Source organism: Lolium perenne, chromosome 7, assembly GCF_019359855.2.
Source record: "Lolium perenne isolate Kyuss_39 chromosome 7, Kyuss_2.0, whole genome shotgun sequence".
Lineage (NCBI taxonomy): Eukaryota > Viridiplantae > Streptophyta > Magnoliopsida > Poales > Poaceae > Lolium > Lolium perenne.
Window position 1 is genome coordinate 1,291,481 of NC_067250.2, and position 72,089 is coordinate 1,363,569.

Consider the following 72,089-nt stretch of genomic DNA (forward strand, 5'->3'; position numbering starts at 1 on the left):
TATATAAATAGTGGAAATTACCACTGTACAAATAAAAGGGTAAAGTTGTTTAACCTTGATCGAGGAGGGAAGAAAGAGGAGAAAGCTTAAGTGTCGCTCCGGCACCTCAAATTATTTTTGTTTTGCGTGAAATCAAGCGACATCATTCTCTCAGACATTTCATCGAGCACCTCATGTGCATGGCAAAGAAAAGCAAGCAAGCACACAACCCTCACACCTTCCACCAAGAAAAAATGAAGTGAGGGGGCTGGTTGGAGGGTGAGTTGAATATATAGAGCAAAAGGGAGCTTTAGCACAGCACCGGTTCGTGACACGAACCGGTGCTAAAGGTTTCGCGGCTGCTACGTGCCTGGCGACAAACCCGGTGCTAAAAATACCGCACGAACCGGTGCTAATGCCACGGCTGGTCCCCTAGACGTTCAGATCGGACGAACCGGTGCTAATGACCCCTTTAGCACCGGTTCGTGCCAAATCCGGTGCTAATGCTTTTTGAAGCAAAAAAAAATCAAAACCCTCTTTTCTATTAGTGAACAGAGGAAGGTAGTAGATTGTTTGCGACCCAGAATATGGTATTCCGTACAGCAGTATATTCGATTGACGAACAGAGCGAGCTGGTCGGCCAGCGGTTGCAGTCAGATCTGGCGCACGATGAGACTTTGATACTGCTGCACCGGGAACATCCCGTCCTGACATCAGGAGAGAAAACGAATCCTGATGCTGCACCTGGCTGGCTCACCAACCAAGTTAATAAGAGCTAGCCATAGGAGCAGGCCCTCCGTGGAACAATTGACGGCTCTCGTCTCTCGGAGGCCAGGCCACGATGCATTGCACATTTGTCCCCCCACATGGTGTCACTGTAACGCCAATTGATCTGTTGCTCAGCACGGCGTCCAAGGATTAATGTTTTTGCCAGGATCGGAGTGCGGACGAAGACAGTGCATCTGCATGATTGTGTTGCTGGCTCACATGTACGTGGACGGGGATGATAGCTACGTGAACGACCGAGGTGTGTGGGTTGGTGAGGGGAGGAGCCTACATGAACATACGGATGATAGCTATAGGACCGACAGAGGTTTGATTTGTACTCACTCGGTTTGGACATAAGTGGCTTAGCTTTCCCTACATATGAATATATCTACTCCAGTAGAAATATTTCAGTATGTTTGTAGCTAAATGAAAATCCCCCTAAAAATTAAAAAAAAATTATGTGGTTCCTGAGTAATAAGGTGCTTTTGACAAAAGATAATTTAGCAAAGAGACAATGGACTGGGTGTACTAAATGTGTTTTTTGTGGAGAACAAGAGACGGTAGAACACTTATTCCTAACATGCCCTTTTGCTATATTGATATGGCGAACTGTTAATTTTACTCATAATCTCCCTCCGTCAACCAATATTATAAATATGTTTGAAAATTGGTTAAATGGAGTTGATAAATAATCGAAGGTTTTAATTCGCATTGGTGTATCAGCCTTATGTTGGTCAATATGGAGATGCCGCAATGATATAATCTTTAACAACAAGAAAATTTTCAATTTTTTACAGGTTATCTTCTCCATGGTGCATTGGATCCAACTCTGGGCTCTCCTCTCACCACCAGAGCAATGGGGTGTCATGGCTTCTGGATGCACACGGCTCCAGATAGTCGCTCATGATATCTTGTGCCGGGCTGGCTGGCAGCATATTAGTCGACTAGAAGATGCTTAGTCGATTCATGTTGTTTTTCTTTTTTCGTTGGTTGATTTTTGTATCGAATTTAGGCGATCCTTGAGATGTAATAAATACTGAACAAAGAATACTGGTTCTCAATAAAGCGTTGTGTGCATCACCACGATGCAGAAGCCGGGTTTTTCTCTTTAAAAAAAAGCTAAATAAAATGAAATCGCTTATTTTCGAATAGAGGGTGTGGTAGAGCTAGCCTAGGGACTCCGCGACATGTCGTGTACATTATTAGCAGTAAAACAGAACAGGTTGAGCGTTGAGACTTTGCGACAGATGCCTACTTGCCTAGATACCCACCAAAGCTATGGTGTCGGCGAGAACTGGTCGCGCCGGCGCTAGCCATGACGAGAGATCGCACGAGAGACGGGATCAGAAACAGAATGAAAATCACATTAATGCCTATATACCTATGAGTGTGCGCTCGGGATTGTATCAGCTGTTCGGCTGTGGCGGGTGCCTCACGAGCCTAACAAGGAGAGCCACGACCCAGCTCAACTCCGCTCGATTCCACCCCTAGCCAGATACCTAGGAGAGCTAGCTATGGTAAAACGCACTAAAAGTTATAGACCCACTGGGCCCAATGGGCCTAGATCCACACAAATGAACAAAAATCTTCTCTCCATAATGGACAAGGTACTAAGAGCATCTCCACCGACGCCCTCGATAGCGGCCCCGATAGCGATTTGGGGGCTGGCGTCGTTTTTGGGCTCGCACCGGTGCACCCCAAACGGCGCCGGCTAGTTTTCGAGCCCAATAGAATCGCCAGCATCCCCGTGCCGGCCCTTCGCCAAGGGCGCGAATCGGGCGCGCCGGCGCCTCGCGGAACGACGGTTTTCGCGGGTGGGGGCACCTTGTCAGCGAGAGGACGCGACGGTTCGCATCGGCCGCGACGCGGGAAGGTTGGCCGTCGGCGTTTAATGGTCTCCCGCGCGGAAACCGAGGCGGCCACGAGGGCAGCGACTGGGCACGCGGCGTCCAGTCGCCTGCGCCGCCGTAAATGCGGGTAGTTGCCACCACTATATAGTACGTACGCCGCCCACCACCGCGGTGCTATCCTGTCATCTCCACCGCCGCCGCCGCTCCATTCTCTCCTCTACACCTCAAAATGCCGCGCCGTCTGAAGACCACCTACTCGATGCTCGGCCTCAACGGCCGCGCGCTGCCTCCACCACCACCGCAGCCGCAGCCGGAGCCGGAGTCGCAGCCTGCCGCAGAGTACAACTCCGACGAGGACGAGGACCCACGGTTCACGGCGTGGCACGAGGCCTACGTCGTAGACGTGGAAGCAGAGGCGGCGGAGGAGGCGGCGCAGTGGGGCGAGCCGCCGTAGGCCCCCACCCACCCGGAGCAGGTGGCGATCCTCGCGTCGCTGAACGCGTAGCGCTACCAGCGGTTGAAGGAGGAGGAGCGCGAGTTCGTCAACGACGCGAACCTCGAGCACGTCCTCGAGATCTCGCGCCAGCGAGCGGCCACGGAGGAGGTGGGACGCCTCCTCATGGAGGCGGAGCGACAGAAGCTCGCAGAGCTCAACGCTCATCGCCACTACGAGGCGTTCGCCCGCGAGCAGGCGAGGCGCGCCGAGATCGAAGCTTCTCGGGATAGGCTGGAAACGCGGGGACAGCGCCGCCGACAAGCTTCTGCGACGCCGGCCGCCATGCTCCGCCGCCAGATGCGCGAAGCAAGGGATGCGAAGCGGGCACGGACGCAGGCGGCAAAGGCGAAGAACAACGACGAGGCAGGGTCGTCAAGCGTCCCAACCGACGGCCAGTAGATCAGGATTAAGTTTAAGTTTTAGTTATATTTAAATTTGAGTTACTTTTGTATAAATTTCCTATGAATTTCGTATGAATTTTGGTTTTTAAATGTCATTTGAAATTTCAAAATCTATCGGGGCTGGTGTATAGGGGCGCCGGTGTGGGAGCAACATCCCCAAATAGAGGATGTTGTGCCGGCGCCCCCCATACGGCAGTACCGGCGCCCGTGCCGGCGCCGATTTGGGGGCTGCCGGTGAAGATGATCTAACGCTAGCTCGATCCGTGAGATTTGATACGTTTATCACGAGACACTGAATACGACAACGAGCATGCTTGCATATATATTTTCTTAAGACATATCAGAGATACAACAATGTAGATACTTACATAGTATAGTATCTTTTTTTTTTGTAAAGAAACAACAAATCCAACAACTTACATGCACACGCGAGGGTGCGCCAACGACATCACAACCTGGCGGTAACTCGCGTAGTTTGAATTTTGGAAGAATATCCCACCTTACTTGGAACCTCGGACCTGTTGCTTGCTAAGCTAAGTAAATTATTCAACGCTTGAAAATGCAAGTGACCCAACGTTACCGGTCTGATATATAGCTCATGTGAGCAGCTACGAGTCCTCAACCATGAGGGTCGACTCGTCGTATACCGCCGAGGCCATCTCGTGCACGATGAGCCTCTCCGCAGTCACGCTGGCGCCGGTAGCGTTGTTGAACAGGTACACCCCAGCCCTGGCATAGATGGCCTCTGTCGGGTACACCCGCGATGTCGCCGTGACCCTCCCACCCATCGCGAAGCTCTGCACGATCGAGTGGTCCACGAGCACCCTCATCGACAACGCCTCACCGTCGAGCACCGGCACCGTGCTGCCCACCACCCGCTTCGTCACGTCCCTGGCCCGTGACGACCACGTCTCGTCGTTGCAGAAGCTGGTCCGGAGGCTACCGTCGAGGAAGCCAGAAGGAGGAGCTGAGAAGGCCCAAGGTGGGGCCAGACCACAGGCCGGCGCGGCCCATGGCCTGGCCGCGCCACCTTGTGGTGTGGGGGCCCCACAGCCCCTTTCGCCTCCTTTTCTTCGCGAAACCCTTCATCCCGAAAACCGAAGCCACAGAGGGTACCTCACGAAGAGTTACAGCCGCCTCTGCGGGGCGGAGAACACCAGAGAGAAAAGAGCTCTCCGGCGGGCAGGAATCCGCCGGGGAAATTCCCTCCCGGAGGGGGAAATCGACGCCATCGTCACCGTCATCGAGCTGGACATCATCTCATTCATCATCATCATCATCTCCACCATCATCACCGCCGTCTCCACCGCTGGACATCGTCACCGCCGTAGCAATTTAGGTTTGATCTTGATTGTTTGATAGGGGAAACTCTCCCGGTATCGATTTCTACTTGTTGTTGATGCTATTGAGTGAAACCATTGAACCAAGGTTTATGTTCAGATTGTTATTCATCATCATATCACCTCTGATCATGTTCCATATGCTGTCTCGTGAGTAGTTCGTTTAGTTCTTGAGGACATGGGTGAAGTCTAAATGTTAGTAGTGAACTATGGTTGAGTAATATTCAATGCTATGATATTTAAGTTGTGGTGTTATTCTTCTAGTGGTGTCATGTGAACGTCGACTACATGACACTTCACCTTTATGGGCCTAGGGGAATGCATCTTGTACTCGTTTGCCGATTGCGGGGTTGCCGGAGTGACAGAAACCTAAACCCCCGTTGGTATATCGATGCAGGAGGGATAGCAGGATCTCAGAGTTTAAGGCTGTGGTTAGATTTATTCTTAATTACTTTCTTGTAGTTGCGGATGCTTGCAAGGGGTATAATCACAAGTATGTATTAGTCCTAGGAAGGGCGGTACATTAGCATAGGTTCACCCACACAGCACTTATCATAACAATGAAGATTATTTAGCCGTATGTAGCGAAAGCACTAGACTAAAATCCCGTGTGTTCTCGAGAACGTTTGGTAATTATAAGTAAACAACCCGGCTTGTACTTTGTGCTAAAAAGGATTGGGCCACTCGCTGCAATTGTTACTCTCGCACTTTACTTACTCGTACTTTATTCAACTGTTACATCAAAACCCCCTAAATACTTGTCTGTGAGCATTTATAGGGAATCCTTCATCGAAACTGCTTGTCAACACCTTCTGCTCCTCGTTGGGATCGACATTCTTACTTATCGAAAATACTACGATACACCCCCTATACTTGTGGGTCATCAATCACTATGGAACGTGGAGTCCCGGATGGACTCCACCAACCCTAGCCGGCCAACCAAGTGGGAAGGTGGAGTCCATGGTGGACTCCACCACCTTGGTCGGCCAAGGGACGGGAAAGGGAGCAATCCCACTCCACCTAGGTTTCCCCATTGTGGCTGTTTTTGGAGTTGTGCTTCGGATTGGTTTTGGGCAACCCTATGGGATTCCACCTATATAAAGAGAGGGAGAGGGGAGGGGGCCGACCATCCAAGCCAGCCGCACCACCCAGGGCTCCCAAGGCCAGCGCCCAAGAGCCCCCTCTCTCAAACCCTAGCTACTCCCTCCTCCTAATTCTCCCGCTATGCTTACGGCGAAGCGCTGCCGGAGATCTCCACCACCACCGTCACCACGCCGTCGTGCTGGCGGGATTCCGAGGATAATCTACTACATCCGCTACCCAATGGAACAGGGAGAAGGACGTCGTCATCAACATCGTACGTGTGACCGAGTGCGGAGATGCTGCCCGACTGTAGCACCGTCAAGATCTTCTACGCGCTTTTGCCAGCGGCAAGTGATCGACTACATCAACCATGAGATCTATCTCGTTAACACTTAGCGGTCTTCATGGGTATGATGATCTTCACCTCGTTGCTACCATCTACTAGATTACATCTTGGTTCGTTATTCGTTCTGGCGGTAGGAATTTTTTTGCTTTCTATGCTACGAATCCCTACACCCGCGTCAACATCACCAACGATGTGGCGTGGGCGCTATAACAGCACAACACGTCTGTCGGGCGGGACGATGTCCACCTTCCTAGCGACTATCACCTAAACAAGTGGAGGGTGTCAATGTCGATGGTGTCGCGGCAGGGTTGGCGCGGAGCATGGAGATCATTCGGCTGAAAAAATAGAGATAGGCCAAATTTACTGCTGGCGCACACACCATATTGATGCGCCAGCGGTAACCTCGGGTATTATTTGAAAGGGATTTCTATTTGCGTGCCCTCGGTTCCTTAGTTGTGCTAAGTTTTCCCCATACCCTTAGTTTTTCCTCAGTTTTCCCCAAGCCTTTGTCTGAAACCCGCAGAAAGAGCTCAGACGGAAGGAATCCGTTTATTTGAACGTTCCGTGCTGAGGTGTGGGGCCGCGTCGTCTATGGGGCCGCGTCGTGTGGGGTTGGTAGGAAGGGACCGTGTGGGACAGCACGAGACCGTGTTTGGTTGTACGTGAGAGCTGGGTTTTGTCTCTCTCGGCCCAAATTGGCATTTTTAACAGCACCTTTTCCCCTCTTTCTCTCTCTGTCTTTTTCACCAAATTAGTATCAAATCTAGAGAAGCTTCTATTTCTGTCTTTCTTCAATTATTTATGCCTTTTGGCCCTCGTTTTTTCCCCAATATGGCAGCAAATCTAGTAGCAAATCTAGAAGCTATTATATGATAAATTCACAGCCGCATAATCAGAAAACTAAGTATAATACATAGGTAAACTGCATACATCAGCCAAAAGCAGCCAATAACATTGTTAATGTTCATGACAAACTAAGCTGAAAAAAATACAAGACGCACGCAATGTATGGCCAACAAGAAGATTAGGATACCCCAGGATGAATGAATTTGTTATTCATTCCTTATATATTTCTCCGTCGCTCCAGCCGTGCATTATCCCAAGGAAATATTCATTGAACTCCCGCCGTCTGCAATGTGCGGCCAATACATCCTCCAAACGGTATGGTCTGTGTTCATTTCTCAGACCGTAGCTTCCTAATCTATGCACATATTGTGGCGGCTCATCCTAGGAATTTGTATCATGAAAGTACTCTCTAGTTAACCCAAATCCGCGTAGTAGATGCAGCCAGGTCGAAGAGTCGGGTGCATTCCGGTGTCGACGGAGATACACCGGATATAATGCACGAACAAGGCATGAATGCCAATGTTACTGACCGGATGGAGAGAGCGGCTCTGAGTGTCCACACGGTACACCACAGGCGTGTTTTTCATCAACACAAGCAGCAGATCACCATCCGACTTCACAAGGTAGAACTTGTCACGTCCAAGTTCTGGAAATCAAATTAGTGTCTCCATCTTGACACTGCTCATGCCGCTGCTTCTGTACATTGGTGCACACTATTCTTCCGGACTCAAAATTGTCCGAAGCTATTGCATACAGTTCACCATTGAACGGGGTAATGCAACGCATACTATGGTTCTTGATCGAAAATCTTCCTTCTCCCCAACCATCTTCATATATATCCTTAGTTGGAGTGCTCTCATCGACCCAACCAAGTTCCTCCGGGTAATGTCCGCAAGCGAAGACCATAGTCGGAGAGTTGATTGCAGCGACTGAATCCAGAAAAATAGTTGGCATGCATCTGCGCCTCAAACATAGTGTTCGATGTCTTTGTGAGTGGGTTCAGAAGCCGTATCTTGTGCGGCGGGTTCTTCTGGGCAAGCACGATGACGCCACGGGAAAAGCCGACGAAGTAGAATCTAAAATATATTGATGAAGATAACATTCAGCACTAAGATTGAAAATAAGAATAGATTAACCCTATAGATATGGAGGAATTTGAACCTTGCACGAACTGCAGATAGATCTATGGTGACGTAGCGGGATGTGCCGAGATGGAGGAAGGTGAACTCAGCGGCGCGTGCAAGGGCGTGGTCTAGCATGATCCATTCGTGCAGGTGCACGTCGGGATCAGGTAAACCTGAGCGCCAATTTCTACAGACTTGCCTCATAGCAGAGTAGGTGTCCACGTACTCCTCATTCGCCAATAAGCATTCGCCGATCTTGTGAAGTGGTCCGTCAGCCGTGAGACAGGCCCAGTTCACGGAGGCGCCGCGCTTGGATGCGCCGGGCTCGGCGGCGACGGGCTCGGCGGCGATGGGCTCGGAGGCGACGGGCTCGGAGGCGACGGGCTCGGAGGCGACGGGCTCGGGGGCGATGGCCGCCGGCGCATTCTTCTTCTCCATCACCGGCAGGGGAGCGCTCGTACGGCGGTTGGGGTTTTTTGGAGAAGTTGATGGGACGTGAGAGGGGTGGTTTCGTGCGTGAGCGAGAATGAGACATACTGTGTGCAGAGGGAGGGAGAGAGGGGCTTACGCGTTCTAAATGCGACCCGCGTCCTACGCGTCCACTATTGCACGTCTGCACCGCGACACGCGTCAACAATGGCACGTCTTCCACTTCTGCACCGCAACACGCGTCCTCGAGTCTAACCCTGGAAATTTAGATATACTCAGGTATACCCTCGAGTCATATACTAGCATTTTTTGTGTGCTCAGTTTTCGCCTTGAGTGCTAATACTGGCTAGTGCAATATACTCAGTTTTACCCTCAAGTGGCTGGTCAACAGAGAGTCAACAAATGGGATTAACTAGTTAAATGAGTTATTTAATGTGCAAAAAATTCCGAAAAAGAGTGGCACTTACTCATGGAGTCTTTAGCACAAATTGCCACTTCTCAAATCATAGATAAATCGTAGATAAATCATGTTTTACCACAAATTGCCACTTCTCAAATCACCTAGTAGCTATGAAGGTGCATGGTTTTCCACAATAAGCCCTAACCAAAACAGCTTTCCCCAAAACATACTTTGTCTGAATGAGGCCATAATTTTCACACTCATGTATATTTGTATTGCAAATAGTTTGAGGTAGGCCAAGATGGGTTTCATTGTACCAAACACGCATTTTCCATTTTTTAAATCTCATATTTGAATCCCTTAGTCTGTTTACTACTCACTTGCCCTTAGTTTCTTGATACTACTCAGTTTTGCCCTCTCCCTTCACAAATTCTCACAGACGCCCAACATTGCCCTGATTGGTCTAGCCGATGTCACGCGGATCGTGCCCGCCGACCGTTGATCGTAGGATTTAACGGGCAGGATAACCCCTATCTCTCTCTCTCTGGTCGGGGCCACCACCCTCTCTCTCTCTGTCGGCGGTTAGCTTCCACCCTCTATGTATGCTTAAGGGCGGTTACCCAGTGCGTTAAAGTTTGGTTTTCTGCATTATTTTTCACGAGCTAAATTATAAACTCTTTTAGGCATTATTTTTCACGCAAAAGATGATACACCATCACCAATTTGTTGTAGCCATTACTTTTCACGCAAAAAAATGATACACCAGCACCAATTTGTTTAGCCAGTATTTTTCACGCAAAAAAATGATACACCATCACCAATTTGTTGTAGCCATTACTTTTCACGCAAAAAATGATACACCATCACCAATTTGTTTAGCCATTACTTTTCACGCAAAAAATGATACACCATCACCATTTCTTTTAGCCATTACTTTTCACGCAAAAAAATGATACACCATCACCCATTTCTTGTAGCTATTATTTTTCACGCAAAAAATGATACACCATCACCCATTTCTTGTAGCCATTATTTTTCACGCAAAAAATGATACACCATCACCCATTTCTTGTAGCCATTATTTTTCACGCAAAAAATGATACACCATCACCCATTTCTTGTAGCCATTACTTTCCACGCAAAAAATGATAAACCATCACCGATTTGTTGTAGCCATTACTTTTCACGCAAAAAATGATGAACAATCACCGATTTCTTGTAGCCATTACGGTAAAATGATAAACTATCACGAATTACCATTTCTTTTAAGCATTACTTTTCACGGTAAAATGATAAACTAAATCACGAAGTTCCATTTCCGTCAAAATAGTCCGCATTACTTTTTTGTTGAGATATATACCCCCACAATGGTCATCTCCTCCTTAAATTATTGTGTAAACCCCCACAACGGTCACCTCCTCCTTAATTTATTGTGTAAACCCCTACAACGGTCATCTCTCCCTTATAAACACCCACAACGGCCATCCCTTGTGTCAATAGGTTCTGCCTCTCTCTTCTTCGTTCACATACACTTGATCATCCATTGCCATGGCTTCCACGTCTCGGACGCGGACCGGAAGGGGAAGGGGAAGGGGAAGGGGAAGGGGAAGGGGAAGGGGCGGCCGGGGTGGTGGATCATCATCATTGCCACCACCACCGTCGTCAACACTGTCATTGATCATAGAGGAGTTCTTCATCGTCATCTACGAAGACCCTTTGGTCAAGAAGGTACGTACGCGTTCACACATATATGATGCATGTGATTAATTATGGGCATGTTCTAAAAAACCTTTAATTTCAAACGATCGGCGCTCGATCTCTTTGCAGGCACTCCCAAAAAAGTTTGCGGACTATCTTGACGGCCAGGAGCCAGCTAAGGTGTATCTGCGAGCAGCTGACTGCGGTCCTCGTCTCTGGACCGTGGAGGTCCTATTTGACGTACAAGGCCGGATGTATCTCGACAAGGGCTGGGAGAATTTCGCCATCGCGCACGGTGTGGATTTCGGCTGCTACGTACACTTCAAATATGAAGGCGATGATGTGCTCACAGTGAAGGTGTTCGACGGAACAATGTGTAGGAAGTACTACTACTCAGACGATGAAGATACTGACGATGAAAGTGACGACGACGTGAAGCCATGCATCCATCCCCTTTATATAAGGGGATTATGACGAAGAATATATATGTAGCTTCATATGCATCGATTTAGAGATCTACTAGCTATTTTCTATATATTTAGATATCTAGCTATTTTCTATATATTATGCACAATGTTTAGCATAAGAGTCACTTTAGATTAAGCTACGAAAATAGTCACCTGCCATGGGCTGAGGCGGCCCCATAGAGCGGCTCTATATTATATTCTCTAAATAAATAGACAACCCCAGCGGTCATTGGCTGCGGAGGCCCCACAGAGCGGCAATATATGATTTTCTATAAATAAATAGACGACCCCACTGGTCATTGGCTGCGGCAGCCCACGTAGCGGCAAATATATGTCTTTTCCTGAAAAATAGATGACCCCACTGGTCAATGGCTGCGGCAGCCCTATAGAGCGGCCCCATTTGTCAGCACGAGACGGGTCAGAGAGGAACTGCCCTCTGTGTAGCCCCACCCGTCAGATTAACGGTAACGGTAAGGCCTCTGACCTGACGGCAACCCTCCCATCCGAGCGTCTGCGAGGGGTTTCAAACTAGAGGGAGGGGAAAACTGAGGAAAAACTAACGAGCTGGGGAAAACTGAGTACTATTTGAAAACCAACCGGCGGCCTTCTTCTCCTTCATCACTTTCCACTCATCTTCCTCCACTTCCTCTTCTCCACCTCCCCATTTCTCGTCTTTCACATCTACACCTACTCTTATCTCCCTCTTCCCCTCTAGCGACCCATATTCTCCCTCCCTCTTGCGCCCTTCCTCTACCTATTACGGCGACCTCGAGCTCGAGCAAATCTTCTGGTGTCCTCGAGCTACTCTCCGATGACCACCTCCCTCACTCTGGCGACAACCTCCCCTCCCTCGCCCCTCCCGCACGATGCCCACGGCAACGCTTCCAGAGCGACGACCCGATCTGATCTAGATCCGTCGGTGCACCATAGTGGCACGTCGACGATATATGCAGTTATTGCCGCCGTACCAGGCTGGTGCGCCTGCAGTAGCGCATTACCGCTAGCATGTTACCGCGGGTGCTCGTGCGGGGGCCGATGGTAACCCTTTTGTCGAGTAGTGTGCTCAACTTGGGGATGCCACCTATGCCCTCAACTCGGCGATGTGGGATACCTACTCCACGGGGATCTGTGGCACCGCGCTGTTGGGTTCCTCGGTGACGATTAGTACCATTATGGTACTGCCCCGTACATGGACGTAAAGATGGGGGACAAGGAGGAGAGGGAGATCTTCATCATCGAGGATACCAGTTGGCACCTTTTCACTGGACGCTGCCTTCAGGGTCTAACCGTCTCGATCTTCGAAAAAAGTTCTGCAGGGACATATAACGGGAAACTCTGATTTCACCATAATGACCGGTTTCCTTCCATATTTACATATTTCCTACCCAACAAAGTGTAAAATAAAAACTTGTCCACTTTTGCAACTATTAATAGGTTAGTACTAATAAATATAATAAAGTTACATAATTATAATGATTTTGACACAATAAACTACAAAGTTCATGTATGCATTTTACATGCATCAACATCCTTAAGTTTAACATATGCTCGTCCTCGAGCATAAATATGATAAAACTAACACGAAATTTGGAGTTTGTTGCTTTGCTTCTTTCCATTATCGTAGGAAGTTCGCAAGGTTCAATTTCTTAAAGAATAACAATAAGCAAGTGAGCTGTAAGGTGAATCTTTTACAATTTACTCTACAAAACATGCTCAACAATAAATGGTCTTATATATATGTTAAAACAAATGAAAAGTAATATTTATGTTAACAACGTAGTTAAAAAGAACTTTTACAGGGATTAATTATAGGCCACAATTATCTTTTTCTTAATATATATAGTGCGTAACATATTAAATTGACGAGCTAGCTAAGTCATCTAAAAATCCAAACTTCTAAAAAGATGGCTTTAACATACATATTTTAATAGACAGCACATTCAACATGTCGTGGTAAGTACACCTTTTCGCACGTGCCACCGAGTTTGCAGTACGGCTGATCGATCTTGTCCACCTAATTAACAAAGGTCATGTTGTTGCAACACAAAGTTAGACATGACAAATGACATGCGTTTTTAAATGTGAGCGGTTCTCCATCATTTGGACTCATATATATATGGCAAACTAGAGGGCTAAAATAAGAGATTTGGCCATCGATCGGTTGCTTTTGGGATCATCGATCCCGACCTCTACTACATGCCGACTGACACGGGACGGAATCGAAACTGCCAAGATTCAAAGCACACTAATCCTAGCTGGTGGTAAAATTACTGCATCTAGCTAGCTACACTGGAGTAGAGAAAATTACAGCTAGAGTAAGTCGAAGAGGAAAACACGAATGAGAATGAGCTCAGCAGTCGCTGCCGGGTGCAGTCCACGTCAGCTGGGCTTTCCACTCAATTTCTTCTATAGGTAGCGGGATCATTGCTTTGCTGGGGGTGAATCAGCATGCTGATGGCCCACCTTCCACGTGTGCATCTAATGGGGTTGCTACAAAGTGGGAGATGCTGACTCGGCTTTGGCAAGAACGTCCATGTTTATGGTGGTTCATGATGTTACTCGGAGTTGCTGACTTGGCTTGAAGGCGGCGACGTTAGCTTTTTAATGACGTACTCCTGCATATATATTACCCTTGAAGGCGACATCGTGAAGAATGCACTTTTCATGTAAAAGGAAGAAAGAGGAGAAATGCACTTCTCACGAATCCTGACCGTGCATTATTCTAACTAACTATCGTAACCCTCCATAGACGCAACTTCACCTCGCACACCATGATGTGGGCTCTAACTTGTGCTGCAAAAAAAGAAGGCGTGAAAGAGAGGGGCGCAATTTGGCATGAAGAATATCGGAATGTGGTGCCCACTTGTAATATGCAATCAATAAAAAAAATTATATCCTCAATTAGTCGGGAGGAGTGAGTGTGTGGCTCTAGATCATCTCTAGTAAGGATCCTACTCTAACCCATGGTCCGAGGCAAAAAAAATATCAACACCCCCTAGGTCAGCCCCTTATTATAGCTAGGCCCATAAACTTCGAAAGCGCCTCTTGAAGAAGGGATCCTCTACTGTAACCACTACTTTAAATTGCGGATAGTACGAAAATTTTCCAGCCCGCAATAATCGCCACAGTTCCTAGGAAACACGCCGCCGATCTCTTTTGACCTTGGTGTTCTACTTCACCGCAACTTCCCGAATCCACCGTCACCTCCACAACGCCGCCTCTTCATGATTTTCTGCTACAATGTCACCCCCTCTCATTGAGCTCCGCTACCTCTTTAGTGTCGTTGCCCTGATGTGGGCTCCACGAACGCTCCATAGCGCACTCCTCCACACCCCTTTCTAGTATAATGGCACCGGGAATAGCAAGGGAAAAGGAAAGAAAATGCATTGGGCTAATGCCTAATGGATGTCATTGAGTACACAAATTAGGGGCTAAGAAATGATAACTGTTTTTTTTTACCTGAAAATGAGGACAATTGTTGATGTCAATGCAACTTTCTAGGACATATACAATATAGGGGTAGAGTTAAGAAATAATAACCATTGCCAAGGACGCTCTTGTTATGGTAGGTGCCGTTGGACAATCATGAAATAAACAATACGCCGTACTCTTGTATATTCGATTGACAACAAGAGCTGGTCGGCCAGCGGTTGCAGTCAGATCTCACGATGAACACAACGGGGACTTTGATACTGCTGCACCTGGAATATCCCGTGATGACACCAGGAGAGAAAACGAATCCGGATGCAGCACGTACGTACGTGATCGACCTGCTGGCTGGCTGGCTCCAGTCTTCACTTTCTTATTGCACCACCAACCTAGTTAATCAGAGCTAGCCGTAGGAGTAGGCCCTCCGTGGAACAATTGACGGCTCTCGTCTCTCGGATGCCAGGCCATGATGCACTGCACATTTGCACCGCACATGCTCATTGCATCGGTGTCACTCTAACGCCAATTGATCTGTTGCTCAGCACGGCGCCCGAGGAGTAGTGTTCTTGCCAGGAGTGCGGACGACGAAGACAGTGCATCTCCATGATTGTGTCGCTGCTGGAGGCTCACATGGACGTGGACGGATGATAGGTACGTGAACGACCGAGGTTTGCAGGTTGGTGAGGAAGAGGAGCCTACATGAACGCACGGATGATAGCTATAGGACCGACAGAGGTTTGATTTGTACTCACTCCGTTTGGACATAAGTGACTTAGCTGTCCCTATATACGAATATATATCAAGAAATATTCAGTATATATGTTTGTAGGTAAATAAAATTAATTCGCTTATTTTCGAATAGAGCGTGTGGTAGAGCTAGCCTAGCGACTCCGCGATAAGTCGTGTACATTATTATTAGCTGTAAATAAACAGGACAGCTTGAGCGTTGAGACTTTGCGACCGATGCCTACCTGCCTAGATACCCACCTGAGCTATGGTGTCGGCGAGGACTGGCCGCGCCGGCGCTAGCCATGGCGAGAGACCACACAAGAGACGGAGTCAGAAACAGAATAAAATCACATTAATGCCCAGATACCCATGAGGGTGTGCTCCGGATTGGTTCAGCCGTTCGGCTGGGGCGGGTGGCTCGCCAGCCTGACAAGGAGAGCCACGACCCAGCTCGGCTTGGCTCTATTCCACCCCTAATGCCTAGATACACATGAGAGCTAGCTATGGTAAAAGGCACAAAAAGTTATAGACCCACTAAGTTCAGCCTGCCAGCCCAATGGGCCCAGATCCACACAAATGAACAAAAATCTCCTCTCCATAATGGACAATGCACTAACGCTAGCTCCGTGAGATTGGATACCTTTATCAGGAGACCCGAATACGACAACGTGCATGCTTGCATTTTTTTCTTCTTAAGATACACCAGAGATACAACAATGTAGATACTTACATAGTATAGTATCTTTTTTTCTGTAAAGAAACAACAAATCCAGCAAATTACAAGCACACGCGCAGGTGCGCAAACGACATCACACTCACACCTAGACAACCTTGCGGGACTCGCGGAGTTTGGAAGAATATCCCACCTTACTTTTGGAACCTCGGACGCGGGGCTTGCTACGCCAAGTAAATTATTTCAACGCTTGGAAATGCATGTGACCCAACGTTACCGGTCTGATAGCTCATGTGTGAGCAGCTATGAGTCCTCAACCATGACGGTCTCGTCGTATACCGCCGAGGCCATCTCGTGCACGATGAGCCTCTCCGCAGTCACGCTGGCACCGGTGGCATTGTTGAACAGGTATACCCCTGCCCTAGCGTAGATGGCCTCCGTTGGGTACACCCGCGAGGTCGCCGTGACCCTCCCACCCATCGCGAAGCTCTGCACGATCGAGTGGTCCACGAGCACCCTCATCGACAACGCCTCGCCGTCGAGCACCGGCACCGTGCTGCCCACCACCCGCTTCGTCACGTCCCGGGCCCGTGACGACCGCGTCTCGTCGTTGCAGAAGCTGGTCCGGAGGCTACCGTCGAGGGCCCTGGACACGTAGAAGTACACCGCCGTCTGCTCGCCACGGAGGTCTCCGGCGGCATGGACGAGGAGGCCGAAGGGCCCGAGAGCGCCACGAGCGGCCGCGCCACCGCTGCTGCTGCAGTTGTAGCCGACGTCGGCCTCGTTGATGGCAGCAACATCAGAAGCATCGAGGCGGAAGGAAGCCTCGATGTCCAGCTGAGTGGCTTGGTGGAGAGGGAGGTGGAAGATGGAGCCGTTCTCAACAGTGATGCCGCTGAGGTCGGTGGAGTTGTAGCGGAGGGCCTCCACCTCCTCCACCGGCCATAGGAGGAGGTTCGTCCGGGTCTTCTCGTCTAGTGCCACTGTCCTCGGAATCGACTGTGCATGTCATACAGAATTAATTAGGTAGCTACAGAATAAATGGAACATACTCCAACGACTGTGCAATCGATTTCAAATTCATGATGCATGCATGCACTGCTATAACAAAAGGACGGCAGCATTTCAATCCCTCAAGTGGCGATGGATCGATGCATATAGTAGTGAACTTGTGATGATAGATAACTCTGTTGCATCAATTGATGCAGAGGCCTGGGTCTTCCTCATTTCGAAAAAAAAGATAACTCTACTGTAATAGTATATAGATAGATATATACCTGAAGTGAGGCCCATCCCTTGGCAACGTCGGCTCGCGCAGAGTCGACCTCGCCTACATACCCCAACATAATTCGCCGCTGCTTCAGTGGATCGTAGAACGACGTGGAAGCGTAGAGCTTGCCCCAGTCGTACCTCAGCCCAATCCCCAAGTCTAGCTCGGCGTCCAATGGCGTCCATGTGTTCGCTGCCGCGTCATACCTCCCCAATGAGTAGTAGTCGTGTCGTTCGTCGTCCATGCTCGCCTTTATCACGTACAACTCCTCCGACGAAGAGTTGTGGCCACCTCCAACGGGGTAAAAGTCGATGCACTCCCACATGCCGGTACCCTCGACACGATGCACGATACCTGGGACACGCTCGAAGCTAAGGAAGTCCTTGGTCTTGAAGATGAAGGCGATGCCAGCGTGGCTGCCGTTGTCGTCGTCCTTGGAACCGATGAGAATGCGCCACGTGGAGTCGGACTTGTCCCACCACGCGCTGGTGGGGTCTCGGAAGTCCATGCCCTGGACCCCCTGTGGGTGAGCGAGAACGGGGTTGGCGGGGTGCTTGGTCCAATGGCGAAGGAGGGGGTCGTTGGGGTCGGTCGGGACGGCGATGCACTGGGACTCGGCCATAGGGTCTTCTGTGACCCCCGTGTAGAGGAGGACGAGCGTGCCATTGTGGAGCACCGTGATGGTACCCGACAAGACGCCCTTCTTGTCGTACCAATGGTCAGGCCGCATGGCCAGTGGGAGAGGGCGCCAGTGTACCAGGTCCTGGGACACCACGTGGCCCCACTCTATGTAGTCATCCCACGCGACCCCTCTTCGGTTGTACTGAAAGAAGAGGTGGTAATATCCACGGTAGTATACCGGACCTGCAGTGCATGTCGGGCTAATCAGCAGATTGATTAAATAGAGAACCCTCTGCCCCTATTTTCATTGGCTCGTGTTTAGAGAGCACCGGCTCAATTTCCTCTTCGTGTTTGTATCCATGTTTCTTTGGATTGGTTAGGTTGTAAAAAATGGTTTGCCGATGCAAATGTGGCATCCTATAGTGGTTACCTCGTTGTCTACTCCTGTGTAAAACCATCTAGCTTTAACGCATACTTTTCGGTGAAAATTTAGGTGCTTACTTTCTTGTTCTTTCTTTCATTAAAATGGAGTTGCTACATACTACCTCCATTTCAAGGAATAAGGCGTCCTCGTTTTACGAGCTTTTTGTTTGACCAAGAATTACTTCAAATAGATAAAAATTGTTTGTATGAAATTAGTATCATTAAAAAGTGCTTTTCAATACGAATTTAACAATACTATATACATATAATATAATTAAGATTTTTTTGCTCAATTTTTATGGTCAAAGTTCGTCTTGGAATACGCGTGCGCCTTATTCCTTGAAATGGAGGTAGTATATAGTATATGGTACTTGTTTCATTTTGTTCACTGCATTTAAAAATATTATTTATATTTAAAGAATTTCTGAATATTTTTTTGTATGTATTGACACATGTGTAGAACTCATCCATGTGTAAATATATGTGCCAATAATATTGGACTTTCTGAAATCTCTTAAATGTATAATCCTTCAAAAAAAAAATGCCCATCACCATGGACCCCAGGCATGATGGTTCCATCTGGGATAGATTTGCTCTTAGTCCAACTTTACAAAGTCGGGCTTAAGAAAGTAGCTTACATATATATGCATGACTTGGGACATAATATGGCTGGGGCTATGCTTCTTTATCGAAAAAAAACTGAGAGAAAACTTAGCAAATTTCATATGTTGTTTCACATCTTTTATTTGTCGCTTTCGTCCTAAATTCGTTCATTGCCATCCGTTCGGGCCAACATTTATTTGCTACGAAACCTGTTGTCACATAGAGATAGAATAAAAAACTCACCGTCTGGATCTGCATGCATGCCGCCGGAATATGCCGCCGCCGCCGCCGCCCGCAAACGAACAAACAAGGCAGCCACGTCAGTTAATGTGTCTCTGGCTGGACCAACCCACACACGCCGGAGAACATAAGTCGGGCAGCGATTTACGTACCGCTCATGAAGTGCCCCTCCGGCTGGTAATGGAACCCGGCGCGCTGCCACTGCAGCATCTCGTTGCTCCACGGGAACCCTCCGGCCCCGTCCTCGTCGGTGTCGCCTGCCTGACCCATCCTGGACCCCGCGAGCAAAGAGGCAGCGACGAGGAGCACCACCACGCCGCAGGCGGCCAGCACGGTTAAGAAGCCGCGCCACCCCACGCCGGGGCGGTCCTGCTTGGCCAGGGCGACGTCGTCTGCGGCAGATGGCAGAAGTGGCGCGTACGCCGCGCTGGGAAAGTCCCGGGACTCCATTGCCGGAATTCCAAACTCGAGGTCGAGTTGCACAGGAATTTCCTAGCTAGTATACTCCGGTGGATGGGTGCCTGTACGTGTGCTCTTCAGCAGTGAGCGAGGGAGCTGATTTATAGCTGAGCGGACGATAATAGAAACAAAGTTGGGAGTGGGCCATTGATGCACACTCTTTTCTCCATCGTATGGCTATATGCATGTATACACGTGGGAAATTCAAAGTTGCACCAATGCCAGAATCTATGAAAAGGAACGATACATTCAAAAAAAAAAGGAACGATTTTCGAAATGCCAACATTTCATGGCCATATCTATATAAGAAAAGGAACCCAGCCTAGCTACGTTTCTGATTGGCGTGGATAGCTGTTTTTTTTTTGTTTTCAATGAAAAATTACATACGTCCATGCCAATTTTCTTTTCTGGATTCTTGAAATAATAAGACAAGGTGGTTGAGGTTGTGTGTTCAATAAGTGTTTCAATTTAGAGAATTTTCACTATAGAGTACTGGTTTTTTTGCTGGGCACAAAACTTGTTTTTTGTTAATAAAATTTTGCATGCACATCTGACATGGACACAACAAATATGTTTTTATATTTTTCTAAACATTATTTGTGTGGAAAATTTATATCTCACCCGGGGAGCTTGTACTCTCATGGGCCAGATCGCCGCCCTTCTTTATACACCTTCTACCGCCTACATTCCTTCTCCTCCACCTTCTAGTCGACCAGTCTTAGACTCTTAGTTCTTCAAAATTCCATCTATGTTTTCGATGTTCTTAATCAGCAAAGTCACCTACAATTTTCCTACAGCCACCATAAATCAGTAACAGTCCAGAGATCCCTACATACTGGAAAAGATGTCATCATGAACGGATTTTGGACGTACTATAACAGTTTACTCACATTGCCACATTTAGAAAAATGTTTGTCGTGAAGTTATCAATGACTTCAGTAAGAAAGAAAAAAATATCCGTTTGTAATACGTGATCCATGTGAAATGTCTACTGTTATTTCATTGTCTCCTTATTTAAAGAGAGATAGGGTTCAAGTCTGGATAAGAAACTACTATATGCCATGTGTATACACGGGAAATAACTTATAAACAAACCTATGTGTCAAATTAGCCCATTCTTGTAGAATTGTGCGTAATATGAGACAAAAATATAAATACTTAGCCACAATACACATGTATAACACACTAGCAGGAAGTTAGAGTTCGCAATAAACCACTAACAAGTCATCGTTACATCTCATAGATAAAAAAAAATGCATGCACTGCGGCAAGTTAATGGGCTAGACAAGACAACAGCAACAAAACAAATTATCCTATATCACGTTATATCAGCAACATCTCATGTCATAAGGGCATCTCCAGCGGGGCGACGCAAACGGACGTTGTGCAACCGTTTGCGTCCACGCGGACCGTAAATGCGTCTGCACCCAGCTCCAGCGGGGCGACACATCGTGTCCGGGGCGTCCGCCGCGACGCAAACACGGCGCAAATATGCGGCATGTTTGCGTCTCCGCGGACACTGCGCGATCCCGCCGAGCGTCCGCTCGCTTCCCCCATGGGCCCGCCTGGAGCGACCCTGTATCAAGGCCATCGCTTTCGCGGCCAGTGCTTCCGCGGTCAGCGCTTCCGCGTCTGCGTCGTAGCCTTCGCCTTCAATGTTGCGGCTGCCTGTTCTGCACGCGTACTGGCGGGCGGCTGCTGTTGGAGATATGACCAAGAGGCAATAATAAAATAGTTATTATAATATATCTTTGTGTTTATGATAATGTTTACATACCATGCTATAATTTTATTAACCGAAACATTGATACATGTGTGTTATGTGAACAACAAGGAGTCCCAAGTAAGCCTCTTGTATAACTAGCTTGTTGATTAATAGATGATCATGATTTCGTGATCATGAACATTGGATGTTATTAATAACAAGGTTATGTCATTATATGAATGATGTAATGGACACACCCAATTAAGCGTAGCATAAGATCACGTCATTAAGTTATTTGCTATAAGCTTTCGATACATAGTTACCTAGTCCTTTCAACCATGAGATCATGTAAATCACTTATACCGGAAAGGTACTTTGATTACATCAAACGCCACTGCGTAAATGGGTGGTTATAAAGGTGGGATTAAGTATCCGGAAAGTATGAATTGAGGCATATGGATCAACAGTGGGATTTGTCCATCCCGATGACGGATAGATATACTCTGGGCCCTCTCGGTGGAATATCGTCTAATTAGCTTGCAAGCATATGAATGGTTCATAAAGAGACCACATACCACGGTACGAGTAAAGAGTACTTGTCAGGAGACGAGGTTGAACAAGGTATAGAGATACCGATGATCAAACCTCGGACAAGTAAAATATCGCGTGACAAAGGGAATCGGTATCGTATGTAAATGGTTCAGTCGATCACTAAAGTCATCGTTGAATATGTGGGAGCCATTATGGATCTCCAGATCCCGCTATTGGTTATTGGTCAGAGAGAGGTCTCAACCATGTCTGCATAGTTCGCGAACCGTAGGGTGACACACTTAAGGTTTAATGTCGTTTAAGTAGATATGGAATATGGAATGGAGTTCGAAGTTTTGTTCGGAGTCTCGGATGAGATCCAGGACACCACGAGGAGGTCCGGAATGGTCCGGAGAATAAGATTCATATATAGGAAGTCATATTCCAAGTTTGGAAATGATCCGGTGCTGATAAGGGGTGGCCCGATCTTCTCAGTAAGCAACGGTGGTGACGATGATCACGGGATGATGGCAGCGGAGGAACACAGCGATGTAGTGGATGATAAATTGTATGACGCAACGAGATCTCTCGATTGGTCCCTGTCGCCAATGCAACAGCTCTCAACCCTGCAAGATATTTGCAACTCCACACACTTGCGCACGTAGCCGCCGACCACGAAGCGGTAAGTTGCAACCATCTAATTCCCAATGGAACAGCAGATCACACAAGACTTTTTCAGGATCTACACAATATCAAGCAATATGGTGTAGGGATTCAATAGTTTTGCTAGAGCAAACAACTAAGAACTAGGGTTTATCTTAAACGTGGTCTCAAGCAGCTAGGGGGGCGTCCTGGGCACTTATATAGGCGTCCGGGACGACTCCTGGTCGAAAAGATACAAGAATAACCGACCCAGAATAGATCTGGTCGAGACAGACTCGGACGAATCCGGTCTGGAATCCGGTCAACCGGGCCAGGGACCGGGTCGGCCGGTCGATCTGGCGTCCGGTCAACCGGACGGCAACCGGAAAGTTGCGAGGTTTTCCGGTTTTGATCCGGTACGAGGCAACGCATCCGGTTGGCGCCCGGTCAACCGGGCCAGGGACCGGGCTGGCCGGTCTGGGGGCCGGTCTAACCGGGTGTTGGACCGGCCTGGACGTCTTCTTCTCCTCTCGCGCATGCCTCCCGCTCCTCCCTCGCGCGTCCATGAGATATCTTCATGTCCAGTTCCATGTCCAGTTTCACGTCCATCTTGACGTCCGTCTTCATGTCCAGTTGCTCCTCTCCTCCTCGTGCGATGCTCGTCTCCTCTTGATACCTGATGATACATAAGTAATAGGACTTAGGCAGTATAAAGTTCTCATCAATCAAAGTACCATTTAGAAACAAGTTCACCTGTTGTTTAAGTAGCTTCGCACGAGCCCTTGTAATTGGTCCAATCCGAATTTCATTAGATTTGAGCTTCACAGCAGGTTCATCTTCATTTATCAATGACGGAGGTAATGGTGTAGTAGGGATGTCCTCATCATCTCCCCCCCTTCAAAAGGCGTCGACCCCGACGCTCCAAGGTCTTCTCCATCATATGGTGTCAAATCAGCAACATTGAAAGAATTACTGACACCAAACTCATCAACTGGAAGATCTATCGAGTATGCATTATCATTGATCTTGGCAAGCACTTTGGAAGGACCAGCACCACGAGGCTTCAACTTAGACTTCCGCAGCTTCGGGAACCTATCCTTGCGAAAATGTACCCAGACCATATCACCAGGCTTGAACAACATCTCTTTGCGATTCTTATTCATCCTTGCAGCATTGCTCTTGCCTTTCTTCTCTATCAGCTCTTTAGTCTTCACATGGATTTTTCGCACAAAATCTGCCCTCTTGGATGCCTCCATATTAACTCTCTCATGTATGGGCAAAGGCAACAAGTCAAGTGGGGTAATGGGTTTAAAACCATACACCACCTCAAAAGGATATAGCTCCGTGGTAGAATGTACCGCCCTGTTGTAAGCAAACTCGACATGCGGTAAACACTCTTCCCACTCCTTCAGGTTCTTTTTGATCATGGATCTCAACAGTTGTGACAAGGTTCGATTCACCACCTCAGTTTAGCCATCAGTTTGGGGATGACAAGTAGTACTGAACAGTAGCTTTGTCCCTAGCTTTCCCCAAAGTGTCTTCCAGAAGTAGCTCATGAACTTCACATCACGATCAGAAACAATAGTCTTTGGGACTCCATGTAGTCGAACAATCTCCCTGAAAAACAGGTTAGCAATATGCGACGCATCGTCGCTTTTGTGGCAGGCAATAAAGTGTGACATTTTAGAAAATCTGTCCACTACCACAAATATAGAATCATGGCCTCGTTTAGTACGCGGCAAACCCAACACAAAATCCATACTAATATCTTTCCAAGGTGTAGTAGGTGCCGGCAATGGAGTATACAAACCGTGAGGCTTCAGCTTGGACTTGGACTTGTTGCAAGTAATGCACCTCTTCACATACCTGTCCACATCCCGTCTCATCTTTGGCCAATAAAAATGATCAGCGAGCATAAGTAGCGTCTTCTCACGCCCAAAGTGACCCATCAAACCTCCAGCATGTGATTCCTGCAATAAGAGCAAACGCACAGACGATTCTGGAACACATAGTTTGTTAGCTCAAAACAAGAACTCATCATGTATGTGATATTTTTCCCATGCTTTACCAAGAGCACATAAGCGATATGGTTCAGCAAAATCATGATCAGTAGCATACAAATCACATAACACCTCTAAACCAGGAATTTTAACATCAAGTTGAGTTAATAGCATATTTTTCCTAGATAGAGCATCAGCAACAATGTTATCTTTTCCCTTCTTATGCTTAATAATGTATGGAAAAGACTCAATGAACTCAACCCACTTAGCAAGACGCCTATGCAAAGTAGATTGGACTTTCAGATATTTCAAAGCTTCATGATCAGAATGTATGATAAATTCCTTTGGCCACAAATAATGTTGCCAAACCTCAAGAACTCTAATCAAAGCATACAATTCTTTATCATATATTGGATAGTTCAACTTAGCACCAGAAAGTTTCTCAGAAAAATATGCAATTGGGCGACCCTCTTGCATCAACACACCACCAATTCCAATACCAAGATGATAAGGGGTGGCCCGATCTTCTCAGTAAGCAACGGTGGTGATGATGATCACGGGATGATGGCAGCGGAGGAACACGACGATGTAGTGGATGATAACTTGTATGACGCAACGAGATCTCTCAATTGGTCCCTATCGCCAATGCAACAGCTCTCAACCCTGCAAGATATTCGCAACTCCACACACTTGCGCACGTAGCCGCCGACCACGAAGCGGTAAGTTGCAACCGTCTAATTCCCAATGGAACAGCAGATCACACAAGACTTTTTCAGGATCTACACAATATCAAACAATATGGTGTAGGGATTCAATAGTTTTGCTAGAGCAAACAACTAAGAACTAGGGTTTATCTTAAACGTGGTCTCAAGCAGCTAGGGGGGCGTCCTGGGCACTTATATAGGCGTTCGGGACGACTCCTGGTCGAAAAGATACAAGAATAACCGACCCAGAATAGATCTGGTCGAGACAGACTCGGACGAATCCGGTCTGGAATCCGGTCAACCGGGCTAGGGACCAGGTCGGCCGGTCTGGCGTCCGGTCAACCGGACGGCAATCCGAAAGTTGCGAGGTTTTCCGATTTTGATCCGGTACGAGGCAACGCATCCGGGCCAGGGACCGGGCTGGCCGGTCTGGAGGCCGGTCTAACCGGGTGCTGGACCGGCCTGGACGTCTTCTTCTCCTCTCGCGCATGCCTCCCGCTCCTCCCTCGCGCGTCCATGAGATATCTTCATGTCCAGTTCCATGTCCAGCTTCACGTCCATCTTGACGTCCATCTTCATGTCCAGCTTCTCCTCTCCTCCTCGTGCGATGCTCGTCTCCTCTTGATACCTGATGATACATAAGTAATAGGACTTAGGCAGTATAAAGTTCTCATCAATCAAAGTACCATTTAGAAACAAGTTCACCTGTTGTTTAAGTAGCTTCGCACGAGCCCTTGTAATTGGTCCAATCCGAACTTCATTGGATTTGAGCTTCAGAGCAGGTTCATCTTCATTTATCAATGATGGAGGTAATGGTGTAGTAGGGATGTCCTCATCAGGTGCATTTATGGCAGGTTCTAGAAGGTTCTAGAAAAGTCCAGAAGAAATCACCATGGAAAGTGGAGTCCCGGAGGGACTCCACCTTGCATGGCCAGCCAAACCCTAAGGGGTGGAGTCCCAGGTGGACTCCACCATAGGTGGCCGGCCACCCCACCTAAGGGAAAGGTGGGTGTCCCACCTTGGGTAGGACTCCCCCCTTGAGTAGGTTTCCCACCTATGGGAGGTTTTGTTGTTGGGGTCTTATTCGAAGACTTGGACTACAACTCTTGGGGATTTCCACCTATATAATGAGGAGGAGAGGGAGGGGGCAGCCACTATTGGCCGCACCACCTAGGGCTGCCCATGGCCGGCGCCCTAGCCACCCCCTCTCCCCAAACCCTAGCCTCTCCTCCTCCACATAATACTCCCGCAGCGCATAGGCGAAGCCCTGCCGGAGTTCTCCACCACCACCGTCACCACGCCGTCGTGCTACCGGGATTCCGAGGAGGATCTACTACTTCCGCTGCCCGCTGAAACAGGGAGAAGGACGTCGTCATCAACACCGAACGTGTGACCGAGTACGGAGGTGCTGCCCAATTGTGGCACCGTCAAGATCTTCTACGCGCTTTTGAAAGCGGCAAGTGATCGTCTACCGCAGTAACAAGAGCCTCCTCTCGTAGGCTTTGGAAATCTTCAAGGGTTAGTCTCGTTCATCCCCTCGTTGCTCCCATCTTCTAGATTGCATCTTGGCTTGGATTGCGTTCTCGTGGTAGGAATTTTTTGTTTTCTATACTACGAATCCCTACAGTGGTATCAGAGCCGTGTCTATGCATAGATGGTTGCACGAGTAGAACACAATTGTTTTGTGGGCGTTGATGCTTATGTTGTCTTTAGTTTGAGTACTTTGCATCTTTGTGGCATAGTGGGATGAAGCGGCTCGGGCTAACTTTACATGACCGCGTTCATGAGATTTGCTCCACGCTCGACATGCAACTTGTATTGCATAAGTGGCTTTGCGGGTGTCTGTCTCTCCTACTATAGTGAAGATTCAATTTACTCTTCTATTGACAACACTAGTATCACCGTTGTGGTTCATGTTAGTAGGTAGATTAGATCTCATTCGAAAACCCTAAACCACGTAAAATATGCAAACCAAATTAGAGACGTCTAACTTGTTTTTGCAGGGTTTGGTGATGTGATATGGCCATAATGTGATGATCAATATGTATGAGATGATCATTATTGTATTGTGGCAACCGGCAGGAGCCTTATGGTTGTCTTTAAATTTCATGTTGAGTAGTATTTCAAAGTAGTTGTAATAGTTGCTACATGAGGTGAACAACCATGAAGACGGCGCCATGGACCTTGACGCTACGCCGACGATGATAGAGATCATGCCCGTTGATGATGGAGATCATGTCCGTGCTTTGGAGATGAAAATCGAAGGCGCAAAGACTAAAGGGCCATATCATATCACATATGAATTGCATGTGATGTTAATCCTTTATGCATCTTATTTTTCTTAGAACGCGACTGTAGCATTATAAGATGATCCCTCACATTAATATCAAGATAATAAAGTGTTCTCCCCTCGTATGCACCGTTGATATAGTTCGTCGTTTCGAAGCATCTCGTGATGATCGGATGTGATAGACTCAACGTTCACATACAATGGGTGTAAGCCATGTTGCACACACGGAATACTTGGGTTTGCTTGACGAGCCGAGCATGTACAGACATGGCCTCGGGACAACGGAAACCGAAAGGTTGAACACGAGTCATATGGATGATATGATCAACATGTTGATGTTCACCATTGAAGCTACATCATCTCACGTGATGATCGGTTTTGGTGTAGTGAATGTGGATCGTGTATCAGTTAACAACTATGAGGGATGTTGTATTAAGTGGGTGTTCATTAGTAATTAGATTAAAACATGACCTAATTATCATGAACATAGTCTGAGTAGTATTTTGAATTAATTTTGTAGTATTGGCATCCGTTTTCTACCATGCACTAGTCTTGTAATTGAGATAGAAATACTATTAAAATCTGACAAGAAACTTTACGGACTGGTACCGTATTGTTAAAGAATCAAGAAATGATTAAGTCCTCTTGCAAACTTTTAGTAAACCTCACATTGTTGATTCAAAGAACTATGGTTTCAATTAGTAACTAAAGTCATCTTGTCTCCGTGAAACTTGAAGTTCAAATCTGTAATATTAGTTTTCAGAAATAATCAAGGTATGAGATATATGTGATATCTAAGACCTTATTGCAAGATGATAGAGTATAATTTGGTGAGACTACATAAACTCATAAGTTTTATGGGAATGTACGAAGGTTGAAGATGCAAGGCGTCCCAATCCTCCAACTATTGGGGCACTAACGATATTCGCATATCCATAAAGCAATCGTCCTTAGTATGCACCGTTGCTAAGACTCGTCGTTTCAAAGCATCACGTGATGATCGGGTGTTATAGATTCTACGTGTGCATACAACGAGTGCAAGCCAGATTTGCACATGCGAATACTGAGGTTAAACTTTACGAGCCTAGCATGTACAGACATGGTCTCAGAAAGTCGTCATGATATGATGGATAAAATTATGAGTGAAATTGTTCATCATATTACAAAGTTACTAATAGTGAAATCTGAAACACTTGTCATATGATGATCAACTTCAAAGTAAGAACCTCAAGGTTATTGGTATTTGACCAACAAACCTAGAAGTTAATGATGTTAAAGTGTTTTTCTGAATAATGAGGAAAGCTAAAAGAGAAACTACAAAATATATTTTGGCAGAAAGAAAAGAAAAGACTAGAAAGTCTAGCTCAGGTGTATATAAATGATATACATGTTATGAATGTATTCCTTGTTTGGTCACACAATGAAATTCTTGGGTATTAGTACCATATTGGTTGGTATGAAGTGTCATACAAAACAACGCAATACAAGAATACAATGGCCTAAGTGACTGACAAGGAATATGATAGGAATGCACGTCTGGAACAAAAATGAAGTGTCATTATGTTCGTCGTTGGCATTCTATCTAGCCCTTAGAATTTATAATAAAGAACTTAATAATTGTTATTTTTCTCTGGTCAAATGAAAATAATGAGTTGTTCAAATTATGATATTACTTCATGTACGATGGATAAGTTATTATAAATCTTAATGGTGAAACACACATACATAACAGTGACGCTAAAATGCCATAAGGCAAATGATTTGAATTCCACTTATTTGTGGAACCGCCATTTAGGTCACTTGGAAAGGAACGCATGAAGGAACTCCATGCAAATGGATTTTTTGGAGTCATTTGATTTTTGAATCGTTTGGCGCTTGCAAAATCTTTTCTAAAAGTAATGACTGAAATACCGTTCATAGGCCAAGAGTTGAACGGGCAACTAACTTAGTGGAAAAATACATGATGATGTATATGGTTCACTGGGCATAGTTGTGTGCGGGAGATTCTTCTACTTCATGAAAACTTTCAACAATGAATTGATTATATATATGTGGATATATTCGATAAGGAAGAAGTTTGAAACATTTGAATGGATTCAAATAAATTTCAGCATGAAGTGGAAATCATCGTAATAGAAAAATCAAATATCTATGATTGGATCATGGTGGAAATATTTGAATTACGAGTTTTAGCGAACATCTAAGAGAGTTATGAAATTATTCTACAACTCACGTTTCTTGGAGTATCATAATGATGATGGAGTATCCGAGAGATGTATCCAAACCATGTTGGGTCAATGATGAGATAAAATATTGAATGCCGTTATATGTTTTGTGGATTATGCTTTAGTGATTACCGTTTTTACATTAAATAGAGCATCATCATGATCCGTTGAAATGACACCATACGAGTTATGGCATGGGTAACCCTAATAGTCCTTTCTTTAAATTTTGGTCTAAGAGTTTACAACCAAAATCGGATGAATGTCTTTGTTGGTTATCCCAAAGTATTGATTGGGAATTCTTTTTACTATGGATACAAAGACAAAAGTGTTTGTCGATGTTTCTTATTTATTTCCAAAAATTGTTTCTAGCGAAGTATTTGAGTGGGAGGACAATAGAATTTGATAAGGTTTATGAACCTGAGCATAATGATCAGAGTAGCGCAGCATCAGGAATTGGTTCCGGAAGCGGCCATGACGATCATGGCTCCCATGACTACAAAGTGTTTTAGCCATGGAGATCGAAGTACGTATTGAACCTTGTAGGTATGGTTTACTTTGTGATCAAATAAATGATTTGTGGACAAAGGATTGATTTTGAATAATGATAAACCAATTACAAACAAAGAAGTTATGATGGGCCCTGACTCCGTTAAGATGGCTATACGCCATGAAATCCATGATAGATGAATATTTTTTGAAAGTAAATGGATCTATAAAATTGATAGACTTGGATGGAATATCCTTCAAGAAGTTCGATTTGTCGAAAAGTTGTTTACGACAAAGTTCAAAAGGTTGGCTACGATAAGATTAGATCTTCCGTAGCAATGCTTATAGTCTATGTGGATTATTCTAGTAATCGCTACATATTTCTTTTATGAGATATGCTAGTAGGATGGCAAAATACATTACTTAACAAAAGTGTGTATTAAAGGTGTATACAAGATACAACCAAGAGTTTTGCTAGTCCATGGAATACTAGATAGGTATACGAATTTCAATTGGATGAAGTAAGTATCGCGGAGTTGAAATCTTTACCAGATGAAATAATCAAAGAGTTTTTGATTTCATCAGAGACGATGAAGAGGCTTGCATTTGCAAGAAATTAAGTGGGAGCGCTGAGACATATTTATAATACTTTATGTAGATGACATATAGTTGGTTATAAATGATGTAATTATATACTTGATTAAAAGATTTCATTGAGAAATTAACTTCAATGAAAGGATATGGACTGAAACAAATTCAGTGTCAAGATCTATGAAGATAGATTGAAACACATAATAAGTATCAAAGATCGTTGAAGTGGCTAATTCTTCTAAGTAGGGGGCGTTGAGAACAAATAAATTCTTGGAGCTATCGTTTTCTTCTAGCATTAATAGAATTCATTGGTGTTAAGAAAAACTTCTTGCGGGAAGGTTGGCTAGAGATTTCTTGGAAAAATACCAGCCCCTTTCAATTCATAATAAGACGGGACTAATTCTATTTCGGAAAAGTGGGCTAATCCAACTAATCTTGCCTTGTTCCTCCGCTCTGTAGTTAGGGTTAGGGCTTGTCTGCTATGGTGCATTGTTAGGGTTGTAGGAGCACCACCCGAGCAAATAAATCTGCCTCAACTCTACTCCACACCGGCGGAGACCTTCATGGCGACGTCTCGGAGTTGATGACAACATGTGCTTGTCGATCCTTTAGATCGGCGCGTGGTCTTTTCACCGCTTCTTCGGATCTGCGAGATCTGTTTCTTGATGTGTCGCTGGCATTCGTCGTTATCCACGGTGGCGCTGGGGGCCGAGGCGAGGTGGATGATCTGGGGCATGGAGGTTGGTCCGGAGGTGGTGGTTCTGTCGTTATTCCCCGACTTCGTCGATGAGATGCGGCGGATCTTGGTCCAACATAGCATGGGGATGTCCCCGATCGACGTGCCACAACAACATGTGCCTCGTTGCTTGCTACAACAAAACCTCGTTGGCGATGGTGCCCTTTTGGATCTGGCAATGGTTGAGGCTCAGCATCTCTTCTAATGCACGTCTTGGCACCGTTGGAGTTTAGCTGTCGCCACCGGTGAGTATATAAAACCCTCTGTTAGTTTCCACGTTTATTTACTCGTTTAATTTAATTTTGTATTAATAAAATACGTGGTTGCTCTAAAAAAAACTTACTGCTCGTGATTCTGTTCTGATTTTCTTTCCTCTACTGTACTTCCTGTCTTCCTAGCTGCAACATTTTCGTTTGCACATGCTCGCGGTTAATCTGGCTGGTGAGCGTCGTCACGTATCAGGGGTCAGGATCGATGATCTGACAAGCGACCGGTGGCATGATATTTTTACCCCATATTCTAGTGTTGGTGCACTATGAGATAAAGTTTCCTTTAGATGAGTCCAAATGATGGAGACCGTTCTTATTTTTTAAACATGTGATGCGACATGTCCAAATAATTTTCTATTGTATCACACTTTCCGAAATAAAAAAAGAAACTCTAATATGCTAACAATACAAGTTATTGGATTAATTTCTATTTTCTCCAAAACTTCGGTGTTCCTATTTTTGAAAAGGATGGTTGAACCTCCTGCCACTGCATCCTCGTTTGCGAAAAAACATGGTTTTATTAGGTACAATGTAACGAGGCAAAAACGTCAAACAACAAGTAAGAGTACACGAGGATTACAACATTAGTATAACCGTGACATGATAAAATATAATATAGTTACAAACTATGTTGCCATTCTTGTCAAATCAAAGCCTGACATTGGAAGGAACACATGTGCATCATCATTATTGTGTCCATCAACAGAGGCCGGGACAAGGATATTCATCATGTGTGTCTTGTTCAACCAATCAAGCCCAGAGCAACAACATAACAACAATGCTTTGGAAAAGGTTATGACACAAAGTGTGAAATGCCTGCTCCAACCAAAAAGACAACCAGTAAAGGCCATATCACGGGTTTTCACCGTAGACACGATGTTTCAGTCAATATCTCGACAACTTATATTACTATCACTACACAACCCATTACTCCCTAACACACTGCCATTTTGTTTTCTAAAGATAGGACACATAAGGTTCACATGAGTAACTCTTCATGATAATGCATCGATTCGTGTAGAATCAACGGACAAGGCTTGATCGATGGTCCCCCACCAATCAAAATAAACGCTGCTATCATGAACGAAGGGTGAGAGAGAGAGAGAGAGAGAGAGAGAGAGAGAGAGAGAGAGAGAGAGAGAGAGAGAGAGTCACAATGAGAGCTGTCCATAGAAGTTGGAGTAATTCGTGACACAGATTAACCTGCGTCGTTCACGTAGCAATCATCCGTCCATGTGGCAAACCAAACATCGGACGTTCGTTCATGTGCCCATCGTCCCTGTAGCCTCCTCCATCAACCATAGCGTCTTCTTCTGCAAGCACTAGGGCTGGCAGCTGCAATGCCACCATACATGCATCCATGTGACTGTTCACTCCTACACCCAGTGTCTACTCTCCATTGGTCGCCAAATGGCCCCAACTGCAAGCCGGGTCCGTTGCTGCCAGGTGGAGCTCCTGCGGACCGTTGATGCACACGCATTATAGAAGCTGGGTCCTAGTTTGCCGTGGAGCTGCTGTCCACAGTGCTCACTGGTTTTGTACATACATGTGCGTCATGTGATGTGGTTTAGTAGGCTTGCAGCCTAGTGTCGGCTCGTAACTCGTGAGAATGAGCGAGAGAGAGTGCGGTGCGTAAAATACGACGGCTCTAAACAGCATATTATGCTCTCGGTGAAAAAATCTAACGTTCTACGTGAAATTACAAACTGAACACATTCAGACAAGTTATAAGAAAATATTTCTTGTTTATTTTACAGGGAATACTTTTATAGTTACACACATGGATGTGGATGTTTCTGAATCCTTCCATTTTACTTTGAGATTCGGATAAAATAATAATAATTCTATGTACCAAGACAAGCAAATATCTCAACGAGTAAATTGGTAGTCCATAACACACCCACACACATGTACAAAATCCACTCTCTTATTTCTCCCCCAAAAGAGGTTGAGGGGGACTGATTTAGAGTTCTGGTTGTAGGGCTTGCTCATTCTTTTTTTTTCAAAATTTCTAAAAAAGTTATAGGGGTTAATTAATAATTCAGTAACAATTGGACCGGAAAAATCTTTAGTGCATTTTTTTGCAAAACAAACCCTTAAATCTAAAGGCCGTCATCAAAGGACAATGGTGGAGCTAGCACCCCATGACCCAAGGCAGCTGCCCGGGCTCAACCCTGAAAAGCTGTAAAGGAAATTTGACTTTGACATAAAGATTTATTCACTAAATTAATGGGCAAATGACGGGAGCCGTCTTTGTTCCTTGCCAGGGAGGAAAGTATTAATAAATTTAATTTTGCTTGGCCACTCATGTTTACTCATCCATCTCTAATACAGAATTAAGTAATGATGCGGAAAAAATACTACTTTATTTTGTAAGCACCTCTTTTGGAACTAACATTGCAGACCGCCTAATTGGCTTTTAGGGACAAAAAATATGTTTTGGTATTCTCACTTATCACTTCGAGTCATGATCTTTACATATGACATCTTACCTACCACCAAGGGTGGCGGTGGTTTGGTCAATTACCCTCTGTAACCATCTTTTTTGTCCGGCGGTATTGATGATACCGTAACTTGGTAAAACTTTCTGACATCCAAACACAATCCAGTTCAGATCTGATTCCTGTTGTTAGGGCATCTCCAGCGGCGGCGCGACGCATTTCAACATTCGGAAATGTCCACGCGCGTTCGTTTGCGTCGGCTGAAATGGTCGAAATCGACCGCGCGTCTGTTTGCGTCGGGGGTGGCTCCAGCGGCACGACGCATTTTTTGTGAGAAGCACTTTTTTATAACATGAAAACATAATTTACACACAACCCTAAACGCCTTCGCCTACTGCTGCTCCTCGTCGCTGTCGAGCACGATGAGCTCCGGTATCACCCACGACCAGTTGGAAACCGGTGGAACGTACGCCGGGCGCGCCGGCGGTGCGGGAAGTGGAGCCGCCCAGGGCTCTGGCTGTGGCGGAGGTGGAGGCGGCCAGTGATGTGGCTGTGGCAGCGGTGGAGGCGCCCAGGGCTGTGGTTGTGGCTGCGGTGGAGGCGCCCAGTGCTGTGGCTGTGGCGGCGGTGGAGGCGCCGAGGGATGTGGCCGTGGCGGCGGTGGAGGCGCCCAGGGGTTATACGGCGGCGGTTGTGGCGCGGCCGAGTCCTCTAGCGCTAGACGTAGGGCTTCATCCACCAACAGGCCCGGCGGCATGAAGCCGGTGGCATACCGGGGCAGCGGCGGCTGCACAGCTCGGTCGTTCTCAGAGACGAGGAGGCCGAGCTTCGCCATCTCGTCGTCCGTCATTTGTCCGGGAACTCGAACTCACGGCCCTCCGCCATGGCCAGCTGCCATTCCTGGAAGACGAGCGCGACGTCTCCTTCGCTGGATCTCGGTGCTCCTATCTGGCTCGCGCGCAGGAACGGGAGGGACGGGCACCCGGTGGCATCTGAGCCGCCAGCTGCCAGACAATTGCACGCCCGACCAGGCCTCACACGGCGTCCAGTTCCCGTGCATCAGCCTCCCCAGCGTGATGGGCAGCGGCACCCTCTTCGTCCGCTCCCCCTTCTTGGTGCCGCTGCCGGACGCCTCGAAGTTCTTCATCTTCTTTCCCATGGTGTTGCGGTCGCGCGGCGGTGGAGGTGGGAGTGGAGGTGTTGGCGAGAGCAAGAACTATCCCGGTCAACTTTTAAGGCCGGCTGCGTGCGGGATACGATGCCATTGAAGGCGGCGCAGAAGCCAAGCCGCTGTAGGGATTCGTAGTATAGAAAACAAAAAATTTCCTACCGCGAGAACGCAATCCAAGCCAAGATGCAATATAGAAGATGGGAGCAACGAGGGGATGAACGAGACTAACCCTTGAAGATTTCCAAAGCCTACAAGAGGAGGCTCTCGTTGCTGCGGTAGACGATCACTTGCCGCTTTCAAAAGCGCGTAGAAGATCTTGACGGTGCCACAATCGGGCAGCACTGATGACCCACAAGTATAGGGGATCGCAACAGTCTTCGAGGGAAGTAAAACCCAAATTTATTGATTCGACACAAGGGGAGGTAAAGAATACTTATAAGCCTTAACAACTGAGTTGTCAATTCAGCTGCACCTGGAAAAGCACCAGTAACATGGGTGATGTGAAAGCAGCAGTAATATGAGAGCAATAGTAACAGTAACACAGCAACAATATCAGTAACACAGGAGCAATGGCACCAGAAAATAGTTGATACTACTTCCAATGACATATAGAACGAGTATATGATGATGAGAGATGGACCGGGGTTCCCAGCGATCTACACTAGTGGTAACTCTCCAATAACAAGTGACAAGTGTTGGGTGAACAAATTACAGTTGGGCAATTGATAGGATAGAAATAGCATTAAGATAGAACATCAAGATTATTAATCATGTAGGCATGTTTTCCGTATATAGTCGTACGTGCTCGCAATGAGAAACTTGCACAACATCTTTTGTCCTACCAGCCGGTGGCAGCCGGGCCTCAAGGGAATCTACTGGCTATTAAGGTACTCCTTTTAATAGAGCACCGGAGCAAAGCATTAACACTTGGTGAAAACATGTGATCCTCATACCTACGCCTTCCCCTCCAGTTGTCCCAATTTCTGTCACTTTGGGGCCTTTGGTTCCGGACATAGACATGTGCATACAACTTGTAGATACAATCTAAGCAATAAGTATAGAGCTTAAATCTAAGATCATGCCACTTGGGCCCTAGTGACAAGCATTAAGCATAACAAGATTGCAGCAACAATAACTTCACAAACTTTATAGATAGACTAATCATAATGTATCATCCATCGGATCCCAACAAACACAACACCGATTACATCAGATGAATCTCAATCATGTAAGGCAGCTCATGAGATCATTGTATTGAAGTACATGGCAGAGAGAGTACCAACTAGCTACTGCTAGAACCCGTAGTCCATGGGGGAACTACTCACGGAGCATGATGGAGGCGATGGCGTCGATGGAGATGGCTTCCGGGGGCACTTCCCCGTCCCGGCAGGGTGCCGGAACAGAGATTTCTGTCCCCCGAATTGGAGTTTCGCGATGGCGGCGGTGCCCCTGGAAATTTTTCTGGAGTTTTGTCGATTCGTCTCGTGTTTTTAGGTCGAAAGGGCTTATATAGGCGAAGAGGCGGCGCAGGAGGGGCACCAAGGCGCCCTCCCCATAGGCCGGCGCGGCCAGGTGCCTGCCCGCACGGCCCTATGGTGTGGGGGCCCCAGGCCTCCCCTCCGACTCTCCTTCGGTGTCCTGGTCCGTCTCGGTGAATTATGATGTTTGTTCTTCGTTTCGTCGAATTCCGAGAATATTGCCCGAACAGCCTTTCTGGAACCAAAAACAGCAGAAAACAGGAACTGGCACTTCGGTATCTTGTTAATAGGTTAGTTCCGGAAAATGCATGAAATCATTATAAAGTGTGAGCAAAACATGTAGGTATTGTCATAAAACAAGCATGGAACATCAGAAATTATGGATACGTTGGAGACGTATCAGCATCCCCAAGCTTAGTTCCTACTCGTCCTCGAGTAGGTAAACGATAAAAAGAATAATTTCTGTAGTGACATGCTACTTACATAACCTTGATCATACTATTATAAAGCATATGAGATGAATGAAATGACTCAAGGCAATGATCTATAGTTGCTAACAAATAGATAACATATAGTAAAACTTTTCATGAATAGTACTTTCAAGACAAGCATCAAAAGTCTTGCATAAGAGTTAACTCATAAAGCGATAAATTGAAAGTAAAGGCATTGAAGCAACACAAAGGATGATATAAGTTTCAGCAATTGCTTTCAACTTTCAACATATATATCTCATGGATAATTGTCAACACAAAGTAATATGATGAATGCAAATAAGCAAGTATGTAAGAATCAATGCACAGTTAATACAAGTGTTTGCTTCTAAGATGGAAGGAAATGGGTAAACTGACTCAACATAAAAGTAAAAGAAAGGCCCTTCGCAGAGGGAAGCAGGGATTAAATCATGTGCTAGAGCTTTTTAAGTTTTGAAATCATATAGAGAGCATAAAAGTAAAGTTTTGAGAGGTGTTTGTTGTTGTCAACGAATGGTAGTGGGCACTCTAACCCCCTTGGCAAACAGACTTTCGAAGAGAGGCTCCCATGAACATTATCTCTCACATGTACTTTAGTTTAATTTATTTTTATTTTTGGGTGACATTCCTTCCAACCTTGCTTTCACAAACCATGGCTAACCGAATCCTCGGGTGCCTGCCAACAATCTCATACCATGAAGGAGTGCCTTTTTATTTTAGTTTTATTTAGATGACACTCCTCCCCACCTTTGCTTTCTCAAGCCATGGCTAACCGAATCCTCGGGTGCCTTCCAACATTTCACATACCATGGAGGAGTGTCTATTTGCAAAATTAAGTTGCTTACTGACGAATCAGAGCAAAACATGTGAAGAGAATTATTAATGAAAGTTGATTAATTGGGGCTGGGAACCCCGTTGCCAGCTCTTTTTGCAAAATTATTGGATAAGCGGATGAAGCCACTAGTCCATTGGTGAAAGCTGCCCAACAAGATTGAAAGACAAAACACCACATACTTCCTCATGAGCTATAAAACATTGACACAAATTGAGAAGCATTTTGAATTGTTTAAAGGTAGCACATGAAGTATTTACTTGGAATGGCAGGAAATACCACATAGTAGGTAGGTATGGTGGACACAAATGGCATAGGTTTTGGCTCAAGGTTTTGGATGCACGAGAAGCATTCCCTCTCAGTACAAGGCTTAGGCTAGCAAGGTTATTTGAAGCAAACAAAAGTATGAACCGGTACAGCAAAACTTACATAAAAACATATTGCAAGCATTATAATACGCTACACTGTCTTCCTTGTTGCTCAAACACTTTTACTAGAAAATATCTAGACCTTAGAGAGACCAATCATGCAAACCAATTTCAACAAGCTCTACGGTAGTTCTCCACTAATAGGTTCAAACTACATGCTGCAAGAGCTTAATCATGATCTACTTGAGAGCTCAAAACAATTGCCAAGTATCAAATTATCCAAGACAATATGAGATATTTTCTGTTTTCAACCAAATAACAATAAATGCAACAGCTTCCAACTTTTACCATTGAACGAAGAACACAAGTGTTCATATGAAAAAGCGGAGCGTGTCTCTCTCCCAAACAAGGATTGCTAGGATCCGATCTTATTCAAACAAAAACAAAAATAAAAGCACACAGACGCTCCAAGTAAAGCACATAAGATGTGACCGAATAAAAATATAGTTTCAATAGAAGAAACCTGATAAGTTGTTGATGAAGAAGGGGATGCCTTGGGCATCCCCAAGCTTAGACGCTTGAGTCTTCTTGAAATATGCAGGGATGAACCACGGGGGCATCCCCAAGCTTAGACTTTTCACTCTTCTTGATCATATATCATCCTCCTCTCTTGACCCTTGAAAACTTCCTTCACACCAAACTTCTCATAAACTTCATTAGAGGGGTTAGTACTCAAAAAACTTGAATCCACCTTGGTCCTGTAGTGACACATTGCATGAACTCAATAAAACATTAGCTACAGCTCTCCACGTGTCTAAAGCCTTGCTTAAAGTCCACAAGAGACAATGCAAAAAACAGAGACAGAATCCGCCAAAACAGAACAGCCAGTAAAGACGAATTTTTAAGAGGTACTTCCGTTGCTCAAATCAGAAAACTCAAAACTAATTAAAGTTGCGTACATATCTGAGGAACACGCACGTAAATTGGCAGATTTTTCGGAGTTGCCTACAGAGAATCTGACCCAAATTCGTGACAGATAGAAATCTGTTTCTGCGCAGAAATCCAAATCTAGTATCAACCTTCTATTAGAGACTTCACTTGGCACAACAATGCAATAAAATAAAGATAAGAAGATGTTGCTACAGTAGTAACAACTTCCAAGACACAACAAAACAGTAGCAAAATAAACACATGGGTTATCTCCCAAGAAGTGCTTTCTTTATAGCCATTAAGATGGGCTCAGCAATTTTGATGATGCACTCGCAAGAAATAAGAGTTGAAGCAAAAGAGAGCATCAAAAAGCAAATTCAAAACACATTTAAGTCTAACCCACTTCCTATGCATAGGAATCTTGTACACAAATAAATTCATGAAGAACAAAGTGACAAGCATAAGAAGATAAAACAAGAGTACCTTCAAAATTTTCAGCATGTAGAGAGGTGTTTTAGTACCATGCAAATTTCTACAACCATGTTTTCCTCTCTCATAATAATTTTCAGTAGCTTCATGAACAAACTCAACAATATAACTATCACATGCAGCATACTTTTCATGATTCATAAACACATAATTTTTATCAGGTTCAAGAATAGTGGGATTAAAACTTTCAAACCCACTTTTATCAATAATATAACAAGATGATTGATCAATCTCAAGAGATATGGAACTCATAGATAAAGTCAAGAACTCTCCAATCCCATTTTCATTAGTAGTACAATTAATATTATCAAGTAACATAGGACCATCATCTAAAGCTTTATCATAAACATTTGCTAAGCAAAATTCTTTAGTACCATGCATTTCGACATCAGGCAGAAACAGAGCATTATCATAAGATTTATCAAAATAGCATGGATTATCATAGATAACAACAGCATAACTATTCTCACAAGTTTTACTTATAGGTAATATTTCAAGAGAATCCACAGGAACATAACATTCAACCTCTTTTGGTAAGCATGGAGGACAATCAAATAGTGTAAGAGATAAAGAGTTACTCTCATTAGAAGGTTGGCATGGGTAGCTAATCCATTCTTCCTCCTTTTGTTCATCACTCTCCTCTTCTTTTTCATCCAATGAGCTTTCAGGTTCATCAATTTCTTCCTCTTTTTCATCCAATGAGCTTTCAGGTTCATCAATTTCTTCTTCCACGGATTCCTGCAAATTGTGAGTGCATTCTTGTGCATTAATGAGTCTCTCTTTATAATCAATGATATAAGGATTATCACTGTAGCTTTCTATCAAAAAATTAAGGATAGAAGAGACATAATCTTTAAGGTCCTTACAAACAACACAAGTTTCATAATTTTTAGCTATGAAGGATTCGATTTCAGAAGCTCCCATAAACAAAACAAATTGTTCTACTTCTTCGAACCCAAGATGAATATAGTTATTCCAATTATAGTTCTTAATTAAAACTTCTTCACTAAAGCCACATTGAAATTTAAGATGTTTAGTATCCTCTTTAGAGCAACAATTTATATCATGGCGTTTAAGCAAGATTTGAGCAATTGTATTCAATTTTTCTATCACAGCACTCATGACTTTACCCGTTCTTGATTCTCTATAATTATTATATAATTCAATAAGCTCCAACATAGTTATGTGTTCTTCCATAACAACAGTTTTTAATTTTTCGATTTTTCAAATTTTTATGGATTTTTGGGTATATGAGAAAAATAAAACAAGACAAAAAGAAACTAAGCAAAAGTAAACTAAGAAAAATAATACTAGACAGAAATAAACTAAGCACAAATAAACTAAACAAAAGTAAACTAAGCAAAAGAAAATAAAAGAAAATAAAAACAGAGAGAGAGGTAGAGTGTACTCCCCAGGTGAACTTATGAGTAGAGCTATGCCTCCCCGGCAACGGCGCCAGAAAATAGTCTTGATGACCCACAAGTATAGGGGATCGCAACAGTCTTCGAGGGGAGTAAAACCCAAATTTATTGATTTGACACAAGGGGAGGTAAAGAATACTTATAAGCCTTAACAACTGAGTTGTCAATTCAGCTGCACCTGGAAAAGCACTAGTAACAGGGTGATGTGAAAGCTGCAGTAATATGAGAGCAATAGTAACAGTAACACAGCAGCAATATCAGTAACACATGAGCAATGGCACCAGAAAATAGTTGATACTACTTCCAATGACATATAGAATGAGTATATGATGATGAGAGATGGACCGGGGTTCCCAGCGATCTACACTAGTGGTAACTCTCCAATAACAAGTGACAAGTGTTGGGTGAACAAATTACAGTTGGGCAATTGATAGGATTGAAATAGCATTAAGACAGAACATCAAGATTATTAATCATGTAGGCATGTTTTCCGTATATAGTCGTACGTGCTCGCAATGAGAAACTTGCACAACATCTTTTGTCCTACCAGCCGGTGGCAGCCGGGCCTCAAGGGAATCTACTGGCTATTAAGGTACTCCTTTTAATAGAGCACCGGAGCAAAGCATTAACACTTGGTGAAAACATGTGATCCTCATACCTACGCCTTCCCCTCCAGTTGTCCCAATTTCTGTCACTTTGGGGCATTTGGTTCCGGACATAGACATGTGCATACAACTTGTAGATACAATCTAAGCAATAAGTATAGAGCTTAAATCTAAGATCATGCCACTCGGGCCCTAGTGACAAGCATTAAGCATAACAAGATTGCAGCAACAATAACTTCACAAACTTTATAGATAGACTAATCATAATGTATCATCCATCGGATCCCAACAAACACAACACCGATTACATCAGATGAATCTCAATCATGTAAGGCAGCTCATGAGATCATTGTATTGAAGTACATGGGAGAGAGAGTACCAACTAGCTACTGCTAGAACCCGTAGTCCATGGGGGAACTACTCACAGAGCATGATGGAGGCAATGGCGTCGATGGAGATGGCTTCCGGGGGCACTTCCCCGTCCCGGCAGGGTGCCGGAACAGAGACTTCTGTCCCCCGAATTGGAGTCTCGCGTTTTTAGGTCGAAAGGGCTTATATAGGCGAAGAGGCGGCGCAGGAGGGGCACCAAGGCGCCCTCCCCATAGGCCGGCGCTGCCAGGGGCCTGCCCGCACAGCCCTATGGTGTGGGGGCCCCAGGCCTCCCCTCCGACTCTCCTTCGGTGTCCCGGTCCGTCTCGGTGAATTATGATGTTTGTTCTTCGTTTCGTTGAATTCCGAGAATATTGCCCGAACAGCCTTTCTGGAACCAAAAACAGCAGAAAAACAGGAACTGGCACTTCGGCATCTTGTTAATAGGTTAGTTCCGGAAAATGCATGAAATCATTATAAAGTGTGAGCAAAACATGTAGGTATTGTCATAAAACAAGCATGGAACATCAGAAATTATGGATACGTTGGAGACGTATCAAGCATAAATGCACCGGATCATTTCCAAACTTGGAATATGACTTCCTATATATGAATCTTATTCTCCGGACCATTTCGGACCTCCTCGTGATGTCCTGGATCCCATCCGAGACTCCGAAAAAAACTTCGAACTCCATTCCATATTCCATATCTACTTAAACGGCATCAAACCTTAAGTGTGTCACCCTACGGTTCGCGAACTATGCAGACATGGTTGAGACCTCTCTCTGACCAATAACCAATAGCGGGATCTGGAGATCCATAATGGCTCCCACATATTCAACGATGACTTTAGTGATCGACTGAACCATTTACATACGATACCGATTCCCTTTGTCACGCGATATTTTACTTGTCCGAGGTTTGATCATCGGTATCTCTATACCTTGTTCAACCTCGTCTCCTGACAAGTACTCTTTACTCGTACCGTGGTATGTGGTCTCTTTATGAACCATTCATATGCTTGCAAGCTAATTAGATGACATTCCACCGAGAGGGCCCAGAGTATATCTATCCGTCATCGGGATGGACAAATCCCACTGTTGATCCATATGCCTCAACTCATACTTTCCGGATACTTAATCCCACCTTTATAACCACCCATTTACGCAGTGGCGTTTGATGTAATCAAAGTACCTTTCCGGTATAAGTGATTTACATGATCTCATGGTCGAAAGGACTAGGTAACTATGTATCGAAAGCTTATAGCAAATAACTTAATGACGTGATCTTATGCTACGCTTAATTGGGTGTGTCCATTACATCATTCATATAATGACATAACCTTGTTATTAATAACATCCAATGTTCATGATCACGAAACCATGATCATCTATTAATCAACAAGCTAGTTATACAAGAGGCTTACTAGGGACTCCTTGTTGTTCACATAACACACATGTATCAATGTTTCGGTTAATACAATTATAGCATGGTATGTAAACATTATCATAAACACAAAGATATATTATAATAACTATTTTATTATTGCCTCTTGGGCATATCTCCAACAGTCTCTGTAATGTCCCAGGTTTAGTGACGATCGAGGGGTAGTTTTTAGAAAGGGATGTGCATTGCATTGCAAATTCTGGGGAAATTTCGCGCTTTTAAATAAAAACTGCATCGAAGGGGGACAAGTTTCTCTCTCGACACCTTACAGGATTAGGGTTTTCGAGAGTGCGACAAACTTGTACCTCACTTAACTAGATTAGGTTTTTGAGAAGAGAGGGGGAGAGATCATATCAAACTTAAGTTGTTTGGTTGAATTCAAAGTTAAGTTGTATGATTGAATTCAACTCAAAGTTGAATTTGAAATTCAAATTCAAACATAAAAACAAATAACTCATAAATTAATTATAAGGGAATTCATTAAGTAAATAATAAGGATACAAAGTATAAGTAATACACATAATAATTAAAGCTCATTAGAGAAAACCTTGAGCTTTATTGATCATCACACAATTTACATTGTCATTACAATATTCATAAAGAAAATAAATGAATAATACAACACATTACAAGAATTGCTTAAATAGAAAAAGAAAAAGAAAATTACAAGTAAGAAAAATATATCCTAAGCTACAAGTTAATCTTGAGCTTGAAGATCTTCATCTTGATCAATTTCATGATCCCTGCATATAAATCACACAAAAAGAACATTGTGCCAAGTGGCAATGCCAATTGGCAGGTTAGCAATAATATTGAATCATGAGAGGATATGACCAAAGCTGCCGAGCTGATCTTCTCACAGCTCAAGTCCCAAGCCTCTGGTACACACATACACACAGGCAGCACACACCACATGTGTGCATGCACAACAGCACCACACACACAGTGAGTCACCAAAGTGAAGTGGTGGAGCTGTCGACCAGGGAAGCAAGGCAGGCTTGGTATAAAACCTTTTCACCAAGCCAAAACCCTAGCAGCTCCATCGACAGAATCTCCAGGGTAAGAACACAAGCACATCAAGAACAGGAAGAACAGCCACTGCTGTTCAACCTGCCTAACTCACCACAGCACTGAATCAAGCACCACAAGATTGCAAGGAGGAGCAGGGCAAGCATCATCACCACACTGAAGAAATCCTCTACACCAACACCCATTTTCTAGGAGCTGGAGTGAGGTATACACAAAAGAACCTGAGCAAACACATGCTTTGCTCATCAATAAGCATACACATGCATCACAGAATCAAAAAGGGTATGAAACCCTGTCTGTGTCATCATTTGGCTGCAAAGCCATTTGGTGCAAGCAAATATGGGTAAAGACCATTAGGCAATCATCCTATGGGAACAGCAGTTATGCAAATCAATGCATAACTGAAGAAATCCAGCAAAAGATGAAGTCACAGCTAGCCTAGCCCACACACTTAGCACCTACAGCTATTATGCCATCAGACTATAGAAAATTACTTGTCTATATACTTTGTCAACATCAAAAGGTCACTGGAAGTCCAATATTGGATCAAGCCAGTGAACAGCTATTCCATTCCAGCCAGCAATTACAAACCATGGCAAATCACAGAGAGGGGAGCAACCAGGACAGCAACACAAGTGCTGCCAGGGCCACCTCAACCCTGAGCCAGCACAAGAACCTACACATCATTATCCATTTGGATTCAGTAGAGGGCTAGGGTACACAACTGAGTGTTGGCATCCATCTAGCCCTGTCACAGTTAATAGGATGATCACAACTGCAAAGCAGCTCACATCACTTATCTATTTCAATACATTCAGGCAATACAGATAAGTGAGCAACACAAATAATCAAAGCACCAGGGCCTTGCAGATGATCCAATGGATCATTGAAGCAACAGCTGCTGCTTAAGTAAGCACCAGCACACACCAGGACCAGCCTGTGTGATACACACACATCACAGGTTGAATAGAAGTGAAGCACTGAACCAACACAGAAGCTTATACAAGCAACTGATGATCCTATGATCATCAGAAGCTTGCCTGAGCATGCCAGGGCATGCCAGGACATCACTGGCATCAACACATGAATCATATAAATTAAATAGCCATAGTTAAGCAATAATTGAATCACATATAATTATATAAACCATTTTTATGATTGTATCCAGAAGCATATCATCAAGGAATTGATGGATATGGACCACAATTAAGCAAGGCTGAGCCTACCATGAGCCTACAATCATTGGTCATCACCCAAGCAGCACTGGTACTTGCTAAAATAGCAAGAATCACTCACAGTAGTGAGCCAGGGAAGCATACATGAACACACATGAGTGAGTGGCAAGCATAATAACATGAACAAAAGCACAGAGCAAGAATCTAGCAAGAATGGCAAGCACTGGCATGGCCAGGGCAACAATGGCCAAGGCCAGTAGAGCCAGTAACCTGAACAGCACAGCAACAGATGCACATCAGTAGGGCTAGCACAACAGCTAGCACAAGAAGACAAGCAAAGATAGCAGCAGCATAACAAAGCATAGCAAAGACCAGCAGTAATGAAGAAGATCACGGCATGGCCGCACCTCTACGAGGAAGGGCAAGCCAGTGACCAAGCTAGATGGAGACGAGGAGGAGAATGAGTAGAACAGGCACAGGAGAGAGAGAGCAAGAGGAGGCACACATACCCGGGGCAAGCAGACGAGCAGATGCGGCCATGGCGGCCACGGCGGCGCGCGCCGAGTGCTCGGTAGCACTTGGCCAGGCCAGGCCATGCGCCGACAAGCGCCGTAGCGCCCCACACCACCGTGGCGAGGCCCACAGCGGCGCCACCGCGCGTGGAGCCCAGTGAACGGCGGGATCGAGCGATCCCGTAACCCTAGCACCAGAAGGGGTCGAGGCCGAGAGCAGCAGGTCGCCCGCGTCAGATCGATGCGGATAGGATTGACCGCCGTCGTGGGGCACGTCGATTGCGCACCATGGCGAGGGCCAGGTCCGGCGAATCTCGCCGGAATCTAGCGGCGACGGCGGAGGCGACGCGAGTCGCCAGAGCGGCTAGGGTTAGGGTTCGGTCGCGCGTGAGAGGGAGAGAGAGAAGTGGGGCTGGTCGAGCCGGACCAGGCCGGTCGGTTCGACCTAACCCACTGGGTTGCACCGACAGGTGGGCCCAGGGGCATTTTTGCCATTTCACAATTCAATTAAAATGCATAAACTTTGGAAAGGCACAATAAATATTCAATAGCTCTAAAAAAATAATTAAAAATATGAAAATAGATCAGCATAAAATTCTCTAACATAATAAAATACAAAAGGGAAGTTTTGAAGACAATTAAGAATTGGTCTTAATTTGATGATTTAAATAAAGATTTAAATCACACATATTATTTTCAATAATGAAAATAAGCCCATTAATGCAAATTGGACATGAAAAACACCTTGACAATATTTCAAGGTTGTATTTTACCCTAAACAAAGTATCTCTAAATTATTCTTAGTATTAACCTCTCACATAAAATTACAATGACATCGGAAGGGGGGAACAAACCCTAAAAAATGGAATCATGCATAATTGCTTCTTTAACCATTGCCCTTATCGGACAATGATGCTATTTTTCAGAGACAGAGGACAAGGGTCAGTCCACACCTTCCAACTGCAAAACTTTGCAGTGTTCAGGCAAGTTCATCACTTGCTCATGTCATTTGAGTATTTCTAACAAATTACTTGCAAAGTATTATGGTTATCACTATTGCATAAAATTCAAAACCACTACTTTCATAACTATGAATATGACTATGTGGTGGTCAATGGAACCATGGATTGTGTTGATATGGTGGAGGTTCCATTGCACGGGTTTATATCCATCTAGGATTAAACAACAAATGTCGCTAGTGATTCTTGTGCCGTAATACCCGTGTTAACCATAAGATCCGGAGTGGGACGGAGTAGTCAAAAGTGTTTCCACCTCTCGTTCATCAACGGATGCGCTTTACCATAGACACTTGTATCTGTCAGGGCAAGCGGTTGGCTGGGGAGGCCTTAAGTCCCCACGGCATAGTCCGTAGACACTTGTCGCTCGAAGTGCAAGCGGTTGGCTGGGGAAGCCTTAAGTCCCCACGGTATTGTGGTCTATGATGGGTTGCAGTTACCGGCGAAGGAGTTTGGTTCGATCCCAAACTGTCGTCGTGGTCGGGGTCCACCCGTGAGTGGGAATAATGGGACCGGTGAGGACCCAGGGTCGGGGCATGCAACAAAGGGTGGGTGTTTGAGGTAGCGGAGGAACATGATTGGCTAGACCTTATACCGGGCCTCACACCAAAGGAAGTGTGGACGGGAAAGCTGCCCGGTTGGCACCAAGGTTAAGATCTCTTATGGGTAAAGCAACACACCTCTGCAGAGTGTAAAGAACTGTGACCTGTCACTCCCTGTTCCGGGATGAGGAACTGCGAACGCGGCCGGAAAGGAGCTCCATGAAGTTCTAGTAAACCGGTGAAGGCTGACGGACATAGCTCTTTCGAATAAAAGCAATCTCTTGAAGAAATGTTTATCAAAACTTGCATTAGTATTAGACTTTCTGGTTTAATATTGTAGCTAGAGCATTAAACACCTCTTATCTATAATGAACTTGTTGAGTACGCTCGTACTCATACCACTCTTAAATCCCATGCTTAGATTGTCTGAATCGCCTGGAGGAGGACTACGACAACAATGAAGGAGCCGAGATCATCGGCTATGAAGAACCATACCTCTCTGGAGGTATAGAAGGCGTAGACTACCTCATCGTCTACGGATCCGGGGAGGCTTCCGGAGGAGATCAAGCCTAGAGATATCCAGTAGTAGTAGTAACCGAGCAGCCCGAACTCTTAGTATTTAGCTGCTCGAGGAAATAAATGTATAACTTAATGAGACTCTTATAGTGTAAGCTAAGTTGGGTTCGCCTCGAACCCAGGAGTATTCCTCTTAGGACCCAAGAGGAGCTCCAAGATGACATGTGTATGATAGTTGTAATAATAAATGAATGAGTTATGGACCTGCTATGTTCTGTTGTACTACTCTGAGGGATGTAATATTTGCGGAATGGTACTTCGTGAATGTTATATCAACGACTGGCATACTACAACATGCAGTGGTATGCAGGGTCACCACAGTTGGTATCAGAGCAAAAGCTTTGACCTTAGGTTGGAACCTAGTAAATGGGACCAAACGTTAGGAGTCAAATAGGATTAGTAAAGAATTCTCTAAAAATATGGTGTATATTCAATTGAGAATACAACAATCATATCTTTTAGTGCGATAATTCTTGATTATCTCTATTATGATGCATTATTACTAATCTCATAATCTTTCTATTTCTACAGCCAACATGGCAAGTTCACGTCCCGGACGAAACGTGAAAGTGATGGATTCCACATTGAGTGAATACGAAGGAGGACTTGCAGATATTCTACGAGCCATGTTACTTGAATTTGGGTGTGATCCCCAGATCCAAGTAAAGAAATACATGTACTATGATGGTACTGTATTGGCCAAGTGTAGGGTAGGACTGCGACTTCCCGAATCTCTGGGAATGAGCGTAGTCATGCCAGCAGGGGAAGCTAGGACTATCAACACAGCCTACCATATAGCTGTTATGAGAGCCATAACCGACATTCGGGAACATAAGACGAAAGAGCTAATGGGTTCCGAATTCTCCCATATTCCTCATAACCAGGAGGAGGAAGATCCCATGCTTAACCACTACAAATATGCAAAACGCAAACCCATAGCAGCTGCAAAATACATGGATAATAGCCGCAACTTCATATCATTACTCTTTCAGTTGAACCATCATCTGACGGGAGCAACTGATACGATGCTAGAGGAGTTTACTGAACTGATGACCCACAAGTATAGGGGATTGCGATAGTCTTCGAGGGAAGTAAAACCCAAATTTATTGATTCGACACAAGGGGAGGTAAAGAATACTTATAAGCCTTAACAACTGAGTTGTCAATTCAGCTGCACCTGGAAAAGCACTAGCAACAGGGGTGATGTGAAAGTAGCAGTAATATGAGAGCAATAGTAACAGTAACACATCAGCGATACTTGACAATATGGGAGCAATGGCACCGGAAAATAGTTGATACTACTTCCAATGACATAGAGAACAAGTATATTATGATGAGAGATGGACCGGGGTTCCCAGCGATCTACACTAGTGGTAACTCTCCAATAAGTGACAAGTGTTGGGTGAACAAATTATAGTTGGGCAATTGATAGGAATCAAAGCATTAAGAAAGAACATCAGGCTTATTAATTATGTAGGCATGTTTTCCATATATAGTCATACGTGCTCGCAATGAGAAACTTGTACAACATCTTTTGTCCTACCAGCCGGTGGCAGCCGGGCCTCAAGGGAAACTACTGGATATTAAGGTACTCCTTTTAATAGAGTACCGGAGCAAAGCATTAACACACCGTGAAAACATGTGATCCTCACATCACCGCCATCCCCTCCGGTTGTCCCAATTTCTGTCACTTCGGGGCCATTGGTTCCGAACAGTGACATGTGCATACAACTTGTAGATACAATCTAAGCAATAAGTATAGAGCTCAAATCTAAGATCATGCCACTCGGGCCCTAGTGACAAGCATTAAGCATAACAAGATTGCAGCAACAATAACTTCACAAACTTTATAGATAGACTAATCATAATGTATCATCCATCGGATCCCAACAAACACAACGCCGATTACATCAGATGAATCTCAATCATGTAAGGCAGCTCATGAGATCATTGTATTGAAGTACATGGAGGAGAGAATACCAACTAGCTACTGCTAGAACCCGTAGTCCATGGGGGAACTACTCACGGAGCATGATGGAGGCGGTGGCGTTGATGGAGATGGCTTCCGGGAGCACTTCCCCGTCCCGGCAAGGTGCCGGGACAGAGACTTCTGTCCCCCGAATTGGAGTTTCGCGATGGCGGCGGCGCCCCTGGAGTCTTTCTGGAGTTTCGTCAATTGGTACAGTGTTTTTAGGTCGAAAGGGATTTTATAGGCGAAGAGGCGGTGCGGGGGCACACAGGGCGCCTCACCCTAGGCCGGCGCGGCCAGGGTCTGGCCCGCGCCGCCATGTGGTGTGGTGGCCCCCTGGCCCCTCTCCGACTCTTCTTCGGTGTTCTGGAGCCTTCCGGGAAAAATAGGAGGTTTGGCGTTGATTTCGTCCAATTCCGAGAATATTGCCCGAACAGCCTTTCTGGAACCAAAAACAGCAGAAAACAGGAACTGGCACTGTGGCATCTCGTTAATAGGTTAGTTCTGGAAAATGCATGAAATCATCATAAAGTGCAAGCAAAACATGTAAGTATTGTCATAAAACAAGCATGGAACAACAGAAATTATGGATACGTCGGGGACGTATCAGCATCCCCAAGCTTAGTTCCTGCTCGTCCCGAGCAGGTGAACGATAAAAAGAATAATTTCTGTTGTGACATGCTACTTACATAACCTTGATCATACTATTACAAAGCATATGAAATGAATGAAGTGACTCAAGGCAATGATCTATAGTTGCTAACAAATAGATAACATATAGCAAAACTTTTCATGAATAGTACTTTCAAGACAAGCATCAAAAATCTTGCACAAGAGTTAACTCATAAAGCAATAAATTCAAAGTAAAGGCATCGAAGCAACACAAAGGAAGATATAAGTTTCAGCAGTGTTTTCAACTTTCAACATGCATATCTCATGGATAATTGTCAACATAAAGTAATATGATGAATGCAAATATGCAAGTATGTAAGAATCAATGCACAGTTGACACAAGTGTTTGCTTCTTGAGGTGGAGAGAGATAGGTGAACTGACTCAACATAGAAGTAAAAGAATTGTCCTTCAAAGAGGAAAGCATCGATTGCTATATTTGTGCTAGAGCTTTGATTTTGAAAACATAAAGAGAGCATAAAAAGTAAAGTTTTGAGAGATGTTTGTTGTTGTCAACGAATGGTAGTGGGCACTCTAACCCCCTCGCCAGACAAACCTTCAAAGAGCGGCTCCCATTTTATTTTATTTTTGGGTGGCACTCCTTCCAACCTTTCTTTCACAAACCATGGCTAACCGAATCCTCGGGTGCCTGCCAACAATCTCATACCATGAAGGAGTGCCTTTTTATCTTAGTTTTATTATGATGACACTCCTCCCAACCTTTGCTTTCTCAAGCCATGGCTAACCGAATCCTTCGGGTGCCGTCCAACAATCACATACCATGGAGGAGTGTCTATTTTTTTGTTAATTAATTTGGGACTGGGAATCCCATTGCCAGCTCTTTTTGCAAAATTATTGGATAAGCGGATGAAGCCACTAGTCCATTGGTGAAAGTTGCCCAACAAGATTGAAAGATAAACACCACATACTTCCTCATGAGCTATAAAACATTGACACAAATCAGAGGTGATAAATTTTGAATTGTTTAAAGGTAGCACTCAAGCAATTTACTTTGGAATGGCGGGAAATACCATGTAGTAGGTAGGTATGGTGGACACAAATGGCATAGTGTTGTTTGGCTCAAGGATTTGGATGCATGAGAAGTATTCCCTCTCGATACAAGGTTTAGGCTAGCAAGGTTGTTTGAAGCAAACACAAGTATGAACCGGTACATCAAAACTTACATAAGAACATATCGCAAGCATTATAATACTCTACACTATCTTCCTTGTTGCTCAAACACTTTTACCAGAAAATATCTAGACCTTAAGAGAGATCAATTATGCAAACCAATTTTAACAAGCTTTACGGTAGTTCTCCACTAATAGGTTTAAACTACATGAAAAAAACTTATGATCTACTTGAGAGCTCAAAACAATTGCCAAGTGTCAAATTATCCAAGACATATGAGGCATTTTCCTTTTCCAACCAAATAAAGATAAGTATTGTAGCTTCCAACTTTTATCATTGAACATTAAAAGTAAAACGAAGAACAGGTGTTCATATGAAAAAGCGGAGCGTGTCTCTCTCCCAAACAAGGATTGCTAGGATCCGAATTTATTCAAACACAAACAAAAATAAAAGCATACAGACGCTCCAAGTAAAGCACATATGATGTGACCGAATAAAAATATAGTTTCAGGGGAGAAACCTGATAAGTTGATGAAGAAGGGGATGCCTTGGGCATCCCCAAGCTTAGATGCTTGAGTCTTCTTGAAATATGCAGGGATGAACCACGGGGGCATCCCCAAGCTTAGACTTTTCACTCTTCTTGATCATATATCATCCTCCTCTCTTGACCCTTGAAAACTTCCTTCACAACAAACTTCTCATAAACTTCATTAGAGGGGTTAGTACTCAAAAAAAAAAATTTGAATCCACCTTGGTCCTGTAGTGGCACATTGCAAGAACTCAATAAAACATTAGCTACAGCTCTCTATGTCTAGAAAAGCTCGCTTAAAGTCCACAAGAGACAAGGCAAAAAAATAGAGACAGAATCTGCCAAAACAGAACAGCCAGTAAAGACGAATTTTAATAAAATACTTCCGTTGCTCAAATCAGAAAACTCAAAACTAATGAAAGTTGCGTACATATCTGAGGAACACGCACGTAAGTTGGCATAATTTTCTGAGTTTCCTACAGAGAATTAGACCAAGATTCGTTACAGATAGAAATCTGTTTCTGCGCATAAATCCAAATCTAGTATCAACCTTCGATTAGAGGCTTCACTTGGCACAAAAAAACACAAAACTAAGATAAGGAGAGGTTGCTACAGTAGTAAACTACTTCCATGACACAAATATAAAACAAAGTACTGTAGCAAAATAACACATGGGTTATCTCCCAAGAAGTTCTTTCTTTATAGCCATTAAGATGGGCTCAGCAGTTTTAATGATGCACTCGCAAGAAATAGTATTTGAAGCAAAAGAGAGCATCAAGAGGCAAATCCAAAACACATTTAAGTCTAATATGCTTCCTATGCAAAGGAATCTTGTAAATAAACAAGTTCATGAAAAGCAAAGTAACAAGCATAGGAAGATAGAACAAGTGTAACTTCAAAATTTTAAGCACATAGAGAGGTGTATTAGTACCATGAAAATTTCTACTACCATATTTTCCTCTCTCATAATAATTTTCAGTAGCTTCATGAATAAACTCAACAATATAACTATCACATGAAGCATACTTTTCATGATTTCCAAACACATAATTTTTATCAAGTTCAAGAATAGTGGAATTAAAACTTTCAAACTTACTTTTATTAATAATATAACAAGGTAGTTGATCAATCTCAAGAGATATGGGACTCATAGAATAAGTCAAGAACTCTCCAATCCCATTTTCATTAGTAGTACAATTAATAGTATCAAGTAACATAGGACCATCATCTAGAGCTTTATCATAAACATTTGCTAAGCAAAATTCTTTAGTACCATGCATTTCGACATCAGGCACAAACAAAGCATTATCATAAGATTTATCAAAGTAGCATGGATTATCATAAATATCAGTAGCATAATTATTCTCACAAGTTTTACTCATAGGGAAAATTGCAAGAGAATCCACAGGAACATAACATTCAACCTCTTTCGGTAAGCATGGAGGACAATCAAATAGTGTAAGAGATAAAGAGTTACTCTCATTAGAAGGTTGGCATGGGTAGCTAATCCATTCTTCCTCCTTTTGTTCGTCGCTCTCCTCTTCTTTTTCATCCAATGAGCTTTCAGGTTCATCAATTTCCTCCTCTTTTTCATCCAATGAGCTTTTAGGTTCATCAATTTCTTCTTCCACCGATTCCTGCAAATTGTGAGTGCATTCTTGTGCATTAATGTGTCTCTCTTTATAATCAAGGATATAAGGATTCCTACTGTCACTACAAGAAAAGTTCTGATAGACAACGTCTCAAAATCGTCCGCTAAGGGGTATTTTTCGTCGCCTATGGGCCTAACCCGACGATATGGGTTCTGTTGTGGAAACTGCGTCAGGCAAAGTCCTACGACGATTTTTTCGGTCCGTCGCGCTTGGGCGCCCTTCCGCCACGGAAAATCGGACCGTTGCCCAAGTGTTCAGGAGCCCGTTGATCGCCGACGTCATGCAACCGACACGTGGCGACGCCGTTAATCGGCGCTAACGGCGTTAACCGGCTGAAACCCCGTGGTAGATGGTAGGCCCACACGAGGCCTGCCACGTCTTAAGCGGGCCGGCCCATTAAGTTTGCGGGCCGGGCCAGCTGACTTAGTTTGACCAGTCAACTATATAGCTGGGCTGGTCAATTAGTTACGTGGGCCGGGCCTAACCTCTAAGGTTGACTGGTCAAAATATTAATGGGCCGGCCCACTAAGTATGTGGGTCGGGCCGAATGCACTCGTTTGACCGGTCAACAGGCAAAAGGGCCGGCCCACAAGACATGTGGGACCCACTTTCCTGGTATCGGGCCGGCCCATTTACAAAGTGGGGTCCACATTAAAGCAACTGGGCCGGCCCAAGAAGTTATTGGGCCGGCCCAATTAGCATGTGGGTCCCACTTTCCTGCTATCTAAGCCGCCCATTTAGTATGTGGGGTCCACATTTGATCAAATGGGCTGGCCCAACAAGCCGATGGGCGGGCCAAAAGCACGGTGGGTCCCACTTTCCTGTTAAAGCGCCAGCCCATTTAGGATGAGGGGTCCACCAAATAGCAAGTGGGCCGGCCCAACAAGATAGTGGGCCGGGCCAAAAACACAGGTGGGTCCCACTTTCCAGTTAAAGGGCTGGCCCATTTAGTATGTGGGGTCCACCATATAGCAAGTGGGCCGGCCCAACAAGATAGTGGGCCGGGCCAAAACACTGGTGGGTCCCACTTTCCTGTTAAAGGGCCGGCCCATTTAGTACGTGGGGTCCACCATATAGCAAGTGGGCCGGCCCAACACGCTAGTGGGCCGGGCCAAAAACTCAGGTGGGTCCCAGTTTCCAGTTAAAGGGCCGGCCCATTTAGTATGTGGGGTCCACCATATAGCAAGTGGGTCGGCCCAACAAGATAGTGGGCCGGGCCAAAAACACAGGTGGGTCCCACTTTCGTTTTAAAGGGCCGGCCCATTTAGTATGTGGGGGCCACCACAAAAGCAATTGGGCTGGCCCAACTAGTTAGTGGGCCGGCCCAGTAGTGGGTGGGGTCCACCTTAAAGCAAGTGGGCCGGCCCAATAAAAGTGCGGGGTCCACAGTAAATCAAGTGGGCTGGCCCAATAAGTAAGTGGGCCAGCCCGTTTAGTTGCTGTTTATATGCCGGCGTAATAGGCGCTTTAGGATTTTGCGGGCCGGCACATATGTGATTTCGCTTAATTGGGCCGTTTAAGGGATGGGAATTCGTGATTTAGATATTGAGAATATTTACGCAGATTGATTTAAATCGGATAGCCTCACTTACCACAAGCACCAAAGAAAAAATGCGCGAAAGAACTATAAAAACTAACTAAATATTACATCACCAAGGCATTGAAAAAATATTACAGAACCCAGAGAAATTGAATGGTAATTAAACCTAGCAATACAATGAAGGGATCCGGCAATCTTTTAAGTTGTCCATGCAGCACCTATATCCGAAACAAAGACATTACAAGTTAAGACAGCAACAATGGAAAGGCAAAGACACTACAATATTGTTTGCCAAAGAATTTGGAACTCATCATTTCGTCGTTATAACAAGATCATTGTAATGCGCACAATAAGCAAACAAAGAGTGCATGCCACATATCAACAGCCAATATAACAGAGCATGTTAGAATGAAACAGCATACTTACTACTGTCGAGTCCCATGCAAACGAACATGTTCAGGGAGTACAAAATTGGCATGAACAACATAGTAGCAGGCTATAAATTTTGTAACAACGACTGAGCAAGATGAAGTTATGATGGCTACATCTACAGAGCAGGGAATGTAAACCAAAAATAGAAATTACGATGGCAAAAGCTAAAGAGGAGGGAATGTGAACCAACATGTGCCAAGTGCAATTACTTCATTTTGGCCGTGAACTAAATAATACTCCTGAACTTATAGTGAAGGGGATGCAAATCAAGATGTTTCGGGATATAAACTTGTAATGAGCAACACATAGAGGATAGTTAATGCTGGAGCTTAGGATGGACCAGATACAGAATATAGTGGGATCACCTGTGAACTTGTATAAGAGGGAATGCAAACCAATATGTTCAGCTTTCCATATGTGAGCGTCATGCCAAGTTAGAGAAACAAGTCAATAATGCAGCTTTTGAAGAACAAGATGGCACGTAAAATTATTATCTAGTAGCATGACAAGTTTATTTGTATTACAGGCTAGATAGCAGAGTGATAGCATGCCAAACTAAGTCCTTACTTTGTTAGCTTACAATGAACTAGATACAAAAAATGGCATCACCTGTAGTACAGGGAATGCAAGCCAACATGTTCATGGAGTAAAAAATTGGCACAAACAACATAGTAGCAGGCCATAATTTTTGTAACAACGACTGAGCAAGATAAAGTTATGATGGCTAGATCTACAGAGCAGGGAATGTAAACCAAATATAGAAGTTACGATGCCAAAAGCTATAGAGCAGGGAATGCGAACCAACATGTGCAATTACTTAAAATTGGCCATGAACTAAATAATAGCAGGATGTTACTATAATACCTATAATTTTTGTAACAACGACTGAGCAAGATAGAAATTATGATGGCTACATCTACAGAGCAGGGAATGCAAACCAAAATGTTCAATCGCTTAAAGTTAGCAATGAAGTAGAAAATAGCAACGTGTTACGGTCATAGCTAGGAATGAACTAAAAGAGCTTCAGACAAACAAGCATCTGAACCCAGAACATGGCGCTAAAACAAGGGACTTACATTAGGAGAAGCACTCTGTGGGAGTCACAGCAGATCTTCCTGGGGTTGATAGATCTGGTGATGAAGTACGCTACATGTGATACTTGGGGTTGGAGAGACGGCCATTACACTTCATGGTTACTCATCTCATCTGCAAAAACGTAACGGCGCGTCGTTAGCACAAACAGGTTCCCCCAAGATTAAGAGTTTAGATCATGCACGGCGCCAGTGAAGCAGATCCGGTTCATGCACAGCGGTGTCGGTGAGCAAGATACGATGCGGTGGACGACGGATCTGGCGAAGCGGCTCCGGTGGGGTGGACGATACCGCAGCTGAAGCGACTGCGGTAGACTGCTGGATGAGCATATGGTTTCGAGGTTCGGCGGGGATGATCCGGTCCGGTTGATGACGGTGTCGATGAAGCGGCTCCGGCAGGCAGCCGGATGACGAGGATCGCGAGGGCTCGGGTAGGCCAGGGAAGTCCGGCGGGGATGTTCCGGTGCGGTGGTCGTGGAGGTGGGAGAAGAGGGACTTGGGAAGTTCCGGTGGGTGGTCTGAAGGAAATGTATTTTTTTTGGGAGGGTTTCCTGGGCTAGGGAGGTGGTGATCCAAAAAATGACGGGCAGACCGCCCCACCAACCGACTTTGCTGCCATCTCCACAGGGGTAGAATAGGAATTTGGAAGCGTGTGAAATTTTTGTATTTTGTGGGCGGCAAGTTTTGCCGCTATGAGATTTTGAATTTGGCCACCGTCCAAGTATAATGATAAAAAATTGTGACACCGTACTAGTACCTCTGTTCAAGGCCGAGTGCAAAATCAAATCATCATCACGTTGAATATAGGTCACTACCATGATCATGATCTATCTTCTGGACAGAGATCCAAAGTGCTCCCCACGTTCACACAGGGCACAACGTGACCTGAGGCTTCCCATCCACCATTCGTTTCAATCCAACGGCAAGGAAAGCAACAGCGTGACCCGATTAATTTCTGCTGAGCTGAAGAGCTGCTGTGTTCTCTCGAACCTGAAGAAATAGAGAAGGGAACAGAAGATGATTTCGGTTCCGAGCGCATCTGTTCGGGCCAAAAATGTATCTGGTACAAACTCCAGCGGGACGACGCATAGTGACTGGGCCGTTCGCAGCGACGTAAACATGCCCAAATATGTGTCTCGGATCCGTCGCGCGGACGCTGCGTGGACGCGTAAAGTGTCCGCTCGCGTCTGGAGAACGTTTCGTCGGGCCCGCTTGGCAGTGACCCAGCGTCGATGCGTCTTCTCAGCGGCGCCGCTTCGGCGATCATGTCGCGTAAAATGGCGATGCCTCGGGTGGCACGCGTCGTCACCTACCTCTCGCGAATGGCGATGCCACGCGTGCGGCGGCCGTCGCGTGCCTCCGACCTATATAAACAGGAGCGTACGCATATCATCTCCTCCCACACTAAACCCTAGCCGCTGCCGCTCAACCTCCTCGGGTTTTGTATAGAACTAGAACGCATAATTTAATCTCAAGTTTGATGTGCCCTGTGAACGTGGGGGCACTGGATCTATGTCCCTATCTTCTTAATCCCAATCAAAAATGCGTTTGAAATATTTCAGGATTGGTGTGAGATTTTGCCGCCCGACTGAGATTAAATTAAACCACGCGTTCGACAATTCAAACTTGAGACCAAGGCTATGATACCATTTAAGTTCGAACTGATTGAAAAAGGCTATGCAATTAATTTATATAACATCCACAGGAACAACTACCAAGTTGATCCCAACCGCAGATAAATGCATCCACCAACAATAGTAGGAACGGTGCCTTATTCTAAGGAAACATTTCACAAGACCAATGTACTCACTATGTAGTGTTCATCTCCAATTATCTATGGCATTTTCTAAGTCTTTGGAAGATTATAACGAACTTGATTGGCCTCGTGCAATAGGGCATCACATGCTTCTAATCTCGATCTCAACATGTTAACTTTTGTTCTTAGCATAGCTGTTGCAACTCGTTCTACTTGGAGTTGTTCCTCCAAAACTTGAGCAGAGAAAGACTTGGACTTGGGCTTCAAAACCCAGCATTTCGCAGGAAAGAGATATCTTTATCTTTCCCATGTTTTGCCATCTCGAATTTCATATTAGCATGACAAGTTTTGAGTTGTGTAAAAAGAAAAGTTATTACAAAGAAAAATGCAGATGGTAGATTTAATGTGTACGAACTACTTTTAATCATACAAGTTGGCATGCCTGACTATAATAAGGACCGTCTATCTTGCTAGCAGGCATAATTATTAAGGTATTATTAATGGGCTACCATGTTCATAGTCTTCGAAGAAACAGCCTTTATTGCATTACGAGCGAGAAAACAGTTCACACGTGCGCTCGTATTCAAATTTTCAGCATGCAGCCGATTTATGGTTTAATTGAAGTACACATCATTATATTATTTCACACAAAATACAGCAGCCACATGGAACATATCTAATTTTAGTACAACAACAAAATTTGCAATTATTACAGACCAGGAAATTTTGAACGAAATTTTGAGCAGTAATTAATTACAGCATTGGCATCAAGAAATCCACTTGATCGAACAACAGAATCAAAGTTTATTTAGACACCTTCAATTCCCAGGACACATCACAACTGGCTTACCATGACAAGTGCATAGGAGATTCTTTAGAACATTTTCTGTCAAAGTTTGCCTATTTTTCAATTCATGTATCTCTTGGCGTGTGTTGGCAATTATTTCATCAACATCTTTGTTTTCCCGCCCAAATATATCAACTGCCTCTTGGAGTGCATCCCCCAAATCTCTTTGTGCCGGATTAAGTTGAGCAATAGATACCATGGGCCTATGCGAGCAATATGCACTCTCACTGCTGCTTTGTGAAACATCAATACTTGAGGCATTGGCCCTTGCTTCTGGCTTTGTAGCTTTATTTGAAGCCTGAAATTTAGATAAAACAAGTTACAACATCATATGATGCAATAAAAGACCTCCAATTTCAAGAGCATCATTGAGCTGATATAACATAGCAAGCAATCCAAAATAGAGCCTCGTACATCTATTTCTTCCTGAACGGTTGGTGTACCTGGACTTAGTGGACCAATGAGAGCATCGTGCCACTATCACCGTTGCTCGTGAAATGACCGCAACACTTGATAAATGGGTTGTCCCTACCTGACATTACAGCTTTGTTTGCAGGCTGAAACTAAGACAAAACAAGTTAAAATGCAATACAATACACGGCAAACAAACAAAGATCAAGTTGACATAATTTTGAAAGAACCATGGGCAGATATAACAAAGAAACCGGTTAAGCCACATGCCTCTTAGAACAAACCAAACTAGATCATGGCGATGATGTATACAATGAACCAAGCAACTAGACATCATGTGCCCAATAACGAAGCCAGGTCACCGCATTTAAGAAATCTAGCAAATAGCCAAATACGGTCAAAACATGTGCATGTTGGATTGGATACAATTAGGAAAATAATGTATGATTGATTTAAGCATGCTCGAGATAGTGCCTTCGACAACGTAGAAGGTCAATGCAACAATTAATTGTATGGCTTGTATGAAGTGCCATAACATTTAAATTAAGCATAACGAGGCATTGCTTAATCGAGAACCGAGTGCTAGCTCGGTGGCAAGGCTTGCGAGTGCACAACAGCCCACCGGGTTCGAGTACCAACGGGACCGAATTAAACAAGAATGAAGCGAGATGTCAAGACAAGTAGTGGCAATAGAAATGCAAAATCCATAACAGGGCCAATGACAACATTCACTTGCCAACAAAATCTAAGGATTTAGGGTCTGTTTGTTTGGGCTGCAGCTTTTGAGAAGCATTTGTAGCTGGTGGGCTGTGAAAAAGCTGTGAGAAGCATTTGTTGGAAGCAGAGATTTGATGTCTGGTTGAAGTGCTTTTTATGGCTGCTGCTGTTGGTTTAGGAGTGAAATGTCTGAAATGCCCCGAGTGCTGAAGATGTTGAATATATGCAGATTTGAAACGAATTTGCTATTTATAATAGTTTCATTACATAATTATCATGTTTAATAACCCCAAAATACTTCAATTTATCTTTCTTTTTTGCTAAAATAATTTTGAACACTTTTTGTATCGGAATATTTTGGAGTGTTGTTTAGAATTAAATATAGCTTTTGGCTTCTAAGTTAAAGTTTTTACGGCTTTAAAAAAAGTGTAAACAATATCACAAGACATCTCACTAACCGTTAATTGATCGATCACCTTTATTTTAGGAATTAATCAGTCGATTGTTAATCAGCGAGGTTGCTTTAAATGGGCAGGCTCTAAGCTCTAAAATATGCTACTGTATATTGAAAAGTAAGATTTGCAAAATAGCGCACAAAAGGATTTTTGCAGAAGTATTGCCTTGATTGCTTGAAGTAAACGATGACATCCAAAATAAAATATATATGAATAGGATTGTCAAATCCTTCTCATCTTCACCGTCATGTGAAACTGGTAGCTACCATATACAGTACAGGAGAGGAAAATAAAATTGCATCGCATGAACACCATGCTCTGTACCAAACTACCAATTACTCTGTATATCAATACTTCAATACTGTGGATTGGACGGAACTGTGGAGGAAGAATTTCCTGCAGCAGCCGAGCGGGTAGTGAAGAGCCTCGCGCCGGAGTGAAGATGGACCAACCGATGGAAGAGCAGCTCCGGGCGGTCTGCTGAATGAGAAATTGCGACCCCGCGACGCCTCGAGCACCTCCTGTCGCCGGCGGCTGTGCTCAGATTCCTCCTCCTAGGTCGCGCCTCCCTACTCAGCGTCCTCCTCCTAGGCCGCGCTTCCCTGCTTGTCCGCCTACGCGCAGAGGAGGCGGTCGACCTGGCCCTCGGCCTCGAGGCTGACCATGGGGCCACGCATGCTATCGCGGCGGAGGCGCGCCCCTGCTGCAGGAGCTCCTACACCATGCTCTCTGGCGTTCCCGGGCGGACTACTGGGACGGAGGCGGCGGATACTGGCGATGATGCCGGCCGGAACAACGACGGCGGCCGGGCAGGAAACCCTAACCCTATCCTTTCATTGAACGGGACAGGAAGAAGGGGAAAATGGGCACTGGGCTCTCGGGCGGGGAACTATTGGAAGGGGCGGGCCAGAGTTGTACGTGAGGGCAGTTTTTTCGTTGTTAGCAGCAAGTGTTAGGGGCATTTTGGTCCACCGCCGCTCGGGAGCAGAAGAAGCTCGGGAAGCAGGTCTCGCCCAACTTCCGGATTGCTAGTTCATTTAGGCACAGCGCTTCTTCAAAGCGCTTTTCTAATTGTTGGTGTTTGTTTGGGCTGCTACTTTTGGACCTCAAAAGCTCTAAAAGCAGAAGCAGAAGCCCAAACAAACATGGCCTTAGCTTTCATATACCCTCAAAATTTAAAATAGTGTAATCCCCCGAAAGGGTATCATGGTATCATTTAATCTCAGCTATCTCACCCCTAATACCAAACATGTATCATTTAATCTCAGCCGTTCTTTTGTTTTACTCAAGAAAACATTTTTATTTTGGGAGTTTATAGAAGCACAAGCCATCGTCTACATTGGCACTGTGTTATGAAAAATATCATCTTCATCGTACATGGTTATGTGAAGATATTGATATATAATTCTGTGCTAGGAAAACAAATAGCAATTACTATGTTACAAGAACCATCTTCAAGCTCGAAGATACGAAGTTCATTGGTCCACCAACCAAGGCTGATAAAATATTATATATTAATTTAGTACTAATATTTCGTATTTACTCATATTAAGGTCTAACTTTTTTCCCCATGACAACCCAGTTTTGATATAAAATCTAACGGTGGCCATGTGTGGGTCACATAAAAAGTATTGAGGTAGTAAATTTATACATAGATATTGGATAATGTATTTTAAATTTCAAAAAATATGGTAGAAATATATAAATTAGATAGTCTTGTCGTGCAATATGCATGCCGCAAAAGGTAAGATAGATCCTTAAAAATTCTTGACTCTAATCACAAAAATATACATAATCCTAATGGGGTGTCCATGAAAAAGTTTTGTCACTTTCGTATTAGGGTATACTTCTATTTCATACTGACTAAAAAACTTAATTGTAATGAACTCACATATTACTCCTTCCATTACTTCTTTTAGGGTGTATTAGTTTTTCAAAAGCCAAACTTTAGGCTTTGTGACTAATTTTAGCAAAAAATAATAATTATCAACATCAAATAAAATATGGAAATATATATTAAAATTATATATGTCGTGACGTGCAAAGCACGTGCTACTTACTAGTAGATTACTAGAAAATGAATGAAGCAATTGAACATGGAGCGTATTATATAAACAGCCAAATCATTTGAATATGGATATACCACATCATGTCAATGGGACTCTGAAAAACAAAGCTAGACATTTAAACAAGTAATATAACTATTTTTTCACAATGTTTCAAGTAGAATAGGAAGCTAGGTTAGGAATAAAGCAATCATGTTTCAAGTAGAATAGGAAGCTAGGTTAGGAATAAAGCAATCATGTTTCAAGTAGAATAGGAAGCTAGGTTAGGAATAAAGCAATAAAAAAACACGAAGTGCATCATTTCAGCTAGGATCATTTCTATCAAACTTCATGCACTAGCCATGGAACAACAGGCAAACTCAATGAAGCAACAGGCAAAAAATTAACATAATAGAATTTTAGGACTTGTTTAACATAGCCAAATCATGTAACTTATACCTGTGCATGCCGGATGCCGATGGGTCAAAGGCAAGTGTGCAATGTTCCATATGGTCATTGTTTATATTTTATTAGATTCCATTAGGCAACTTAGGTAGTGCAACATACAGAAAATGATGCAATTGAACTACGCACGTGAGGTAAATTAACATTCCAAAAAACAGAACTTACGTGAGCTTTTTTTGAGTCACACGGACCTCATCGTGTACTTGGGCGTAAGAACCTGGTGCCACACTGTTTCTCCTCTGCATGAAGGAGAGGCCAATTGTAAACAGAAACAGGATCCAAGATATAGAAGTTTGCATTAAGCAATATACAAAAAACAGCAGTACTTACATGATTATAGGCGAGCTTTACTCTACGTTTCGAGTGTAAGATGTGCCTGCTTGCACGTGTAATAACAACAAACGATTCTGAGTCAAGGATTTGCTATAATTAAATTAACACCAAACAGTAGTAGAAACATTATGACATGCATAAACATGTAATACAGGATCGCAGAAAGATATCAAACATGATGTAACTAGAGCAGTAGCCTACGGCCAAATAGTGAGAAATTGTAATCGTGTCAATGGTGGACTTGTATAGCCTACCCCAACTTGTTTGGGAATAAAGCTTTGTTGTTGGTGGTGTTGTTGTTGTTGTCAATCGTGGAGATGTAGAGCATTCAACGGCTCATGATTGGTGGCTCATATTTTGTAGAGTTTCAGCGAATGGGTGGGTTAGGTCACTCAGACCACGACACTCTGTATTTATATCATCTGAGTTAGGGTTACAATACCACTGGACATGGGCCTCTATGGGCCTCACACTGGATACAATATTACTACAGCGCTACTACTAAACTCACTCATGGTCCAACACACCCCCTCAAGATGATCATGGGTAAACAACCATGGCCATCTTGCAACAACATGACACATATGACAACTATGAGTAATGAACTTTCAGCATAACTCCTAGGATACATGACAGCATTGCACTTTCTATCATCTTGTCATCTCGATTCATCTCTTCATCAGCAGCGAAGACATCCAGCTTCAACCATCTGGGATACGCACAACTCCTAACCATACACATCCTCAACAACCCCGGCTGCCTCACCACACAAGTTCCGCAGAACCATCCACACTCGCCTCAATGTCCTCAGCCTCTCTTCTCCACTCTGCCCGGCCACTGACCTCTTCCGTCTCTCCCACAAACCCCCAGCCAACTCCTGCCTCAACCATCCACTCCTCAAGCACCCATGCCTATCCCCCGGTCAGGCCTCAACCAAGCCTCACCTCGTGCACGCATGCCTTTCGCCTGGACATATCCACAACCATCACCATCACCACTAAACCGCAGCCTCATCAACTCCATCACGACTCAATCGCAGCCTCATCAACTCCATCACAACATATCCTCACAGCCTCACATCTCCATTTTCTCCTCACTTCCACTCGGATGGCGCCTCGTCTGCGCGCCCGGCCAAACCGGCAAGACCGCACCTGGCCACATCGACCGGCTCACGCTGGTCAACGTCCCGACCAACCTCCGGCTCCGCCCTGCGCTCAAAGGCTCGGCCCACTCCGCACGCCTCCAACATCTCCCCCTCGCACGGATCCAGATCTCTCTGCCACGGATTCACTTCCTCTTCTCTCCTTTCTAAACCAAAACGATCTTGACCCTCTTCTTTGTCCCCGCGCGAGCAGCCACCGATCTCACACAACTCGCATCGCTGTGTGTGATAGCCGCAACCCACGCAGAGCACCTGATGCGGCCTCCCACCGCCTGGATTTGTACATCTCAACGGTGGTTTTTGTGGTCAAAGGAAGAACTTGTATGGTACTGTTTGGGGCGGCTAGCACTAGCAGGAAGGAAACCTAGGCTCTGATACCATGTAGAGTTTCAGCAAATGGGTGGGTTAGGTCACGGAAAAAAAAATACTTATGCGTCGTGTTTAAATCTAAAGGATGAGGTGGTTACAAACGAAAGCACTTGTAAGTTAAAAATATACTAGCACGAATTCAGAAATACAACACTGCAATACTCCTAACGTAACAAAACGCGCAGGATGTCTGGTTACCTATTTCTGGGCGGCGTTTAGACGTGTTCCGCGTTCTTACGGGTGACGTGGAGGTCGGCGAGGGGACTGCTGTTGCGGTGGGTGCCGGGGAAGCAGATCTTGGGGGGTCGGAGAAGGACATGCTGGGCGGTCGATGAAGTGTTCAGCGCGCCGGCCGAAGTAGAAGGTCGGTGAAGCAGATGATGTGCAGTGCACGGGGACGTCGGTGTCGGCGAAGCTGGTCAGGTGCGGTGGTTGATAGAGTCGGCAAACGAGATACGGTGCGGTGGACGCCGGAGTAGGTGCAGATCAAGCGGATAGGGCAGCCTCGAGGTTTGAAGCCGTGGCAGCTTGAACGGCGAAGTGCGGCGGTGATTTTCCGGTGCGGCGGCCGTGAAGGTGGGAGGTAGGTAAGAGGAGCGGTTTCTCTGAGGGCTTGCGGGCGAAACTAGGGCGAAGCTGGGCGATAGAGGAGAAAAAGGGAATTTCGCAGTCCTTCTTTTGAGGGAAAAAAATATTCACAGATCTGAAACTTTGCGGCGCGAGATATTTGGGCGTTGGCGGGGAATTTTACCGCTCGATGAGATTAAATTTTGCCTGCAGTAGGTAATAATAATAATAAATAGTAGGCCCTACTAGTAGTACTGTAAGTCCTGCTCGGTAATCCAAGGGGGTCGAGGTAGAGGAATCCATTATGTGAATCCACATTTCAAAGTGTCCAAAAATTCTAAACTGAAATTTTACATGTATATCTAGACATTTTATGTTGGTACATAAGTTTTTTAAAAAATATGTGGCTCTGTAAAAAAAAGACAAATTTTGATGTCAGTAACACGACTACGTACATTTTTTGCCTTTTTTGTACACACCACACAAAATGTTGTTTTTCCACGAAAACTTATGAACGAACATAGGATGTCACAATGTATACCAAAAAATTTATATCAGATTTTTTTAACATTTATATAATTGTTTTTTTATTATTTCTAATAATCGGTGCATATGCACGTGTGTGCCAAAACGCCACCTCCAGGGGCTAGGAGTTTCTAAACTTCTTATGGCACATCAAATAAAATGTTGTTCAATCAATAATAATAATATGCTTATGATTGTTACTCCCTTCCACCATTAATAAAGTCCACATCGGTCTCGTGTCAAACTTTGACTCGAGATTTAGGTACCCACATGATAGTGCTAGTATCATAGCTAGTATCATACACATTGGTCCCACAAAACTGCTGATGTGGCAGCTAATTAAGTAGGAGAGAGGAGATTAGTGTAACATAGGTAGATATTGTATCATAGCGCAAACAACGAGATACATGCTTAGGGTTAGGGGTAGATACATGATTTTTCTGGTTTGAATATGTCTAGACCTTATTTATCAACTTAATTGAATGCTTACTATATAACATAAGAAGACCTTGTTTTTTATTTTGTTTTTTAATTTTTATACGGATTTGAATCTTGGTCAAATCCTAGGTTTCACCAAGATTTGAATAAGTTTAAAACATGAATATGAAAAAGTAAGCATGCATGTATGCTTCATAATTAATCACTTCAAAATGAAGCTCTTGGGAGGGTTTTTGAAATTTCCATATTTGAAACCAAAAACCACATATCATCATGCTTGACTTCATGAGACAGAGTTTAGATTAGGGGGTAGATACATGATTTCTCTGGTTTGAATATGTCTAGACCTTGTTTATCAGCTTAATTGAATGCTTACAATATAACATAAGAAGACTATGTGCCTTGGTTTTTCATTTTTTGTTTTTTTTTAAATTATGCCCATTTGAATCTTGGTCAAATCCTAGGTTTGACCATGATTTAAACAAGTTTAAAACATGAATATGAAAAAGTAAGCATGTATCCTTCGTAGTCACTCCAAAATGAAGCTCGATCTTGAGGGGGGTTTTTGAAATTTCCATGTTTGAAACCAAAAAACCACATACTTATCTTCATGCTTGACTTCATAAGACAGAGTTAATTAGGGGTAGCTTGATACATGATTTTTCTAGTTTGAATATGTCTAGACCTTATTTATCAACTTAATTGAATGCTTACTATATGACATAAGAAGACCTTGGTTTTCATTTTTTATACCCATTTGAATCTTGGTCAAATCATAGGTTTGACCAAGATTTGAACAAGTTTAAAACATGAATATGAAAAAGTAAGCACGTACGTATGCTTCTTAGTCACTCCAAAATGAAGCTCTTGGGAGGGTTTTTGCAATTTCCATGCTTGAAACCAAAAACCACTTCTCTTCATGCATGCTTGACTTCATAAGACAGAGTTTAGGGTTAGTGGGTAGATACATGATTTCTCTCGTTTGAATATGTCTAGACCTTGTTTATCAACTTAATTGAATGCTTACTATATGACATAAGAAGACTATGTGCCTTGATTTTTTTTTAAATTTTGCCCATTTGAATCTTGGCCAAATCCTAGGTTTGACCATGATTTAAACAAGTTTAAAACATGAATATGAAAAATTAAGCATGTATCCTTCGTAGTCACTCCAAAGATGAAGCTCTTGAGAGGGTTTTTGAAATTTCCATGTTTGAAACCAAAAAACCGCGTACTTCTCTTCATGCTTGACTTCATAAGACAAAGTTTAGGGTTAGGGGTAGATACATGATTTTTCTGGTTTGAATATGTCTAGACCTTATTTATCAACTTAATTGAATGCTTACTATATAACATAAGAAGACCTTGTTTTTTTTATTTTGTTTTTTAATTTTTATACGGATTTGAATCTTGGTCAAATCCTAGGTTTCACCAAGATTTGAATAAGTTTAAAACATGAATATGAAAAAGTAAGCATGCATGTATGCTTCATAATTAATCACTTCAAAATGAAGCTCTTGGGAGGGTTTTTGAAATTTCCATGTTTGAAACCAAAAAACTACATATCATCATGCTTGACTTCATGAGACAGAGTTTAGGTTAGGGGGTAGATACATGATTTCTCTGGTTTGAATATGTCTAGACCTTGTTTATCAACTTAATTGAATGCTTACAATATAACATAAGAAGACTATGTGCCTTGGTTTTTCATTTTTTTAATATTATGCCCATTTGAATCTTGGTCAAATCCTAGGTTTGACCATGATTTAAACAAGTTTAAAACATGAATATGAAAAAGTAAGCATGTATCCTTCGTAGTCACTCCAAAATGAAGCTCGATCTTGAGAGGGTTTTTGAAATTTCCATGTTTGAAACCAAAAAACCACATACTTATCTTCATGCTTGACTTCATAAGACAGAGTTAATTAGGGGTTAGGGGTAGCTTGATACATGATTTTTCTGGTTTGAATATGTCTAGACCTTATTTATCAACTTAATTGAATGCTTACTATATGACATAAGAAGACCTTGGTTTTCATTTTTTATACCCATTTGAATCTTGGTCAAATCATAGGTTTGACCAAGATTTGAACAAGTTTAAAACATGAATATGAAAAAGTAAGCACGTACGTATGCTTCTTAGTCACTCCAAAATGAAGCTCTTGGGAGGGTTTTTGAAATTTCCATGCTTGAAACCAAAAACCACTTTTCTTCATGCATGCTTGACTTCATAAGACGGAGTTTAGGGTTAGGGGGTAGATACATAATTTCCTGGTTTGAATATGTGTAGACCTTGTTTATCAAAATAATTGAATGCTTACTATATAATATAAGAAGACCTTTTTTTTTGAATTTTTATACCCATTTGAATCTTGGTCAAATCCTTGGTTCCACCAAGATTTGAATAAGTTAAAAACATGAATATGAAAAAGTAAGCATGTATGCTTCTTAGTCACTTCAAAATGAAGCTCTTGGGAGGGTTTTTGAATTTCCATGTTCGAAACCAAAAACCACATATCTTCATGCTTGACTTCATGAAACAGAGTTTAGGGTTAGGGGTAGATACATGCATGATTTTTCTTGTTTGAATATGTCTAGACCTAGTTTATCAACTTAATTGAATGCCTACTATATAACATAAGAAGACCTTTTTTGTTTTTTTTTGAATTTTTATACCCATTTGAATCTTGGTCAAATCCTAGCTAGGTTTCACCAAGATTTGAATAAGTTTAAAACATGACTATGAAAAAGTAACCATGCATGTATGCTTCTTAATTAATCACTTCGAAATGAAGCTCTTGGGAGGGTTTTTGAAATTTCCATGTTTGAAACCAAAAACCACATATCTTCATGCATGCGCTTGACTTCATGAGACAGAGTTTAGGGTTAGGGGGTAGATACATGATTTCTCTCGTTTGAATATGTCTAGACCTTGTTTATCAACTTAATTGAATGATGCTTACTATATGACATAAGAAGACTATGTGCCTTGATTTTTTTTTAAATTTTGCCCATTTGTATCTTGGCCAAATCCTAGGTTTGACCATGATTTAAACAAGTTTAAAACATGAATATGAAAAATTAAGCATGTATCCTTCGTAGTCACTCCAAAATGGAAGCTCTTGAGAGCGTTTTTTAAATTTCCATGATTGAAACCAAAAACCACTTCTCTTCATGCATGCTTGACTTCATAAGACAGAGTTTAGGGTTAGGGGGTAGATACATGATTTTCCTGGTTTGAATATGTGTAGACCTTGTTTATCAAATTAATTGAATGCTTACTATATAACATAAGAAGACCTTGTTTTTTTTGAATTTTTATACCCATTTGAATCTTGGTCAAATCCTTGGTTCCACCAAGATTTGAATAAGTTAAAAACATGAATATGAAAAAGTAAGCATGTATGCTTCTTAGTCACTTCAAAATGAAGCTCTTGGGAGGGTTTTTGAATTTCCATGTTCGAAACCAAAAACCACATATCTTCATGCTTGACTTCATGAAACATAGTTTAGGGTTAGGGGTAGATGCATGCATGATTTTTCTGGTTTGAATATGTCTAGACCTTGTTTATCAACTTAATTGAAATTTCCATGTTTGAAACCAAAAAAACCACGTACTTCTCTTCATGCTTGACTTCATAAGACATAGTTTGGGGATAGGGGTAGCTTGATACATGAATTTTCTGGTTTGAATATGTCTAGACCTTGTTTATCAACTTAATTGAATGCTTACTAGATGACATAAGATGACTATGTGCATTGGTTTTTCATTTTATTGTTTTTTTTGAATTTTTATGCCCATTTGAATCTTGGTCAAATCCTAGGTTTGACCATGATTTAAACAAGTTTAAAACATGAATATGAAAAATTAAGCATGTATCCTTCGTAGTCACTCCAAAATGAAGCTCGATCTTGAGAGGGTTTTTGAAATTTCCATGTTTGAAACCAAAAAACCACGTACTTCTCTTCATGCTAGACTTCATAAGACAAAGTTTGGGGTTAGGGGTAGCTTGATACATAAACTTTCTGGTTTGAATATGTCTAGACATTATTTATCAACTTAATTGATGAATGCTTACTAGATGACATAAGAGTTTTTGAAATTTCCATGCTTGAAAACCAAAAACCACTTCTCTTCATGCATGCTTGACTTCATAAGATAGAGTTTGGGTTAGGGGGTAGATACATGATTTTCCTGCTAGTTTGAATATGTCTAGACCTTGTTTATCAATTTAATTGAATGCTCACTATATGACATGAGCAGA

The 72,089-nt window shown here is 43.9% G+C and overlaps 1 protein-coding gene across 1 annotated transcript; it reads right to left on the bottom strand.

Moving 5' to 3' along the window:
- Positions 1-16,094: 16,094 nt before the first annotated feature.
- On the bottom strand, positions 16,095-19,751 carry LOC127311698 (sucrose:sucrose 1-fructosyltransferase). The gene is made up of 4 exons (XM_051342155.2): positions 19,368-19,751; positions 19,219-19,227; positions 17,336-18,192; positions 16,095-17,057 (listed from the first exon to the last, which is right to left on the bottom strand). Exons 1-4 carry the CDS (start codon positions 19,663-19,665, stop codon positions 16,362-16,364), a joined length of 1,860 nt encoding a protein of 619 aa, XP_051198115.1. The 5' UTR covers positions 19,666-19,751; the 3' UTR covers positions 16,095-16,361.
- Between the last annotated feature and the right edge of the window lie 52,338 nt (positions 19,752-72,089).

Excerpts from the sequence above, each read along its gene's own strand:
- LOC127311698 (XM_051342155.2), bottom strand. The coding sequence starts at position 19,665 with ATGGAGTCCCGGGACTTTCCCAGCGCGGCGTACGCGCCACTTCTGCCA. Across the intron at positions 17,058-17,335 it reads AGGGATGGGCCTCACTTCAG|TCGATTCCGAGGACAGTGGC; the intron begins GTATATATCTAT and ends TGACATGCACAG.